Source organism: Diadema setosum, chromosome 1 (genome assembly GCF_964275005.1).
Source record: "Diadema setosum chromosome 1, eeDiaSeto1, whole genome shotgun sequence".
In the NCBI taxonomy this organism is placed as follows: Eukaryota; Metazoa; Echinodermata; class Echinoidea; order Diadematoida; family Diadematidae; genus Diadema; species Diadema setosum.
This window is the reverse complement of record NC_092685.1, coordinates 23,492,434-23,564,522: the sequence shown is the minus strand read 5'-3', so window position 1 is coordinate 23,564,522 and position 72,089 is coordinate 23,492,434. Positions and strand designations below refer to the sequence as shown.

The window sequence follows — 72,089 nt, the reverse complement described above, 5'->3', positions numbered from 1 at the left end:
ATGGGATACGGGCTTTCTGGTCCCTAAATCCATGTGACAAGAAGAGTCAGCACACGGCATTATACTTCAGGTCTGTCTCGAATATTGACCAAAAAATGCATCTAGAGTGGTATACTTATTGGGTGTTGTTATTTGTTTGTTTGTTTTTTCTTTCAACATGAGCGGACAAACAATCCATGCGAAATCCACTTTTCTGGACTGAAAGGGGTGCAATCAAATCTAGAGGGTTTTTTTTTTTTTGGGGGGGGGGGGGGGGGGAGAGCAACCATATCGGTTCTGTCGGGTCATGGCAGAAAGAGGAATAAGGAGAGGCAAAGCATGATTATAGAATGAGGGGAAGAGGGGGGGGGGGTAGGGTTGAAGAATAGGCTGGCAGATGCACGCAATAGCAATAAACAATTTCCAGGAAATTCAAAGAAGGTAGCCAAATTCTAAAGCTTTGTCCTAAAATGCTCCACTTGCATAAAGTTCTGTCTATGTATAACAACAGTGTTCCCATACTGGAAACAAAACAGACCAATCTGAAAATAAATCAACAACAACAAAACTACCCTTCATGGTCGAAACTGATGTTTCTGCCTGTATATTCTAAAAGCATTTTGTATTCAAACAAAATTGAACCAAACCTAAACGAACTCGCACACGTATAAAAACAAAACAAGGACAAAACAAAGAAACACGGACACACACACACACACACACACACACACACACACACACACACACACACACACGCACACACACACACACACACACACACGCACGCACAGAGTTCTAACTTATCCATGATTTCTTCTACTGTAGAGTCTAAAAAAAAATACAGTTAGAAACACCTCCCCTCACCTGTACATGTTTATTGCCAGATGAGCGTGTTGCAATCAGACAAAACTGGAACATGAGTGAGGAGATCGGATCGTTTAATTATAATGAAATGGAGCAGCCATGTAATTTATGCTTTATACTAATTGGAAGCTTCGACATAAATCACTCTCGTGGGACAGAAGTGATGAAAATTTTGTGCTCTCTCATACACTGAGTATAATCATTTAATCATTATGCCTGCGGTATGTTAATTTGAGCGGAAAAGGAATGAACGAGAATCAATTCGATTTAATTTTCCCCATATATCATACTTGGCTCAGTATATCTATACGCCAAAAAGGGCTCGTGTTTCGTCACCCTAATTGATTTTTTTTAATGACAGTGCATGCACTGTGATCAACTTCCAGGCAAGGATGCAGGACTTTTCGTCGGGTGCCAACTCCTGGAAATGCGAATTATAGCTTTTCTTTATTGCTAATAAATTGCTCATATATCTGTGCTACTGAAACAATAACGTTCATTCCTATCAAACAAATTTCCACAAAAACCTGACCTGTCCTCTTTCATATTTCACTCTTAACCTGGTTATTTAGACAAGTTTTTGTTTTTGTTTTTGTTTTCCTTCACTGTTTTTCATGCATTTCTCTTCATATTTTCCGTCTGCTTTTCTCTGCACCATGAGCGTCTATTCATGATGAATACCGGCGCATTACAAGCGATTACAGTTTGCAAGAAAGTAAGAGAAGGTATACTTATAAAGGATAAGCGATACGTGTTTGAAGGTCCCTACAGACACGGAGACGTGAAAAGAAATTTTCCTTTCATATTCAAATTAATTTATTAAGAATTTTCTGCACTGAATATATATTTCAAATGAAATACAGTCATTTCTTCTTCTTCTTCTTTTTTTTTTCCACACAATAAGGCATACAGTGTGTACATCCGAACATAATTGAATTAATATACGTGTACAACGGGCTGTTAACAGATTGAAGAAAAAAAATCAGAAAACACGTCGATTCTGAACTACACAGGATGAAACAAATGATCTGACTGAATTATGGTACATGTATTGGGATTGTGAATGCAGAAAATTATCGTCAATAAGCATATTATATAGCTTGAAGATATGACGACCTTAAAAGAGAGAAAAAAAAAACGGGCAAAGCATACATCATGTAAACTTATCGAAAGCAAAAGAAAAGAAGGAGAAAAAAAATCCAGATTGTCATTCTGGCATCACATTGCGATGACAACAAAAACTGTAGAGAGAGCAAGGTGAGTGTGATGAGTGCTATAGTCAATAGAAACAGAGAGAAAGAAAGAGAGAGAAAAAGTATGAAAATTGGCAAGACTAGGGGGGGGGGGGAACAGGAAATGAGAAGAGAGGAATTCCACGACTCCCAATTCTAAAGTTTTAATAAGTAGCGACTGCGCCACTTCATCGTCTGATTTTCTCCGTAGCTGAACTCACTTCTTCCCTCAAGACCAGTTTTCGGACTAAAACTAAATCAATATCGTATAATCGATGAACTGGTTCATTCTTCATTCCACATGCATGAGGTATAGTCGTCTTAAAAAATTTGCATACGCGGTGTTTTGGTATAGAAGATTTTTTTTTTTTTCATGTAAATTCTGCAGGCTTGTAGATGAGGGCCACTCTGGAAATCTATATCGCGTTATAAAGGGTGTGATACCCCCGACTTGACGAGCGATGATTGGATTTTGCTTTCTCCTCTGGAATTACAGTGAAAATCTTATTGATCTTACAGGTGTCATCTGCTTCCTTTGGTGTTTTTTTTTCCAGTATCATTTCCCAGGCTCCTGTTCTGTGTAATATGAGCACAGAATAACAGTCACCAGCCTTCTTTGAAAATTATTTGATCGTACGGGTTTTTTTCTTCGTTGTTTTTGTTGTGTTCTGTTGTTTTGAGTTTTGGTTAGAGTGTAGATACCAATCTTTGGAAGCTCAGTCTGTACAGAGCAGGCCGTTTCATTGGATCCCGATGAAAAAGTACGCCCTCCCTCCATCGCGACCGCATAACGGGATCGCACCATTTTTACCGCGCCACGAGAATGACCTGACGATCATCAGCACGTGCTCTGGAGCATCTTATTTCTGAATAATGACAGTTCTTAGAAATCGATTAATATGAGACCTCACTAAAACACTTCTTGATTAAGAGTCCCTAACGAGACGGTCTTCCTCCATCTTCTATAATACCTGAACTCCATGCTGTTCCTTCCTTCAGATGATTTTCTGGACAAGGTTTCTTTTGATTTATCACGAGGGTTATGTCTATAAAGAATGTCTCACTTAAGAAATATCTGTTCTTGGAATCCTCTATTTGATGAGCTAAATATACCGCTGTAATCCAGATTTAGCCATAACGTAAGACGTCAAGTAAACTGAAGGGTAAAGACAGGGTTATCACGTACTATATTCGGCATTTTGTCCTTTCAGTTCGTCACGTCTCACCGAATTGGTGGATAGCAAAAATAGAGGACAAATTAGGTCAATATTAACGGCCAAATATTAGTGGCCAGCTATGGACCTCTGCTCTGATAAACTTCACAAAGTGCACAAATTGAGTAAACGCGAAAGCATATTCTAGTGTAACGAACGACCGATGGCGGGCGGACTATAAGTTCCTTTTTCATTCCTTTCTTTTTAGGGGTTAAGGGGGTTGTTTTTTGCTTGCCAACTTTAGCATCACTGTGGAAGGTATACTGTGACAGTCAGTGACGTAGGGCTTCGCGGCTTTATTCATTTTAAACAGCAATTTGTTTTGGTGTGCTTGTCTTACTCTCTTTTAGTTCTATGTATGTGATTAATGCATTGCGGTAAGAGATGGGATTATAATACACGTAGCATCAATAGTATTGCAGGAAATTATAAATTGCATTGCGTGTACGTGAGCAGAGGTTGTTCCTGTGATGCACATTTTCGAATAGCTATCGATCCATCCGGGCAACGAATGCCTTAAAGGGGTGGTTTAGTTTTGCTTGAGATGGGAATTCAGCTTTAAATTTATATGAAATATGAAAGAGTACACAGTTCTAAGAGAAATTGAAAGTTTGTTTGATGAAAGTAGGTTTTGAAATGGCTGAGATATACAAAAACAAAGCAAAACAGGGTGCTCCTAGAATGAGAGGTAGGTCACACCTTTTATTATTAGTTGGTTTCTAATTATCTCGCAAAAAGCTAAAATCTGAAACCCCATCTCAATTAAAAACTATACTATCCCTTTAAGTCTGTACTAAAGCGAAACGCCATGCCATGTCCTAGTTGACTTGACCCGGGTGGATGTGGAAAGCACACAGGTCTAGTCATGGTTACATTTTTGAAACATCATTTTGGGCAAGATTTTCATTAAAAATCAGTAAACATCGTTTGTCACACTATCGTTGTGTTGATTTTGTGCAATGGGTTTATATATATATATATATATATATATATATATATATATATATATATATATATATATTATATATATTAAATATGATATATATATGTTATATGTATATATTATATATAAACTTATATATATATGTATACATATATATATATATATATATACATATATATGTGTGTGTGTGTGTGTGTATACATATATATGTATATGTATATATATATATGTATATATATATATATATATATATATATATATATATATATAAAGAGAGAGAGAGAGAGAGAGAGAGAGAGAGAAAGGCCCTGCATGCTGACGAAAACGGAAATGACGTAAAGGTATATGGGAATGCTAATCAGAAATTCACGTATCGAGCCCTAAAAGGCAGATAGGGTTGACCGTCATCGGATTCAACGAAATTTCATACACACGTTTTTGCGGTACATTGATATTTAAATCATTTTCAAAGAAAGTGTCATAGTGCCTCAGAATGTAAACATACATTGAAAGATATTGTCGTAAACTAAATGTTTGGAGAGATTTCTGAAGAATCTTGATTCACGAATCCTCGTTTAGACGAATTGTTTGACGATTTCCACAAGAAGGATTTCAGTGAATAGCAGTGTATAGTTTCATTATCAGCTCGGTTCATACTATGAACATTTTGATCCGTCTAAATACAAATGTCTACTTTCTATACATAAATTACTTATAAAGAAATATATAATAATTCAAACCAACTTCGAATCATGTGGATTAGTTTATCAAGCCTTTTCTAGGCTTATTATGAGCTCCCTCGTGGAGACAATATGAGCTCCCTCGTGGAGACTTTATGAGCTCCTTTGTGAAGACAATATGAGCTCCCTCGTGGAGACGATATGAGCTCCCTCGAGGAGACTTGGTATGCATTTAATATTCTTGTTTATATCTCTTTAAGATCTATAATGTTTATTTTATGTTATAAGTGCTGTCTGGAGCAAATTACTTGTATAGGGCCCCATTTCTCTCTCTCTTCTTTCGATCTTTAAAATAACAACGACAACCTTTTCTATAGGTACCGCTATATATGCGGTTGTTTCTCACCAATATTATACCCCTTTCAGTAACCCTCTTGGCTCGGACCAGGAGCGGACCAGGAGCGGACCAAGTCGAAAATTTTGAGTTTATGAATGGGTGGGGCCAAAGTGGCCCGTGACAGTTGCGGACTATTTTGGCGCTGCTGCAGCTAGCATCAGGCGCGGACCAGGCGCGGGCCTGGAGCTGATTGAAGAGTTTACGAACGATAGCAGCGCCAGGCGCGGGGCAAAATTCCTTTCACGGTCAAAGGTCACAGTTTCCGCTGCTCAGCTCACAAGCGCGCGGCACGCACATCAAATATCGCGCGAAAATGCACTTCCGCTCTGTCCATGACGTGTTCCGTTACCATGGCAGTTATCCCTTACGTTACCGAGTTTATGAATGGGTCAGAATTGTAAAAGTAGCGCGGCTCTGCTATAGTTACTGAACTCAATTTTTACTGCTTGGCGCGGGCTAATATTTAGCTCGGACCAGGAGCGGGCCAAAAACGCATGAGCGGTACTAGTCATTCAATGCGTGGGCCTTGATATTGTATATATCGGGAAGGACAAGGATGATAGATCACTAGGTGGCGTCTTAATCACCAAGGTGATGGGCGCAGTTCGGCTGAGGCATTATATTTTTTCTTTGCTTTTGATTCCAGTCTCAATTCGATGGAAAATCCACCGTATTTGATCAAATAAAAATCATTCGCATCAAAACAAACCTTGACAAAGAGAGAGAGAAAAAAAAAAAGAAGCAAACCTTGAGCTCGATACTACGTAGGCCTATATTGGAGTGTCTTGGTTTACAATCATCTATGATTTTTTGCCAAAGTCAGGATGAAAATAATGGATATAAAGATTATATTAATATTGTAGTGGAATTGGTACAGACAAACCTCTACCTCCAGAAATGACTATGTTTCCCTTGATTTCTAAAATGGGTCATCATAGATGAATGTTTCATAGAAAATCTTAGCTGAGCTGTTAACCTGACAAACCCGACGAGTTCGTGAAATACGAGGAAGAGAAGCAAATAACGCAACCAGTGCCCCTTTGACGTCCTTGAGTTATTGTAGCAGATTAGAGAGAGAAAGAAAGGAAAGAAAGAGACAGAGAGCGAGAGAATATACAATTGCAAATTTGCTGAGATTCAGTTTATTTAAGAGATAAGTAGACTGAGACATTCAAATATTGACAGCGCAAGAAGCCGACTTCCCGCGTATAACAGGAATTACGGATTGAGGAAAGAGAGCGCGGAAAGGGCGCATCAGTACACATGCACACATGGCCGTGTGTCGTCTGCTATGACTCGCCCACTGACGGGCAAACAACCGCGTGAGGTTGCCGAGTGATGAGTCAGTAGTAGTTTTCTTCTCGAACAGCCACCAGATCGCGTTGCCTTGGTAACCTTATCAATACACGGCTCTCTTGAGGATTCCCATGTGGCGGAATATAAGGGAAAAGGAAGATATCTCAAGGGCTGCAGACAGCGTGATTGCCTTGAAGTTGATACGTCGATGCTGCTTTGAAGAGGGTAAGGAATTACAAGTTTTGTCGAAAGAATTCAAGGGCCACTGGACTTTGCACTCGTCGGTTTCGTCATTTGTGACGCTCATTGCGGACTGTACCTATGCTAGACGGCTAATTACACTTTGCCACATATAAAGTGAAATAATACATACACACACACGAAAAGAAAGAAAAAAAAACACTTAAAATCTCTTATGCTTCTCCAAGGAGGTTACAAGTGTGGACGTTTGGGATTAATAAGTTCTCGAGTTCTACTTCATTAGTGATAATTCGCTCCGTGTTGGGTCTTCTTGAAGGTGTCTGTCAAGCGCACGGCGTACGGTCATCGCTGGAACGAGGAACGAGTCGCTCTTCTGTGGTCTGTAGGGAGGCAAAACTCAAGGGAATAAGTGGTAAGTTTGTCTGTCTCGTTCATAGATATGATTATTACATGTTGATGAAAAGTTCAGGTTACTAGCCTAATATTATGGGAGCTTGAATCATCACTCAGTGTTTAATTTGCCCGCTGAAGTCATGACAAGCGCAATTATATACTTGTAAATTAAAGCTCATTGTTATTGCGTGTGTGCACGTGTGTGATTGCGAATTAGACATCAAGAAGAATGATAATTGTAGGAGAGATGGGGCGACAAACGAGCGGCAAGGCAAGTCGATAACAAGTAAGGCCATAAGTCATTATGTTTTAAAGGGATCTTTCAGTGTTGGTTGAGACCTAATTTCAGGTTTCTAACATTTTTTTTTTTGTGAGATAATGAGAAACCTCTTATGAAATGAAAGAGCATGTAATTCTATGAGGAATTCAATGTTTATTTGATAAAAATGGTTTTTTAAATGGCTGAGATATCCAAAAAAAGAGCGATTCTAGTAAAGTGTGGGACCTACACTTTACTACGATTGCTTTGTTTTACTTTGTTTTTGGATGTTTCAGTCATTCCAAACCCGATTTTTATCAAATAAACTTTGGATTCCTCTCAAAATGGTATGTTCTGTACTATATCATAAAAGTGTTTTCTTAGTATCTCGCAAGAAGTTAAAAGCCCAATTCTCATCTCCACCAATACTGTACCATCCCTTTAAGCTACACATTCAGTGTTACACAATAAAACGATTACTGAAATTATACAGCATTAACTACACTCAGAACACTCTCACTATACCACGATATCAAGTTATAGAATTGATATTGTATACAAGCAATTTGTTCAGTTCTGTTCGTAAGTATTATTAACAAACTTCTAGTTTATCATTCTTTATATCATCATTACAAGTATAATTATCATTACTTATGACGGAAAGAGTAATACTGGCAGCTAATGCGATGCCCTTGGCTATACACGCGCACGTACACACACGCACACATACACACATATACAGGCACACAAGCACACAAACATACACGCAAATAATACTTGTGTTTCAGCCTAATATTTGGTATCCATTCGCCATCTTTGAAGTCAACTTTAATCTCAATCATCAGTGGCAGCACTGACATGTAGCTGTGTTCAATCAACTACGAGATTCATTAAAAAAAGAATAAAATTCAAGACAAACTGGATTATCTATGGGATGAGCTGTCTTCTTTCTTGTAAGGAAATTCTTCTTAAAACAAAGTGCCTATATGTTATGGAGCCATACAAAATGTAAGACAATATTATCAGTGTGTAAACACAAAGGAAAACAAACAAACAAACAAACACACTAGACAAGAAAAACCTGGCAGCTATGACAGCCTGAGATGTAGATTCTTCTAGCCTTCGTTAAAGTAAAAATCATCTCAAACATGCATATATTATATGATATGTATATACCTTCTGGTCTTTGCATCAATTTGAAATTTCAATCTAAGATTCCATGTTCAATTTTGTCATTCCTTTATCCGATTGTGTTTTGCTTTGTTTTGTTTGAGTTTGTGCCTTTATTTCACAGCCAGCGATGACCGTGAGGAATTGTTAATGCGTGGGGCGAGGTGCTGGGTATCATTATCAATCACAGTAATTGCTTACCCGATATAAGGGGGGGGGGGGGGGAGGAGATCCTGAAAACGGATATGTTTAGCTCCATATAGATAGTAAGAACAACTCGTTAACTTGCACGGTTCCTGTTTTTGTTGTTCGATCATAGTGACAAACTTTCCTTGAAATATTACTGATGAAAGACATATATCAGTTCAGCTGAATTTGAAGAAAAAGAGGTGTCGAAATCTCTCCTCGCCATAAATCTTTCCGCAACGAAATCTCCACCATCAGGCTGACGGCAACTCTCATATAAATTCTTTCAGCAAGCCTTAATCGCAGGTCGTATTTTAACGGTCCCCTTTACATAAATGTTAAGCTTTCATATCCGGTCGTTTGAGGATTCAAGCTTTATGTTCACACCGTTGTTTCGCCGCTTAAAAAATTAAGAGTTCGAATTCTGTTACATTTTATAACAAATAAGAAAGACAGAGAGAGAGAGAAAAAAGAAAAAGAGAGGAGAGATTGAGATGGAGAGAGAGAGGGAGGGGGGGGGGGGAGGGGGAGAGAATGACCAGCAGAAGCTCCCGTTGTGGGTCCAAATATTATTAACCTAAGCCTTGTGAAGTTCTGGTACCTGTTGGCAATACAATACAATCAATAGTACTTGCGATGGGCATTAACGCGCAAGGCATTCGAGATTGACTGAAGCCTATGGTATATCACTTCTGGTTGTCCCACAATTCCCTTCGCTTGTATGAGAATCAGAGGAAAAAAAATCGTCTATAGAAATCATGTAAGACTGAAACAGATTCATTCGGGGCGTTAATTGAGCGGGACAGATCGAAATAAAGAAAAACTTCTAGTACTTTAAAAGGTAATTCCAGACTAGTTAGAAGTTAGTCTGAAAAGAAAGAGTAAGTTTTCCATCGATTACGTACAAAAATCTGACGAAAATGATTATTCCTACAAACTAAGTGTAAATATCAAGTTATTCCTGGTTGAATTACTTAAAAATAATGACCAATCAGTTATGTTTGGACTTAAAACTGGGCATAATTGCGTTAAAAAAGGAATTTTCAAGATTTTCTGTACAAACTATATGGCAAGTTGTTAGGCCATGACATCATCAGCTCATTCATTTTCATGTTCATATTGATTGGTCAAGAACTGTTTTGTTCAAAAGATCGAAACTTCACAATTTCATAACTTCTCTAATCCTTATCCAATTTTGATAAATTTCACTATTGTACTTAACAGTAAGTGTGATTCTTTCTTTTCAGACTACTTTTAGCTGGTTCAGAATATGCTCTTTAAATTAAGAAATAGTTTGTTTATAATTTTGACCATTATGATGCTGAATGACGGAGAATGATACCGGTGACGAGGTCGGTAGTCCTTTTTTTTTGTGTAATACCTTTCCAAGGCCACCTGCGTGTTACTCAAAGCGCTTGAACAACATAGCTTTGTAACAGAACAGTTTAAGCACACCAAACACACACACACACACACACACACACACACACACACACATATATATATATATATATATATATATATATATATATATATACATGTGTAAGAGAAATGCACATGTTGCCCTCATGCTGATGAACGTCAAAAGAACTCGCTTCAGTGAGTAGGACAGTTTACGCGCGCGCGCACACACACACACACACACACACACACACACAGTCACGAATTCACGCGCACATGATAATGAAAATGGAGGTAAAGCATGAAAAAAGACAAAAGAATACTGTATACTCTCTCAGAAGCGATATACTTTCACTTCACTTATGTTTGATTGAGGCTTGTGGTAAAAAAAAAAAAAAGAAGAAGAAAAAAAAAAAACGCGGTTGGAATTGCGTTGGGATGGTGGAAATGCAGGAATCAAATCCCATCCATACATCGGGACGAACGAAGAAGAGCCAAATTTATTCAACGAACGGTACAAAACCACTTGTGTAGAGTTCTGTCTGATTTATGATTTTGGTGACGCAAGTAAAAATGTCGAGAGGAGTTGTCTGTGTTCTTATTTTTGCTTTTATTATTGTTTGTTCTCCAGGTGACTAAAAATATGGTGAATACAAATCTCTATACTATCAAACAGGATTTTGCGGGAAAGCCTTAAATGTGATCATTCAAATCCCGGAAGGGCATAGGTAGGTCATGAAAACGTGTTTGAAAATACATACGTGTACGAGGTAATCCACTGTCCTCCAAACATTATTATACCCAAAGGAATCCAATCAATAACAGCGGTCTTTCATCCCATGGTCATCCAGACTGCATAAATTGGGTTATCTCATTTTATTTATTACAAATAAATGTATCACATTGCTTTACCGTTTGTTTTAAAGAAACGGAGATACCAAATTCACGCATTTCATTTTGTACAATTTTGAATAGCTTCCTGAATATGGGAAGGACGTTTGTGTCTTTCCTCTTTGCTTCGCCAAACCATCAACGGATTTAATTGTACATGGAGCACATTGATTTCCCAGGGGGTGACGACGGAAAAGGGACGTGTCGAAAAAAGCTACAGAGGACGCGACGGCCCGGTAATAGGGCGAGTTGTCAGTACTCTCACCTATTGGATTAATTATACATGATAGATATGAAATATACCGAGGATGCTGAATGAAGCTCACAATGTAAATGCGTTCGGCGTGCTATCTAAATATGGGGCTGATATCAAATGAATGTGACTAGAGGTGGTTGCACTTATTTGCAAATAGAGATTCACTAATTTCTATCTGACAATGATAAATTTATATATATATATATATATATATATATATATATATATATATATATATATACATATATATATATTTTTTTTTATTTATTTTCTTTTTAATAGAGGCATTGTATCAAGTGTACCTATGAAGTTACATTATTGGTTTACGTGACTGAAGTTATTGTTCAATCTCCTAGCAGGTTTAGGAGTGAGATTAAAGGGTCTGGCTAGATTGTCCCTTGTATCATTTCTTTTTTGATTGCTGAAGCTGCGTTCAATCGGCTTTTATAGAGTTGACTAAATCGTATCAATTAGACACACTTTTTTTGCGACTGTAAATGCGATTTCTAATATTAGTTGATATCATCATCACGAATATCAGTCTACACTACAGAAACCGTATTTCGTTTCTAGACGCCCACAAGGTGCGTGATGGCCTTGACTTATTACCGAGAAGTTGAGGGAGGGAGGGGGGGGGGGAAGAGCTCAAAAGGAAGAGATAAATCCCTTTGAAAAAAAAACATCGGAAGGCCTTCGAACATTAATAAATTTATTGCAAATTGCGCTCAAGGACATGCAGCATTATACGGCTCCATCCACAATTGAAACAGTGACGTGGATGTTAAGAAGCCGGATTAAAACAATGGCTTTTGTTTTCGACAGAACATGTGAATGCGAGTGCATTATGAATTTCTGTGTATTTTTTATTTGTCCTTGTTTTCCTCCCGTGCAATTATGATTTTTTTTTTCTGGCTGTAATGACACCAACGAAACAAAATCAGAGTTGTTTTTATCATAAGTGGGAGAATTACAGTGAGTTATAGTGTGGGTGTAATATGATTATGAACAGCTTCATAATTCAACATTGAATTGAACTGCGCGATCTGCTGTTGAGTAAGAGTAGGGATCATTGATCAATATTCCTAGAGCCAGCATCTGAGTAAACCTTATTTTTGCCTCTATAGGAAAATCTTCTATAGCCTTTACATCAGAGCCGTTTTTGCTTTAATGAAATATTAAACAGGTAATGATAGCGAAATTTGTGATGAAGATGATGATGATGATGAGAAACAATGATAACACGGGTCGATCATAAAAGAGAGAACTTTACTCATCTCACATGGTCATCACATTCCCTTTTTGCATTTTCCACTCTTTATCTTGGATTTTAATCATTACTTTTCGTCCTCACCTCTATCCTTGTAAATCTGCCACAAGAAGGAGCGGAAAAATACCACACAATGTCGAATCAATGCTGCCGTAATCCGAGCTTAAGAGTGTTTCACTCTTTGGACACCTCTTGGTAGGAACGCCGCTAAGTGGCTGCGCTGCCGTTGCCATGGAAATTATCATTGGAAGACATCGACTTCTTTTCCCCCCAAAGCGGGGAAATGAAATCTTAGCGATTGTTTATCTCTCCTCTATAACACGTCAGAACGTATTCCCTAGTGACATTTCCACAGCTTCATCAGTAATCAATATCATTCGCGTATTTCATTTTTGAAGAGTAGGCCTACATATTAAAGTGCTTTTATATAATAGTTTACATAGATACGTATGAACCTTTACATACATACATACATACATACATACATACATACATACATAGATTTTAGATATATAGTACATGTATATTGCTTTAGGAAATAATTGTACGGTATATTGATATAAGAAATATCAATTTTTGGCTATTGTAGAGGATCGGATGCGCATATTATCACCTATAAGCATTGAGTAAAATTATATTTTAGCTAAATTTATTCATGTATGGCGATGAAGTGGACTGGAATAGACCAACCGTATGCAAACGTGTAAACTATGCAGGTGAATGTTATGATTTTCTTTAATTCAAATTATATCCTAGAGAATAGAATCTTAATCAATTGTACTTATGGACTTGTGGACAGTGTAAGGAAAATCGCAGAAGCGTGCAGACCCCCAAATCGCCACACACACACACACACACACACACACACGCACAAACACACTTCAAACATACCAACACGGATGTGAGCATGTGGGTCATGTCGACTGTACGATGAGTTTAACGAAAGCGGAGTTTTGCTTTGCTTTGTTTGTGGCGCTTTCCCTATTAAAATCATAATATGTTTGAAGCATTATAACCCTCTCATATACCACCCTGCATACATTATAGAGTATGGCTGCATCGGGATGATAGCAACACCAGAATGAAGCGTTTACTAGTGGATCAACTCCCTCGGGTTGAGCTAGAAGACATTAAATGACCTTCCAGTGCTACTGATTTGCTTATGATTATGTGTGCAATTACAACGTTAATCATGACGATAAGTGTGTCAATGACGCACCCCGTAATCATATTACGGTTCAAAGCGTCACATGTACATAAAGCTTTGCTTTGAGGCTGTGCGATGAATCAGAGGTGACGGTGGTAAAATGATGTTGAGGATATCTGAGTCTCTGGACGGCTTTGTCGGCTTCAGTGAGCTGTCGTTTACGTATGTTATAAAAAGAGGATAACAATTATGACACTTTTTATTTGCATGAATATAATGGAATAAAGGCATCTCATCTGATGATATGAATAAAAAGCAACATTCAGTGAAACCAGTTTTAGAGCAGAATGCTACTGACTTGATAACCATTTTCATTTGTGTACTGGGCGAGTAAGCACAGTTGGTTATCATAATGTGACGATGATCATTAAAAAAAAAAGACCAAAGTGCTTTGAGCGCTTTACTAATTAATTGAATATATGATAATCGAATGACGCACCTTTCTTGCTTGCCTTGGGAAATAAATAATTCACTGCGCCTAAAAACGCACGAAAATATGGCGTTTCATAAATCGTTTTGTTCATCAATGACCCCATAATTACAATGAAACGTATTGCACCTTATTGAAAGATAATGCCTCATGCCCTAAGTAATGTCATACACCATGGACAGAAACTCACGAGGCGTTGGAAGTAGGTTATATAGCACAAAATAACACATGAGAAGAAAAAAAGAAAAAAACAACGACATTCGTCTCCGAGAATGCCCTGACATCAGTCTTGTCAAGCATTGATAAAAACCTGCTAGGGCCGTTAGATTTCCCTGACAGTTTGTATAATACTAATATAAACTGTTATGGAATATTACACAATTTGTACGAACTGCCTGGGGACAATAGTCTTCAAGCCTGATTGCTCGTTGTTATTATCAAAACAATAATAATGATATGTCATCATATACTTCGATGGCTATCTGCTGCGAGATGACATTCTTATCACAACGAAGATCTGGGAAATAAGTACGAAATATATCTTGTTTGATCACTCTCGACATGCGAGCACATATTGCTTTTCAACTTGTTTAGGTCACTCGCACACCGTCAATATTGTCGCAAAATTCGCCGCCAGGAAGTGGCTACATTGTAATAAAATCACGAGACACTAAACCTATAAGGATAACTTTGAAATACATAAATTCGTTTGGATTTCTTAATAAGTATGGGTAGTTTAATGGGGGAAACTTGATATAGGTCTTTGTCAAAGCAAAACAGATGCGATATCCTTTGTGTACGTACAGTTTGTGTGCTCTCACAGTGTTCAATGCAAATGACAATTTAAAGTTTATGTGTTTATTTAAAATATAAAAGTCGTGTAGTAATCATGCTTACTGCGGTCATTCAAGAGCAGCTTGAACTATTTCGTGGTGTGACGTCAGAAGTGGTATCTGCTTGATTGTTACATGGAGGGATATACTCTGGTGTAATAAAAGTGGTCACTGAGGGTGAGTGTATGAAGTCACAGTCTTTAAAGATTGAGAGCTGCAGAATACTGCATGTATTGCTATTTTGTTATAGCAGAGAAAACAATTCCAGAATGACTTGATATGCAGAATTAATAGTAACGCTTTGCACAATCTGGATCAGCATGAGAATAAAAAAAAAATAATTATTTGACGTCACTTATAACCAAGGAAATGTCCTGATATTATGTGCACTTCACTGATGTCATCATCATTTGCAACTTGAAAAACACGGTGTCTTCTTTTGTGCACGGACTGAGTTAAAGTGACGATCAAACACAATCAGGGTTGAGGTGAATATTATTTGATTGTTTCACATTATACCTCATGGTTTTACAACACCTCCTTTATCATCCTATTTGCAACGCTTGTATGTGTCTATCTTTCTTGTCCATGAACAACAACACTTTCTCTTTCTGCATTGTATCTCGCTCCTTTGAAAATGAATGAATAGTTATAGTGTAATTAGTTTATAGTCTTTTTCCATTTATCATTCTCTCTTTGCGTAGTATAAAACTCCTTTTCAAGTACTTCTTTTCGTGCATGTATGTATGTATGTATGTATTTTATTTCATACATGTCTGTCTGTATTTGTCTATTTATCATGTTACTTTATCCACTGATCCATCTATCCTTATATTTATTACCATGTTTATTGTTATTGTCCATTTTATCTGCCGCATCTATTTTCCCTTCACCCCTTTTCGCTTTTTTCATCTTTCTCTAAATCTCGCTTATGTTAAATCCGTCTTCACACGATGGTTTCACCCCGGAAGTACTTCTGCGCGTCCCACGACGCTTCCTAATACGTCCTTCCGCAGCAGATTATTGACATTCCCAAAGTCCTCTTGCCCCGCCCCCACAGCTTCACACCCCTCTGAGAACGCGCGGCAACTCGGACCTTCAATGTTCAAACTTTGAGAGCTCCCCCGTGGGTTTCGACACGTGCTTTCATCGGCACTCGACCCCGTTTTCGTCGTCTGCGGACGTGGTTAAAGCAGGGTGAATTATACGCTTTCCCCCCACAAACCCGTATTAGTTTTATTCTATTCCTGGATCGTATTCTCTGTTAATTTTTCTTTGGATCATTTTATATTGTAGGTCCGGGAGTCAGAGCTGGAGACCCACAATATTGTGCTTTTTGAATCATTTAGCTCGTAAGCAGGAGTCTGGTTCTCATTGTGGCAAAAAGAAGTCAGTAAGCATCTGGGTTATATTATTAACCTTTTCCTTTTTGAACGGACGTGGCGGGTAGGTTGTTGTCTAAAAAAAAAAGAATAATGGTAATAATGAAATAGAATGTAATGTTATTGAGCGCATCCACGGAAATGTCGTCAGAGTTATTTATATAATAGTGATGACATTTTCCAGTCGTTCTCGTGCAACTTATTCCCTAAGAGACCGCTTACGTCACTGCTTGATGAGATTTCTTTTTTCAGTCCTCATAACTGATAGAATTTTTCACAACCTACGACAAAGAAAAACCTCTATCAAATCTTGTATATCTGAACCCCCTCTTGATACCATTCCTGTGATTCTTGTTAAATATAGATTACGAAAAAAGAAGGTATTTCATTTCATTTCTTTATTTGTCCAAATTTTGCATAAAAACATGATATGGAAATTTGGTTTTGTCACACATTCATCATGGACACATCTTGACAATAGATAAACAACAAATTACATTACATATATAAAGCACTGAATGAATACTAAAAAAAATACAAAGAACTAAACATTCCTTCAAAACACAAAAATAACTCTAAAAGTTGTTCCGTAAAATAGTGAAAATGGCGAGGATGTAAAATAATATGCTGTTTGTGTCCTAGTCATAGTCACGAGACAATCCAGCTATCGTATTGATATTAACATTGATCTTAGCCTTGAGAAGACCGCATATTTAAAAGGAAATCCGACTGTTAAAGACGTATTAAGGAATGGATCCTGCCCGATGGCATTTCCGGGACAAGTAAAAAAGGAAATGCAAATGCCAAGTCCCTTGCAAGAGTCAGGCATATGATAGCCACAGGTAGACGTTCACAGAGGTAAACGTCTAAAACGCGAGATACACACACACACACAGAAAAAACACATGGTATCATCATTCATGCGTTTTGGTTTCCCCGGAAATGGATGGAAGGATACGACAGATTCTATTCGTACCATGAAATACAGCCTCACTCTCTGTCGCCTCTGAACGCACAGCAAGTTAGAGATATAAACAATGGTATCTGAAAGGTAGGTAGATGGTGAGACATCGCCATCCCAATGGCCACTTCCTTGCATCCACAGTGAAAGAAAGATGATACATGTGAGCTGATGGGGAAGAAACGCCTCCCATCCCCGCCCCTCCTCCCGATGGTTGCATTTTCAATTATGGGTCGTTCTCAAGAAAAACATTACTCCAAGTCAGAATCGAGATCTTGCGAAACAAATTCGAAACTTGATCGGTGGTATTCTTGAGACGGGTATGAGAATTTTTCCGAGCAAGCTTCTTCAATGTTTTCGCTAAGACAACTATGCCGTTATCATTATCCAAGATACGTCGGATTTGTTGTATCAGTTTCAATTTAGTTTAATTACATGTTTCTATTAGAGGAAAAAAAGGACCAATATATCGTTGTAACATAAAACCGTAACATGTAAGAATATATATATATATATATATATATATATATATATATATATATTTATTTATTTATTTATTTATATCTCACAAATAAAAGAAACATACAGTAAAAGTCATAACGGTCATTTGCCAATATTGTAAATGTAAAGGGGAGAGACATGTGAAGGAATCTACGAAAAGCTAAAGCTTGAAATAGTTGTTTAGTACGTATGAGTGTATAGAGGGACAGACAAGGTAGAACATCTGTTGCGACACGGATTGTCGCCCCTACACGGATTGTCGCCTCCTGCTCGGGGCGACAATCCGTGACGGGCGTTGGTGGCACGGATTGTCGCCCCCTACACGGATTGTCGCCTGGCGACAATCCGTGACGCTTGTGCAGTTCCCAGTTTTTGACCTCGAAGGCGACAATCCGTGTTGGCAAAAAAAATTGTTGCGACACGGATTGTCGCCCCGTCACGGATTGTCGCCCCGGGCTCGGGGTGCTTCCTCCGGTGTTAAGCTTTGGTGGGATGGGTATGACTGGACTGTGTATACGTGTGCCTGTATGCTTACGTGTGTATGTGGAATATACTGGCGCTACTGTGGCAATACAAACGCCTTCCCAGTGTACGAGCACGTGTTTAAAGAATTCACACCAGCGTTGATCTAAAAATAGTATGGGTGTGTCAACCAATATCAGCGGTGAGGCGGGCTAGGCGAGAGAGAGACCGAGAGAAAATACATACGAGGAAGGTACCCTCCCCAAATATTATTTGTCTTTGTTCATTTTTCACTGCAGTCATTTTCTTCCATCAGTCTTATAAACTAGAACGTCCATACCACTATTCTTTGTCCCAGAATAGGTTTGGCATGCTTTATGCATGAGCGAATAATTTCCACACGCCGTAAAAATTTGTCAATCGTTACTTGATTTTAGCACAAACGAACTGCCATTGCACACCGGTAATACATACGTAATACAAACAAACACCAACAAACACTCAAACAAACCTCATAATGCAAATAAACCAACTCAACACCTTTTTCCTTGATATTTATTGATTTCATTCAAATCATTCATAAATCGACCCATTCTGGGTGCAACATGAACAAAAAAAATTACAAATGGCAATTCGAAACACAAACAAATCCATTTGTCAATTTATACCACAAATAATCTCACTTCAACATAGATAACTCGATTATAGACCAACCCTACTTATAATCTTCACGAGAAAGTTTTGACATATATAGGGCCCTACCAAACCTATATTCCTTGAATAATTATATTGGTTTGGATCATGTAACACCTTCTTACTTACAAGGGCATATATACATTAAACAAAAAAAAAACAAAAAAAAAAAAACACACACACACACAAATACATTACACAAATCTAGAATGAAATCAGTCATAAAAATCCCGACCACCCCCTCCCCGCCCCAAACGAAACAAATCTAGGGCCTACATCTATCCTAACATATTAAATCCTACCAACATCTGTCATACCATTTATAACTATCTTTCTTCAAATCCAATCCCCAACCCACCAACCCCTGATTAAACAAACCCTAAATCATCCCACACCTACATTCACCGACCCAAATACATACATACATACAAACACACACACACACACGCTCACGAAGGTTCGTTATTCCGAAGTTTTGTTTTTTGCGAGGCTTCATTTATCCGAAACACACAATTCCCTATACCTAGTGGTTCGTTGATCCAAAAATGAAATTCGGAATAACGAACCTTCGGAATAATGACCCTTCGGACGAATAAGCCTTCGGACGAATGAGCCTTCAGAATAACAAACTTTTGCAATAACGAAATGTAACCCCCTTCCCACATACCGACGCACACCCGAACCGATACCACATCCTTCCTGATGAAACAATTTCCCAATAATGATAAATAAGACATAATGGACCGTATGCAGAAAAGCAGCATCCGCCCGCACGCAAGCTCCACTCCGAATTCATATACAAATCTGCCAAACAAACTCATCAAATTCAAAGCTGCAGATAAAATCAATATCAACGTTTATGCCACAACAGCCTACTAGATATCCCTCCCCACGCGCAGCCAAAAAACACATACGCAAAAAAAAAAAAAAATGACATAATAAACACATTCTTCCATCACACACACACACACACACACACACACACACACACACGCACAAACGGACACTAAATTATCATGTGCACGCGCACATACACACTTCCTTGAAACCTCACCATGACTTTTTACATGGCATGTTTGCATGAATGTAGCCATGTAAGTTATGTGTTAGTATTTCAATGATTATGTCCAGAACGATATTACCCAGCAAAATGTGCTTCGAGGGCGGGCGACAATCCGTGCCGCCAGCCCCGTACACGGATTGTCGCCAGGCGACAATCCGTGTAGGGGGCGACAATCCGTGCCGCCAACGCCCGTCACGGATTGTCGCCCCGAGCAGGAGGCGACAATCCGTGTAGGGGCGACAATCCGTGTCGCAACAACATCTTTTCCAAGGGTGAGATCAGCCAGCAAGATTGGAATTCAGGACCTGCTGTTTGAAAGCACGGAGCCTTAATCTATTGACCACAGTGTTCCCAGTTGATGCAGCATCTTGCCCGATGCTTCAGAAGAAGTCGAACCTTTGACCTTCAGTGGAAAAGTTCAATGCCCTATCAACTATACCACGTGTTTTTGTTTTATTTTAATCCATTAAATCAGTATTCCACAATTTGTGTTGCCCAACTCGCATAATCTCTGCATTTGCAGGAGGCAAATTCGACTGGAAAAAGGAAAGAAAAGAACAAGAGTGCTGGCATGGCAACAGTTCATTTCCCCCACCTCCCACCCTGTGCTCCTTAATATATTCACCTCTGTATATTTAGCGTCCTACACGCTGCAGATTATGTGAGATGCGGTTTACTGCGCCTACGAATATGCCTGATTGATGTATACTCGTGGCGAATTTTTCCACGCGGTCCAGTCCAACGGAGAGAGTCATTAGGAGGCTTTAGAGTGAGGTATACGAATCTCGATCGTAACGGACAAGCTCGATTCCACGTCTTGATGAAATTAACCACTTTTGATATCCTAGTGCCCAGGAATTAGGTCTAGAGTTTGGGTTGAGTGAAATGTCGGACCGGAAAAAAAAAAAACTCACCGAGAAACATTCCCACCATGAACATAATGTGCCGCAAGTCCGAGAAGCAATGCCTTACATTTCCATTGGATTTCCTGAGTTCTCTACACTTTCCTTTTTCTTTCATTTTGCTTTTATACTTCCGTTATGTTGTTTATTTTATTTTGTTGGTGGTGTTGTTTTCTCTTCTCTCCTGCTTCCTCGTATTTACTCTTTTTTTTTGGCCGTCTCTACTTCTTGTCTATGATTCGTAGCTACCTTATGCCACCTGATTTAAAGGGACTGTACACAGTACTGGTTGAGGTGGGGATTCATGTTTTGAGCATTCCTAAGTGAGATAATGAGGAACGTCTTATGAAATATGAAAGAGCATGTACTTTTAAGTAGGATTCAACGTTTATTTGATGAAGATTGGTTTTCAAATGGCTGAGATATCAACAAAAAAGTGATAATAATAAAAGGCGACAGGGCACGCCTTTTATCAGGATCTCTTTGTTTCACCTTGTTTTTGGATATCTCAGCCATTTCAAAACCGATTTTCATCAAATAAACTTTTAATGCCCCTTAGAATTGCATGCTCTTTGACATCTCATAGAGTGGTTTCAGAATATCTCACAAAACGTTAAAAGCTAAATCCTCACCTCAACCAGAACTGTACACACCCTTTAATGATTACTCGCTTGATGAAATTCCATTTTGGACGGACCTCTGCTTTTGTCGTTTTTGTTGTTAACCTAAAAATTAATGTGCATAATTATGTTTGACATCAAAACTAATGAGTACTCGAATACAAATGATTGAATCGTTGTATTGCTACGATATATTCGTCAGTTCCCGTGGTAATGTCGAGCCTATGGTATATATGATTGTATTTCCTGGGGAGAATGGCCTTTTCAGCGACAGTCAGACTGGTACGTGTTGTCGCAGCGTCAGTGTCATGTGGTGTCATTTCAGTTGCCATCATCATCATCATCATCATCATCATCATCATACGGAAGTAGTAGGTGGTCCTGTCGAGACTTCCTTCATGCAGTATGATCCTACCTGAACTTATAGTGTACGTGCGTGGTGGGTGAATGGACAAATACATTCCTTAGGGAAGAGATTGCTGTAGGGAGGACCAATGCTTGTTCAGTCTAGTCTTAAATGTATTGAGTGAAGGAGCCGAAATTATTGCCATATACGACATTTCAGTTTTTAAATAAAAAATTGTAAGTTTGAGCATCTATTGTCCAATATGTGCAGACATCTCTGAGATAACGATACCAAGAATTCTTCCGTTGAATCATTGGCGGCAAGTCAGATGTTAACAGGAGTGGATTATCCTTCATGGCATATACCCATCGCTCACCACGCGGTAACCGTTCCAGATTCCATTGGCACTGGCGGAGCGTCGACATGATTCCATCCACGCCATTACATGTAGGATCAAAGAGTTTCGAGATGATAACGGACGAGAACACGTGTTATTCTCCGATGGAATTGCACATGTGCCGATACACACCATCCATTGCCAGCCATGTGGCATCATGCTTCCCAGTGCGAAGGTCTTTACGGAGGTCTCCAGGAACCGGGTCTAGGGCAACTACCCCCCTGGGCAATTACCCCGGACCCTTCCCCTGGCCCTAATCCTAATCCTAATCCTGAACCTAATCCTAACCCAAACCCAAACCCAAACCCAAACTCCTAACACTAAACCTAGCCCTAACCCTAATCTTAACTCTAACCTTACCACTAGCCTTACCACTAACCAGTATTTAGCCGGGGGGTAATTGCCCTCTGGGGGTAATTGCCCGGATACGCCAGGAACCATTCCACGAAAGTTGTCAGCCCTGACAAGTTGTCATTCTGTGACGATTACCGTAGTAACAGTCAGTGACCAGAGTTTCTCAGCCAATCAAAACCAAGGATTTTACTGAAATTGTCAGACTTACAACTTCCATGGAACGGTACACAGGGGGCATTTCATGAAGCCTTTTGTCAGACTTTTTTTCTGATAAACTGTCATAAGCTACTAAAGTCCTTGCATCTAAGTGGTAGAGAGTAAATTCGTCCGACAAATTTGCCGGACAAATCGCTTCATAAAATGTCCCCAGGTGTCTTTCCGATGTCTCTCTCTGTTCAAGAGTAGACGCCACCTTTACATTACCGATCTCAGGCCTGATTTAACAAGCTCTGCACTAAATTTTGAAGAAAAAAAGATGAATCACTAGGATTCTACTGGCCTCCAGAATAAAGATATTGATCTATCGTAAGATCGCAAGCCTTCGATGGCACCCAAGAAAATAATCCAAAGCTTAATGTCGTCTTTACTTCAAAGAGAAAATCACTCCGCCGTTTCTTTTGTTGTTTTTTTCTCCTTTTTTTAGAAGGCTATGTGGTCTTTTCTGTATATATAAAAAAAAAGATTGATTTTTTTGCTCACTTTAAGCGTTAAGAGAGGGGTTTTACAATATTTCACACTCCGTGTCTACTCGGAAATCACATGGAATCCCAAGCGTTGGAGGTGGGGACACCCACTAAAAGGGACTCTGCTTTGAGCATGGGAGTCGATGTACATGACAAAAAAGGTATACAACTCATAGCATTACGGTATGGTGGTACAACGGTGCCCGTCATTTTAAATGATTTTTTTCTTTAATTTCTTACATTGATACTGTTTTTCTGGGACTGAAGGGACTCTGCACTGTCAACACTCGAGGCTTGACTCTTGACTCTTCACCTGCGAGTAACGAGCTCGTGCGTGAAGTCCACCGATGATATCAAGCCCTATGCAAACTGTGCTTCAACCTCGACATGATGTCGATGAACTGTAGTGACACAGAAGAAAAATAGAAATAAAAACAACCACCCCACGAATCATTCTACACTACATCCTCGAATTGAGATGGATGAGAGAGCCAACAAGCCCATGAGTGGGTTTTATTAGATACGTGCGTTAACGTTAACTTATTTTTCCCGTTCCGTTCTCATTAGCATCAATGAGAACGTCATTCCTGGGACATGAATCCCCATGCACAACGAATGACTGTCAGTGTCCTTTGTTTATCATAGATTAATGATAACTGCGAAGAGTGCTGAATCAAATCGGGTGATGTTCGTTATTTCGAAGGTTCGTTATTCCGGATGTTCGTTATGACACGAAGCACAAATTTTGTATACCTACATGTTCGTTCATGCGAATATGAACAAAAAAGAAAGGTTTGTTATTCGAAGGTTTGTTCATCCGAAAATGGAAAGAAAAGGTGCGTATACTATTACGAACCTTTGGAATTACGCATATCATTCAATTTTCGAATTAACGACTCTTCTGAACAATGGATGTTTTTTTTTTTTCTTTTTCGCATTAACGAACCTTCGGAATAACGAACTGTCACCATCAAATCAATGGTAGGCATACACTTGCGTGGCCCTCGATAGAACTTGACCCTGTTTCAGTCCATGTCCTTCTATGTAGTGTAAAGTACTGATTTTCACAAGAGATCGAGAAGAAATTCTTTTAAGGTATGCAGAAGCAGTACGCGACAAAATTTGCAATGATAACCTGGTGGCTAGAGAAAGAGAATATACTCCTCAAATAAAATCGTTAAAGATAGATCCACTTTATTCCCCACATACAGAGAACTTGAATTTGTTTCTTTCATCACCTTCTTTTGTACCAATAGCACCAATAATTGTATGGAAAAAAAGAAAAAAACAAACTTTTTGTGATTCATTCTATTATAGAATCTACATAATTTCGAGAAAATAATGTCAGAATAAACAATATTTCATTAAGCTCGAACAAGATTTGATGATCAATGCAGCGTTCATAATCATAATATACATGTACATATTCGTCTCTGTATTCACAAGTAGTTCAGCATTATTTTGTAATGCCTCGCTCACTTATCAAATTTGTCAGTATCTCTAGCAAGCCAGCAATGATAGCAATGACGACGACGACGACGATGATGATAATTATAGTATTAGTAATGATGATAATGATGATGATAATAATAATATTAACAGTAATGACAATGATAATAGTAATGAAGAGTTGTGTTTATTACAATTAAGGCTTGATGTTTCTCTGTCAAGAACGAAAAAAAAATAGCTTGGAATATCTGATTGAAGTTCTGATGGCCTTAAGTGAAATGGTCTCCATTTCACATGTCACCTTGTTAACCAGTGATATTTATTTGTCTGATACACAAAAACCGTAAGACTTTGAAATGAAATATGACAAGAAACGTCTGCATTCAACTTAAGAACATGCAGCCGAACATATGGGGGGGGGGGGAGGATAATACAGTAGCTGAAAAATGTGTTTTTCACCTCGCTTGACTCAAACCACGGAATTTCTCGGTATACGATATTCATAACCGCTTGTATACGGGGCAAACTGGCAGGAGTGTGACGGCTGCCCGCAATAACTCATCTAGTATTCATGAGAAGTTGAAAATTGATGAATGGAAATGGTTATTGGTAATTTATGGCGGAGATCGTATGAGCCATCCAGCATTATTCAATGTCCAATATTTGACACGTTGTGGCTGGTTTCTTCTATTTTTATTTGTATTCTCGTGTGTATTCGACCTCAATATTTTGTGGGTTTCTTTTTCACAAAAACATGATATGCACAAATACATAAACCACACAACCACACACATACAAACACAGACACGAGCACACATGCACACACACACATCCTCACACACACAAGCACACACTTAAACCTCACACACACATGAATGCTTTCTCTCCCACACACAGTCACACACACCCACACACACCCACACTCAAACACTCACACACATGAATGCCTTTTCCCACACACTCACACGCGCATACTCGCACACTCACACACATGAATGCATTTTCCCCCAGGAGTAATCTTCTCATCTCCATTTCTCCCTCGGCCTATTGCGTCAGGCGAGTCAAATACAGAACTCATTTACGTCAATTTACCAGCCATACTTCTGGTACTCATTAACAAAAAAGTCCCAAATTGGGTACTAGTAATAAGCTGGCCAAGTCGTTATAAGGTACATAATAGTAATATTATTTCATTATTCATCTTGTCAAAATATGCATTTGTGTACTTCACACCACACATTCCTGCCTCTTAGAAATTCACCTGTTGATTTAGTACGTATCTAATGCTCAGCAGGTATGTGTACACATTGCAGCTATTCACTGTATTTGATTTCTTCGACTGGATGAAAGTTATACAATCATTATAAACCTCTCCTGAAATAAGCGGAAGCATGGTGGATGCTCCCACTCTCTTTCTAAATGAGTTTTAATTAAGCCAGGACGAAACAAAAAGAGCAAGTGCTAGTGACAGTAACTATTTGTGGCGTCATAAGGGAGCGTTGATATGGACCTCGGTTTCGTTTTTACCATTCATGAATTTGTCACGCATCATATTCTCAGAAAAGAAGCAGACACACACACACACACACACACAAAACAAGCACCCAAATTGACCACGAGTTGCCCACCCCAACACGTTCCGTCCTATACTCCTCTAAATCCCTAACAACAACCCCCCCCCCCCTCCCCCGCCCGACATGCAGGGAGACGTCATGCGGTTGAATGCGCGTCAGGATCCTGATGAATTTACGGAACTGGGGCCGGTCGCATGTCATTTGGTTGGCGTGATGCTGCATGTACTCGGCCAAAAGGGAAAAAAGAAAGAAAAAAAAAAAGGGGGGGGGGACCTAGGATCAACTCATTCGGCGCTAGTTTATTTCCATATTCGTGCCGTTTCCTTCAAGTTTTGATCGCACTGGTCCTAAGACAGGTGCGCAGACAGCGAAAAATACTGTTGCTCCCACAAGGCTCTGGTAGACGTTGCGTCGTTTCGAGATACATTCCACACCATTACATTGACTTTAATACATTCCACACCATTACATTGACTTTAATACATTCCACACCATTACATTGACTTTAATACATTCCACACCATTACATTGACTTTAATACATTCCACACCATTACATTGACTTTAATACATTCCACACCATTACATTGACTTTAATACATTCCACACCATTACATTGACTTTAATACATTCCACACCATTACATTGACTTTAATACAATCCACACAATTACATTGACTTTAATGAATTGCGTAGAGAACAGCATGGAAAATATTTCATCGAAAATGGATCTAAAATCAAGAAAGTTATGGCACCTTAAAACGCCCCATGCACGTTTTCCACACAAAACAGAGATGTATGAAGAGTGACCATTAAATGGGAGCGAATTAGCTGAGTGGTGATACCATGGAATTACAATTCCCATTCTTTGCCCTTTTATACAATCTTTAGAAAATGCCATTTTCTGACGTGATATTAAGCAGACGAAAGTTTGAATCATTTACATAAAACTTTTGCTGCGTTGCAGTAATCGAACCTACTAATGAAGATTTTTCTTAAGGGGGACGTGGTGTATTTAACCACCAGTAAACAATTTATTTTTGATTTCATGTTATATTTTTGCCCATAACCAATTTGCAAGACTTATGAATGGGATGATCTCTAACTTCCATGCATATTTTCAATATGTCTATCTTGTATAAAAATACATTTTACATTTGAAACATTTTACATTCCACAAGTTTTAATATGATCTCTGCATAGGGTTTATAAAACCGTCGAATTCATACTATCTATCAAAGTCTGGCGAAAGTTGATGCGCACTTCAACTTTAAAGATGCCACTGCTGAGCGGTTATATTTCATTCGTTCAATGTCGAAAAGAGCAGTTATTGATATGTCTAAATTAAAATTAGAACAATGTGATGCATTCTATTCCCCCTCTGCAGCTGAACAATGACATAACTACAAAAAGCAATGACGCAGAGATAGTAGTGCTTTTTTTTTCTCATGAATTCACATGAGCATACCATGGCGTTTTCCGTCCTCTGTATCACGGATAAAATAGCATCACGAGCTGCTAAAAAGCGTTTATAGAAGGTTCGAATTTCGGCACCCTGAGACGTATAGCCTTGGCATCATGTATTGCTAAAGGAGAGAAAAAATAGGGACTAAAACCTCAGGCGACTAACAACGGTTTTCTTTCAGATTTGGACGTGATGATTCCCAGTTTGGACGCGATGTTAGACGCAATGATTATTGTAGACAAAGAGCATCTTTGTTCTGATCAAGAAAGATCATCCCACGACAAATAAGTTTAAACGTGAAAGTGAGGTTATTTTGGGATAGTTTGCGAGTTGCCTCAACTATTATTGACTGTGATGTTGCCGTCATCGAGGCTGCCTTTCCCATGTTCTTCTTTTTCTCTTTTCTGAACCTTTTTTTTTATTTCCTCTTTGTCTCTTCCCGTCCCTTATTTTGTCATCTAATCTTCTCCATCCTGTTTTTCATTCTCCTTCACCTTTTTTTTTCGTTTCTTGTCCTCCTCCTCCTACTTTATATTATCTCTTCTCTCTCTCTCTCTTTATATCTACAATGTATAATGTCTTCTTCTTCCACCTTTTTATTCTTTGGGCTAGTTGCAAGTCTTAACTGTGTGTGCAGCAAAAAACTACATCCTGATCGTAAGCTGCCTGGATCTAATAAAGAGAGAGAAGAGAGAAGGCATAATGATTTGTCAAACGAAGTTCATCAAAGTAATCACGTGGAGCGTATACGACGCACTGGATCCATGTCCCGGGTAATTGTTACTATACTTGTGGACATAATTGCCATAACGGACACCGATTTCCGAGTACTCCCGCTGTATTTATCTCGGGAGAGCTGGACTATGTCGCCTCCCGTTAATGGCGTTATAATGATCATTTCTCCAAGAGTGTCATACAGGTTTTAGTACTCTGGACGTAAAAGCGTGAAAGCAAGCTGGTGGACCTATACGCGAGACCTACACCTTTTTAACGAGATAAAAATAGCGGAAGATCAAAACCCGGCAAGAGTTTTCCTAAAACGGGGAGATGAATGATTTGGCTGAATAGCTCAAATGAAGGGGAAAAGTCAAGTGAGGGTGCATATTTCTCAGAAACGAAGTGGAAACGTCACAGTGGAAAAAGATAACAATACTCGTTTATTACGTAATAATTATGTTTATTTCACCGCAGGTATACATAGAGTATACTGTCTACCCACACGGAGACACACAGACACAAACATACAAACACCACAAGTACAGTGTATGCCTTTCTGCATATCTACCTGCATGCTTATCCAAAATATTATATATATATATGTATATATATATATATATATATATATATATATATATATAATTATGTATGATATTATACGCATAATTATTTTCTTTTTAAAGAGATTCGATCACATCGCTTCATTAGTTTCCGTTGTAAGAATAACGTCATGGCAGGTTGCAGCTTGCGGTACACACCCTATATACTCCAAAACTGCCTCTCACAATCAAGAGTAGATGTGATATCATCGGTAGATGTGTGTCGATGCCAAATTTCACAGAGTTTGAGAGGAACATGCAGTATTGAATCAATTCCTGCTGTACTATTACAGTGGCGGAGTGTCTGCTTTGGCCTGTCGCTGTCCATGATGAGATAAAAATGGTAAACAATATCAAATAAGCCGCTCCTGCTGGAATAAAAAAACAACAACAACAACACAAAAAAACAAATAAAAAGACTTAAAGCTCTGTTTTAGGAAGATACCACGCATCCCGCTGACATAATACAACTGCCGCTAAACAATAATTGATTCGCATTTATATCACAGCCTGATTTTCTGGGTGAAATGGACTTTCAATAATCCTGATATATTGCCTTAATATGGTTGCATGTTCATTGCGGTGCCACTTTGAGACTCTGAGACCAAAACCCAATGAACGGAATTTCATCAGCGCAGTTGGAGCGAAACTGTAGTCGAATCACCCAATTAATTATATGACGCTCCACGCTGCCAAATTGACTCAAATGTATACAGGTGTGCCCGGCTTGGGCATGCAATATTAGATGCTTTTATTACATTAGAACCTGTCTATCATTATGTCACTTTCTATTTACAAAGTGCATGTTGTATGGGAATAGGAGTTAATGCACAAAACCGACTTCAGGGAAATTGGTAATTGCTTCTGTATTGCAGTGTTTCCATATCAATAATAATGTATGCAAATTATTAACCAAACCCCTCTTTTACTTCCGTGAGGTAAAGTATCAACTTAAAAAACAATGAAAAAACAAACAAACAAACAAACAAACAAACAAGCAAACAAACAAACAAACAAACTCCCTCACAATTGGCCTCGTCGAGGGAATTAATATTGCTGCGTCACTATGCCAGGAAGTATCGTCTGGATGACAGCCGAAAATGAAAACCGTTATTTATGATGCAATGTGTGCGTCTACGAAATCCCTTGAAAAACGTTAATTGCCCGCTAATGCTACCATTATACTTGGACGAATGACGTTGGGATGATTCTGGAGTGCCTTTCCGAATCAATCTTCTGTGAAATCAGTCTTGAAAGATTGATTTCATTGCTTTTTTTTATTGGGGTGGGAGCTGGTTTCGTTAAGCAAGGATCAAGAACATTAAGCCAGTGATATGACAAACATCGTTTATGCTATATCCAACTCAAGCGTGTTTAACCTTGTGTGTGGGTGCCTTCGTTCGGAGCGGATGTTTGTTTCTTGCTCAAAAAAAAAATCAGTTTTGGTTTAGAAAAAATGTGTCTGTGTTATCGAGGCAACCATTCGCGACAGGCACTGGTTATGAGGGCATTCTCAAACATTGACATTTTGCTTTTATCTTTAAAAAAAAATATCTGCTCGACGATGGAGCAAAACTGTGTTCTCACGAGATATGAAATACATTTACGAAGAGATCCGTAGTGTAGCTGGAAAAGTAGTTTGCGGAGTGCGGACTCCCTTTTCTGTAATTAGCAAAACTCATCTTCAAAATAGGCAAGCATAGAGAGCAAGGAATGAAAGTTGACATAGTGAATATATTGGGGATATTGTTGATTATACGTAAACTTTAGTTCCCTTTTTAATCGAAAGCCATTACTGCGAGGACAGTATCAATTTTTCCTCCATTTAACGAATATACTGTATCGAGGAGGCAGTTAAGCTAAGCATATAGGGCGGCTGATGCTTCCATAAGTTGAAACGATAGTGAAAATAGTGCAAGAAACAAGGGGTGACACGCGGGCATCACGCGAGAAATCGTCCGATGACCGATGATAAGGAGTCATGCGGAACGTGCTGAACACCCTGAATGCAGGGAGGAGTTAGTCCCGTAGTGCCCCACGCCCACCCTCTAGGACCAGCCTTTTGGGAGGTGATCGACAATGGCCTACTTGTTGAAACAGGCGCAGGTATATTGAAGTTACATTTCGTATTTGAAGTGGCCCGGGAGCGTAAGAGATTCGTGGTATCGATGCAAAAGAGTAACATGTATACCTTTCTCCACACAGTGCATGGAATTACGACAACAGACAGAAGGCCTTGTAAACTACACTTCCTTGGTTTGTTATCAGAAATAAACGAAACTGATGGCCGAATTGCAAGCAGTGTTACATTTCTGTATGTCCACCTGCCTTTTGAATGCAAATCTCCTAATTTGGTACACATGAAATGAACAGTGATACATGACGATTAAGTGTAGAGTTCGCTTTTAATCACCCCCAAAATGCCCATTTTGGTGGTTTTCCAATAGTTAAAAAAAAAAATGCAAATTACATCACAGTCATGTGATCTCAGAACATACTTGTAGAAGCTAACGTGATTTACCCCTAAATGTATATTGTTCCGTCGATAATCAAAAAGTGTATCTACTGGGTTATTTCTCCTCCTAGCGTAAGCATGACAAATGTACGTTCGAAAAAGCCATAGACGTGATTAACAAACTTTGAAGAACTTTCTAAAAATCTGCTATACTTATGACATCATTAACAACCAGGGGGATAAGCTTCCATCCATTTAAAGGCATTTCGCCATAACGATTGAACTCTTTCTCTGTGCATGTATTTGCACGACAGTAACGTATCACATTGATCAGTACTATATAGTGTCGTGTTAATGGGCTGACCATGGTAGCCCTAAATGCCTACCGATTCTCGGTCTGTCTTTTAGGGTTCCGTTACGCCGTGAACTAGTTCAGTAACTCTCCGACTCGCGTCGGCGGAGATGGGAATACAGGGGGGCTCGAATTCGGTCGGCCTAGCTCTAATCCTGCACCTCACGTCATGCTTTTCGGAGAGGATTAGCCTACATTTTTATGCACTCAGGGTCTCACCACCCTATACTATATTGATTTCAATGTCCATGCTTGATCCACCCCCGTCTGTGGTTCTACTGAACGGTATCTGAAGTGCGAGATATTTTGCAACATGTTGCGATACAGCTCTGTCACTGTCAATCCGTATATAGAGCTAACTAAACGAATCGCAAATTCTCTAGTGTGTATATACGAGGGCGTCGGGGGACATATCGTAATGTACTCACAAGCCATGCGCAATCCATCAGCTCAAAGTTTTTGCGCAACGCGTTGCAAGTTGGGCTGACTTTGCAACAAGTTGTTTATAATTATGCAGAATGATTGACTATGGTGGAAAACGAAAACGGGGTGAAGGAATAAGTAAACGAACTAGTTCGCATTCTCCTCTATTCTCCCAAGAGACCGAGTCAGACCCATGCGCGCACATTAAGATAATGACTGACCGAAATGGGGAGGGGGTGTGGAAGGGAGGGGTGTGGAATGAAGCTGTATACTGGCAATTTCATTACATCTCCTAAAGGCTTTTTCCTCCATCTTCATCATTCGAGATTTCAGTAATTCACTTGGGGAAAACACGTATCCGTTTTGAATTGCAGAATGGTCTCATGCATCAACTGGTTTAATTTTCCCTTCCCCAAATCTGAATTGAAATGCTCTGAACAACAAAAATAATGGCAACAACAACAGAAAAGTTCCAAAACTCGCAAGCAACGTCATTTTGTTACAGCGAAGAGGAAGTTCTGAAGAATGATGTAGGCCTTTATTTCGCTTTTAATGGCCATCAAAGCACACGCTTTGTATGTTGCATGTGGGTTAGTAAAAGGTGATTTTCATTCCTTGGACCAAACCGCTACACGTTTTGTTGTTGAGTTGTATCAATCACCAAATACAGCTGGATTTCACAGGCGAGTGAATTCCATCATAAAGTCTACGTCATCAGGCCATGGAGGACGAAAGCTATCTAAATAGATTAATTCGTATTAACAGGCAATTCAAAATTGGATCTGTATATATATTATGTTATTAGGATATTTGTTCTTTTGCTTGCTCTGTTATGAAGTTGAGAACTATATTGCAATAATCATTATGCATTTGCGTCACTATATTCCAACGCTGCAAAACATCATAAAGAGGCGCATTCGGTAATTGATATACACAATGTACTCACATCACTCAGTTTTATAACTTTTGACAGTCCGGTTGCAAGCCTCGTGCGTGAGTCGTGTTTGTTGGCAACTAATGTGACGTAGCTATATATAGGGTCAATGCACTCCTGAGAATACTTAACAAAATAGGATTCAAATATGAATTAAGTATATGTAAACGAAGGGAGGTAGATGGATGGATAGATAGATAGATAGACAGATAGATAGATAGATATAGATAGATAGATAGATAGATAGATAGATAGATAGATAGATGAATAGGTAGATAGACATTTAGATAGGTATACAGTATTGTTAGACAAAATATCGGCGTTCATCTTATATGTACTTTCACACTATAATAGAAGAACAGGGTAAGATTTCTATATTTCATGAAGGTTATATGGAACCACCACTTTGTTTCATTCCCGCCGCATATTTGCATCGAACATGATCGCTTTGTAGTTGTTAATGCCTTCACAAGAAAAGCATTTCTCCATTCTGAATAATACATAAATGTTCTATTCATTTTATTGTTCGTCTTTGAAAACTGAACTAAAAAACAAATATATCACACGCTCACGCGCACCCAAATCGTTTCTCTGGAAGTGTTTGGTAAGTGTAATACTACATATCATGTTACAGCGAAATCAACATAGAGTGACGAATATCAAATAATTGGCCAAATAAAACCCCATGCCATACAAACAGGGATATTGAAACGATTTTTTTCCCTGGTGTTTTTAAAGATGTCTTTTATGGAGTAAACGTTAGACTTTGACGACCTGCGCTTCCGTTATGACAAAAGAGCCGATCCATCGGCGCCAGTGTCCATATATTTCCCCCTGTCTAAATATTCACTCAGCTCGCCACTCACATCCAATTTGGTCAGCCATTTTCTGTCCGCGGAGTTTCCGCGAAACCGTGCGTACCAAAAAGCGCGCAACAAAATTGCCAATTTAGGGATGGCTGAGGACCTAATGACGCGATTGGCGTAGTCCTTGTTCAGCCATGTCATCGATTTTCTCTCTCTGTCGGCGCGCATTACGCTCCCAGACAGTCGGCAAGAAAATCGTGGATTCGCGCTATGGCACGACTTTTCACTTGGCCGTTTTAATAAATCCATATTTGGGACATTCCTCGAATTGACTGATATATTCAAATACCCTTCACCAAATGCATTAAAATATGTAAGGGAATATGTTTCGAAGAAATATAGAAAAGGAAGTTGAATGAGAATAATTTTTATCTTTGCTTTATCGTTTTGTTTCTTTTTCGTTTCTTTTTTCTTTTTTTTTTTTTTTTTTGCTGTTGTTGGGTTTATTTTTTGGGGTGGGGTGGGACTTGTGAGGTACTTGTAAGTATTCGCGTTCAGGAAGAGACCGTTCAGGAAGAGCATTTCCGCAGAAAAAGGAGAGAGAGAGAGAGAGAGAGAGAGAGAGATTAAGTGTTTGTGTAAGTGTGTCTCGTTATATCCTATAGTCATGTAGGTCCAAAACTCTATAAACGTACGTACCACTAATTTCATAGATGCATATCTAGTTTATGTCACTTAAGTATAAAGGGGCTACACGAAGGCTGGTGCAAAGATATTATCAGGCAGTGGTATAGATATTTCTGTCTCATGATGATGAAGCAGAGATTTTCGGTCGTGTTATCGACAGGAATGGTGGAGATAATCATGTGAATCTATCTGTGGCTTCCGCGGGGATTCTGGTGGCCTTACTCATTCATGATCTTCTTTAATGAGTCATTTTGACACGCAGGTGATCGTTATAGATGGACTTGTAGCCGCCGTAAGGATCATTGCATCAGACCAATTGCTTGCCGTCGGAAGTGTTAACATAACACTGAGCCGCATTGTTCTTTCCGTGTACGGAAAATCCATCTTTACGAAAAATCCACAAGTTACCGAAGTGCACTAGCCAGTGCAAATTGTGCGGTCTTGTTTCATAATAATGCCGAGTCTTTGAAGACCGGCAAACTTACAAACCTCCGCGCCCAGCCTCCCGTCGGCCTTATCGATCACGCCAGTGTACCCTCACGCACAAAGTGGCGCCTGCCACGGCTAACCAGTGCCTTGAGTGGTCTGTGCTATCTCAGCAACGATCTCCACACTCCTCTCTTAACTGCGTCTTTTCAAAAGGTAGGTCTAAGGACGAAGGACAGCGATTCAAATAGTGTTGTGGTTAGCAGTTGAGTTGTAAGACGCATAACGTCACTATTTTTTCCCTCCCTTACACTTTATGTCCGTGTTCTGTCTTCAGGCTTACGGCAAGAGACGATTAGATGCAGTTTATCGCGAGTTGTGTTAACTTCATTGCTCTTATCTCTCTGTCTTCGCAGGTGTTTTCTATAGACAGTCACTAGTCATGCGGGTTACGCCTTACATGATAGCGTGCCTACTTGTGGTGCTTCTGGGTCTATGGTTGCCGAGGTTAACGCACGCCCAGCAGCACTACTGGGAAAGTCCCGGATGTCATCTTGTAGGTAAGTTAGAGAACGTTGTGGTTGATCCTTTGCCTTTCTTTTCATCTCTTTTCTCATCCATCTCCTCTTTGCTACCACTATTAAAGCAACTTCTTCACCTTTGCCTTATTTAACTTCCTTTTTTGTTTTATTTCATTTCTTCCATGCAGCTTTAAATTTCACAATAGTTCTAGCTCTGTTATGGATCAGTATTTACCAGCTGCTGTTGAACTTCGCGTGCATCTTTATCTTTTCGCTGAACTTTTTTTTTTGCCGCAAAACTAGGTTTATCTCAGCCTCTCCGAGCATTTCTATGAAGAAAGTATCTTTTTTGAAGGTTTTGCGACTAATGTGACACATTTAAATGAGGTCAAGTCGTGGCACCGTCTCGTTGAAGCTAGTTGAGAGGATCAACGTTTGAGTGTCTCGAAAGTCATTAGATCGAGTTGAATCTATCACTCTAGCTGTAAAACGATAAGACACAGGATATTACAGTTATCAAGAAAGTAGTAGAATCGTGTCAAACAGCCCATTAATGACAAGGCGAGTTATCCATGTTCCCCGTGATGTATTACTTCGGATTACTTTCGAGTGTTTTTAAAATGGAATCCCTGTTTTCAAGACATAAAAACCGTAGCCAGCATAAGTATCTATCGCCTCTTACAAGGTAAAGGTTTATACGCCCTTGGTGGTGTGCGGATGGTGTAACGTGTGAATACTTGATCATTCTGTGGTAAAGACTGTTATACAGTAATTGTTCCAGTTCCTCATGGTCGTAAAAGCGTCCGCTGTACATTGATTCTACTTGAGGTTATATGAGATTTTAATCACACCGTCATGACTGTATTTCAACAGTTACAAGTTATACAAAAAGTGATGAGCATACTCATTTCAGTGCGTGTGGGATATGTAGACCCTACGGAAGAACACAAACTTTCGAGCCTCATTCTCAAGTGTGTATGTCTCCAGAAATAATAAACAATAGACGTCTGAATTGATAGAGGGATAAGTTTAAAGTTATTGAAGTTTTAAGTTGTATGTTGATTGAAGTTTTGTAGAGGAACGGAGTAAGCTACTCCTTGATGTAAAAAAGAAAAAAAACTGTCATGATGTGGCACGCTGAATATTGAGTTTGAAACATTCGTCATTCGCTGCGTCACTTCACATTCAGTCGTCACCAGACCATTGCCGGTGTGTGCTCCTTGAAAATTACTCAGATCGCCGTTAATCGGGTCCCGAATTCTAGAAATTGGTCGATGACGTCTCAGAACGTGTATAGTAAAACAAACTCGATTAAATTTGCCGAAGGGATAGAAGCAATCTGTGTTTGAATTTATCCTTAACGAATCTTTTCCAGTTAGGCTCATCCCGCATCCTCCTTTTTCATTTTAGTCCCTCAAACTCTCAGGTAACTGCCCGACTTCCAGGTTTATAATCATTATCTTTAAAGCTTGTTTTTTTCTATTAATGCTTTCAAACTTAAGAAAAAATAAAAGAACCAACAGCAAGCAAGCAAGAAAGCAAGCAAAAAAACAAAACAAAACAAAACAAATAACTTTTTTTTTTTAGGATGGAAAAGGTTAAATGCCAATAGAAACTATACTTTTCGAGAGCAAACAGATTTCGACAGTGTGGTAAATATTTGATTAAAAAAGTATTCTGTCCTCGTTTCGAGCTCATAAAGATTCATGGCATATAGTGGCGTCATTAGATAGAATACAATTCTTTTAATTTGTCTTCGGTCGAAGTGATGCCACCAGCACGTTATACTTTAAATAGGAGCCAATTCTGAAATTGCCATTTATTGCATATGGAGAGACTTAACTCTGGAATGTTGCTCTTTCATAGAAATTGTGCCCCCCCCCCCCCGAAAAACCCTAAACATACACACACACAAATCGACAACAACACGTACAACAAGCAAATGACAATGCCCTTTTACATGAGTTAAATTGTGAACGGTGTCCGAGAAAAACGACAATGGGTATTTAAGGCAAGTAAATTGACACATTATTGACAGCACAAGACATTTGCGTCAGTGTCCTTTGTACAGGAAAAGAGCAAAGGAGGTGAAACAAATGGCTCCAATCTATTCCAAGCACATCAAATTGATAATTCGTGTCGTAAAGTTTACCCTTAAAGAATTCCTAATCTTTCTTTGATGTTTGAACATGCAAACATCACCTCCGCGTACCGTGCAAATAATCAACCTCCACTATCGGGCATTATTTACTTTAAGCTTCCAGAGCTTCCTACGGCTGTTTCTGTTTCTGTCCTAGCTCACCGCATTTTCCCTGCTCCCTTTTCTAAAGTCCCTGTGCGTCTATTGTCCCAACATTTTCATTGCAATAATATGCGCGAACATTTCCTCATCATTTTCTGCTTCAAAATCATAGCTTACAAAGCAGGGGGTCAATGCAACAGAAATAATGGATGTAATCACCATGGGAATGAGTAAATTCCGTGATGATTGTATATTGCAAACAGATATCTTGTTTCAACAGGTTGATTCAATTCAATAAATGAGAACGGAGCGCGTTGCCGGTGCATTCAGAGTTTCTGGATATCCGGTCATTAAAACGGGCATGCCTGGTGAAAATTGGGGTTTGATTTGTGTGTGTCCCATCAATTTTGGCCGTAAGTGAATTTTGACGTTCTGGCCTGACGGTGAGAAATATAAATGTCACCGACCATTCAAGCTTGTGCATTTTAGGCGTTTTGACCTAAGTAGACTGGCCTAACTTCTTTCTTATCGTCCAAACCATCGCAAGACGGGATTTATACCGCCACCGTCGCCAGTAGATGAGGCCGATCATATCACATCTGGTGGTTTGTTGAGAATGCAGACAAGAGTTATTGCTCGTTCCATTGCACAGATCGAAGTTGAAGTGGCATGGTTCACGTAACCTCTGAAGTACAAGGGAATAGAGGAAAGTTTATGAAAACTTTAGGCAATGATTAATTTTATTTTTTCATCTCTGCAAATATGAGAACAAAATAGGATGGGTATTATACCTTTATCAAATCACATAGCTTCATTCGTATGACCATAAACGCCGTAGATCACTCATCAGTGGCGGCTATTTTCATTTTCTATTTCAATTCAATTCAATTCAATTCAATTCAATTCAATTCAATTCAATTCAATTCAATTCAATTCAATTCAATTCAATTCAATTCAATTCACTTCAATTCAATTCAATTCAATTCAATTCAATTTATTTCAATTTTGATTTCAAACCAAACCGAGAATTATCGATGTTCTAAGGGGGACAATTGAGGGGTCCACTAAAAAGCATGCAGTGATTGTATACTGGGGACAACTCATGCAATAGATATGCTTTATCTAATATCCTGTCAACCTTAGTTTAAGTTTATCAGTTTAATGATCAGCCGAGATGAGCTACTTGGAATAGAACTCTTTTTAGACAAAGAGAAGATTAGATAGACAGATAGATAGAAAGGAAAATAGCGAGCTATACTGACAAACATTTTATTATAAAGGCAGAGGGCTGACAAAGATAGAGGGAGAAAATGAGAGAGGTTGTTGCAGACGATGACAATTTAAACGGGCAGCTTTCAAGTAAGATGCTGTCGACTGTCAAAGGAAAACAAAAACAAAAAACGAAAAACCCCAACAAACAAGTGAATGTCAAAGTAGTGAAAGAAGACTGAAAGCGTACACACCAACTGAACGAGTATAAAGAGGAAGAGAAAAGGAATGAAAGACAGCGGGGGGGGGGGGGTGAAAAAGAGGAGTGGAGGGACAGGGATGCGGAGGTTCGTCGGTAAGGGGGAATCGTTTTACGCTGGCAGATATATTCATCCATAAAACATAGGTCAGCAGGAGAATTGAAAGAAAATCCAGTAAGACGGTTTGTCCCCGTCAGACGGTGCTCAACCAGAAAACGCGTCCGCTGCATTGAATAATTGGACCACTTTTCTGGAAAGGTCGCTCATCTATTTAAACTCATTCTCGGGCATTTTATCTTCCATGCAGATGAGGAATGATATGCGATTTTTGACGGAATAGTCGCTTGGTAATCTCAGATCCTCGGCCCCGGAAGGTCAGGGACGATTATAAAAATCCATGTAAAAACGGACGGTTCGTGTTCTTGCATGTTTACCATAATACCATATACGTGCGTGCGCTTATCTTTCTCAACAACTCAAACGTAAAAAACCCCAAAACAAATCAAAAACAAACAAACAAACAAACAAACAAAATAAGATATATAGTTGTCGTTGTATTTCTGTTTGTTTTGTTCATATATAAGTCACTACTCTTTTTTTTTAAGGCGTAGATTGAAGTTAACATTCATTTCACGTAAGTGCATTAAAATTAGCCACTGGACCGACAGCTTTTAGTCCTCTCCGAACCTCCAGGTATAACAAAATGGGAAGGATTCTTGAAACTGCTGGTTGCATTGATTGTGCAACTGAAGCCCCTTGGTGCAGAAAACAGGAGTCTGGGACTGAGAGTATAATCTTACTTGTAAATCGTAAGTTCGTAAACCTTTCTTCACCCCCGAAACGCAATTTCCGATTAATGAGTAATGGATGATATCACAATGAATTTCATTATGTTTTGTTTGTTTAAAACTGATAAACCTGCCAAAGACTATGTTCTTTTAAGGTTTATTGAAGTTCTTTTTTTTTTTATTCTAGCACTGATGACCTTAAACATAATTTGAGAGACAAGGGCGATGGAAAGCCTTTTAAACTCGACCCCCACCTTTCACAACATTTTAGTGTGCATGAGATTTTCAAAGCAGTTCCATCTGGTTCCGAGCATCTGAGTTGCCTCCTATGTGCGTGAAATTGTATATCCTACCATCCAGTAATGGAGCGGTGACGTAGCGATTATGGAGAGAGATCAGAGAGAGAGACTGGAGATTGTGATCAGCGGGTTAATGCGTCCGATGTATCCACTTCGTCTGGAGGAAAAGCAGTCACTGGTGGTACTCTGAAGCAGGAGGAGGGGAGGAGGAGGAGGAGGAAGAGGAGGAGGAGGAGGAGAAAGAAGTACAGATTGAAGAAAAAAGACGAGGAAGAAAACAGACAACTAAGAGAAGTCACGGGCGTCAGTGAGTTGGTGGGGATCGAAAAAGCGTACGCGTAGATTGAATCTGAAAACGAAGCTTACTGACAAAAGTTGTTATCTCTCTTCGAACAAGCTTTACCAATTGATATAGGCCAACATCGCTCCGTAGATAATAGCTGACACAGAAAATTACACAAGGTTTCGTCGATGGAGAAAACTGCAAAACACACGAACGAAATCAGCACACAAATATGTTGAAGTTTGGACTAGCTGTCGTCTCCTTTTACAAAGAGATACGAAACTGCCCGTTCAGTTCATACGATTTCTTTATGACGTTTGTGTGTGGGTGTGTGTGTGTGTTTGATTATTCTTTCAAAAGCTACTTTACGTTCACTTTGGGAGGTGACCACCTGCACTTGTTTTTAAGGTTTCCCGATCGATGGCTCTGACAAAGTTTGAAAAGGAAAGATTCCATGCATGATTCAATTCAAATTCTATTGAGGTTCATTGCATCTTTTTTTTTCAACGGAAATTAAGGAAGAGCTCCCTTAAACTTAATTACAGCAATTACATAAATTTACATAAAACAAAACAAAAATCCTCAGCCTTAGAACAAGTACCAGAATACAAGTATTCGATATGTATGTGTGTGTGGTGTGTGTTAAGTTGCTGATGTAGAACACTTAATCAAATCTGTTTCTTTTGGTAACTTTGTCTCTTTTTTTATCCATGGTTCTCATGTTCATTTCGTATTGTGATTTAACTGACACTGGGAAACTGATATAGCGTTGGCTCCCCCTTGCAAACACCGACCAGTGATTATCCTTTGTGTCTGCATTTTTTCATGAGGTGCGAAAAAAAGTGCTACTGAAGTTGAAAGTTCGCGCGGTTCCTCATGTGGTTTATGTGCTGTTTTCATTAAACGCCGTTTCTTCTACTTGTAAATTGGATGCGTTTTGACGTCACTGACCTCATCTGTTCACAGGAACAAAGGGGAAAAAGTATCAGAGGAAATAAACAGAACTCCAGTTTATTGAATAGTACTGTTGACTTTGCCGTCTATATTGGTTTATTTGCAGGTGTAGAAAGTGTACATTCTGGTGCAACGCGATGTTTCCGCGTTTTTGTTGCTTCCATGATCAGTTGATAATATAATAATATCTTCAGGCTCTCTCTTCCCCTCCAATTCTAATAAATGAGAAAAGGGGGACGGATGGAAGAAGCAGCAACTAAACAAACACACACACATCAACAACAACGAAAAAAAAAAGAAGAAACGAAACAGGAGACGAACAGCCAACCACAAGTGCCTCGAATGAGCATGGCATCATCTGTTTTCGATGGTGAGTCGTCTGTTGTCATCCCCTGTTACCATTTTGCCAGAATGTCTCCGACTTGTTTGCGCATGACGTGATCCTCTGTCGACTGCGGTTGTCGCCAGTTTTATAGTCTTGGTTCCAGAACCTTCCTTCTGCTCGAAACTCAGATTTATTTCAGAATATCATTCGTTTCTCGGAACATCGAGCTTAAAATCCGGAAAGGTGATCGAAATGATAAGAAAAATTAACAGTAATAATTATACAACTGCTAGCATAAGAACAGTAGCAACAACATTAAGTTAACTTTCTGAATTTTTCTACTTGTTGGCATAATATTCGCTGGTATTGTGATTGGCAACAACAGTAAAGAGTCTTATGAAGATCGGGAGCACACTTCTGAGTAAAATGTCATCCCGGTTCTTGAGCTTTCGTCTCGCCGCTCTCCTCAAATTCCTTTTGAAGTAAGGTGGGAGAGTGGCGTTAGTTTTCTTGTCCGTTAGACCGAGTTCAGATTTTACAATACCCTTCCTTTTTTCATGCAGTTAACTTTATCGGTGTGAACGTAGCACGTGATGAACGCGCTGACAGGAATAGGGAGTTTAAAGCTATTGATGCGAGCGGATATTGCCGAAACTAAAGGGAGATCGCCCGTGGTGACCGCCCGCTCGCCCGCCGGATTGCCACCACGGAGAACTTATTATGGAGCTGAGGAGTTCATTTAACCACGCCGCCGAAGATATGAAGAATTAAATATTAGCTCGTCGTGAGGGAGGCAGCACGTCAAAGATCGAAAGACAGAAAAGAAAAGAAGATGTGGTGCGCATTGACCTGTTGTCGGCCGAGCTGGAGCACTTTCATTCAAAGAAATATCGATTTAGCATCCCTGATGATATTTGGACGATTACTTTCATTCCTCCGGTGAGCCATGTAAAGAGACAGGCAGCCAGATTTTTCTCATCTTCGACATATTTATCTCCTCGCTCCCCCTCTTTCTCTCTCGGAGGGAAGCGGGAGAGGGAGAGAGTTCTTAACTCCCACCGATGCAATCCCTTGTTCCGCCATCAATCCCTTTGCTGACTGGCGCACAAGGTCGCAGCCCCCTAATATTAGTGTATGACGAGCTTATTATAGTCATCGTCGAAAAAGAAAATTGCATTTTCCTTGAACCTGTAGACACGGTTTCATCGATGTTCTATCTTACCACGGAATGATTTTTTTTTTTTTTTTTTTGGGGGGGGGGTAAACTTTACTATGTAAGAAGTCGATCCATCCCCTCCCATTGAAATGTGAAATTTTATTCACATTCGTTTCGTTTTATTTCATTGCCAACACATGAGTACAACATTTGAAAACACAATTACATACTAACGATGCAACAATGCAATAAAAAAGAAACTATGAACAATGATAAAATTTTGTAATTTCTAGACAAGTGCAGAAAAAAAAAATGGTGGGAAATGGCACTGAATGGAGGGGACTGCTACAAAGCATAGTTTTTAGTCTGCAGTCCCCTCATAAAAAAAACACACCCTGTAGTTAAAAACAAATAATGAGGCAAAAAAGTAAAATAAAATTGATCTTAACTTCATCAGAAGATCACTAAAGGTTATGTCTTAATTTCTTTGACTTATAAACATTTTGACCTCTACAATTCTCTTAGAGAATGAGAAAGACAATGCGAGATTGACGAAGAGATCTGAATAAATGTCAAAGTTGATCATAATTTCGTTGCATGACATTTTGCATAAACAGTGTTACAAAACTCCCCATTTCCAATGTTTTGTTTTCATCAAAGGTCATCAACTCAGAACAGAAGCAAATCACGAAGAGAAATCAAAAAGTAGAAGAAAAAAAAATCATAAAATGTATGGAATCGACGTGTCCTTCAGATGTATTATATCAGATCCTTTCAGATTTTTTTGTTTGTGTTCTTTGTCTCCTTGATTATTGTGATAAGGCAAGTGTTAAATTCTGCGTATGAGACTGATGCAATTATTTTATTAATATCAACGAGGTCAAGAAATTGTGCTTCGACAGAGCTGATTAAATTCCAATGCCACCACCTGTGCACATCAACGTGCATTTCTTTTCTTTTCTTTTCTTTTCTTTTCGGCGGCGGGGGGGGGGGGGGGGCTGAGCAAATCTCACATCAGGAAATTTGTCTGCGACAATTGCCCATGGCTTGTTTGGGTATAATTTGCAAAGAGTCGTGTATGTTATGATAGGAATGTGGCAAGATAACTGCAATAAGTGACAATAGCCAGCATAATCCAACTTACGTCACCGTAAACGCACAAACAAATCTTATCAAAAGATGAGCGTCGTATAAACAAAGGATATTAAATTGGCATTGATTTTGTGTATTTTAACAAAGTGTATGACTGGTCCTTGATAAAAGAGGTGTATCTCTCATTATGTATAAAGGGTGTGGTATACTTGCGCATTTTACCTTTGATTTTGTCATGTAATGAGAGATTGGGGGGTTGTCTTTCCATTAAATATAATGGTAAGTATTGTAAGATTATCTAGTCGTGGCACTGAAAATGATTATACTCTTGCAAATCTTCAGAAACAAACGTAGTTCAAACAAACTTGGTGTTTGTTTGTTTGTTTGTTTTGATTCCTACGCAGGAGACGTCACTATCACGTGATCATGATCGCTCTTTGAAGGTTTTCCGTAGAATCTTATATGAGAAGAATTACAGATACTTGTAGTTTGATTTATTTTCTCCAGAGGCTTTTCTGAATTGATTAACTTGATACGTTACTACAAGTGTCGTTTAAAAAGAAACAAAAATCCAACTCCTTTGTGTATAAATGTCATGCCCCGGAATGAGTGTGAGATGAACTGGAGGTAAGAATTGGTCTCGACATTATTACTTCTAATGGTCTGACATCGACCCCCTTTTCATCTCTCTCAGGATATACGAAGAGGGTGCGGATTCCGACGTGCAGGGAGACGAAAGTCCAGATGAACGCTTGTAGAGGCTTTTGCCAATCGTACTCGTACCCGTCGGACTGGGCGACAATACAGAGCAGCGGCGGAAGGCAGATATTCACCACGCACGGCTCATGCTGCTCCATCGCCAGCACGCATGATGTAAGTCACACACACACACACACACACACACACACACACACACACCCTCACAAACACACACACACACGCACACATCAGGCAAATTTCATTTTTGCTAGATTACTCTAGCCCCCACCCCCAAACCACCAAATCCTCGATGTCACTCCATCTTCCTAGATGCTCCAGGGTTTTTACATTATTATATCCAATTTGTGAGTCCCTGATCGTATATTGTACTTACCGCTACCCTTATTAGACAATCATCAAGACATGTTTTCCCTGTCTAAAAGAACACTCATCCAGGGGACTATACCAGAGCTATCTTGAAAGCGAGAAGTAACTAAAGAAACTAAAGAATTAGCATGTACAATAAACATAACCGCGTAGCCTTTTTCCTTTAACATTTTATTCGCCAATGATATTGTAAGCACTAACATCAAAAATTTCAGGACGAAACACGAAAATTCAAGGAAAATGTAAAACATGAACTACAAAACCAGCGTTATTAAAGCACGTACAGGCGATTGCGTGACACCCAGAAATTATACAAAAAGTGGAAGGGATATTCGACAGCAGAAGGACTGGAAAGAGAGATAGATAGACGACCAATTTGAACGAAACTGGGTTGAGAAAGGGGTGGGGGAGGGGGAGAAAAGGCGAAGAAAACCAATTCGATGAAATGAGACAAAGTTCTCGTGAGGAACGGATGAAGAGTAAATCAAGAACAGGATCATTATCACGCACAATAAAAACGCCTCGTTAAAGGCATCGGCTTTCCTGCCTTGCTGATTTAACACGCAATCTATATAGAGCGTGTGAAAAGACGGCTCTTCCGCAATGAAGACCATACTTATCCGACATGAACCATCAGTTTCGAGAATCTTATAAGAGAAGCTGTGAGATTGGTAGCAGTAGGTTCATTGTTGTCATTGTTGTGTTTTATATATTTTTTGTCAAGAAAGATGCAAACGTTTCTGTGAAACTAATTAGCGGAGAGAAGCGGCATCTGTTCCTTGTTCAAGGTGAACGAGGATGGTTTGGAGCACAAAATATGTTTTCTTTGTCTCCCTCTAAACTGAAGAGGCAACCATACACTTCATATTCATATCTGTGTGTTTTTAACAGATACAGCAAGAGGATTTCTAGTATTTCTAGTATACAGCAGCAATAAAAAAACAACATAATATACCTACCTATACCTACCACTTAAATATATCGGTGTCCAGGGAAAATTTTATAATTATTATCATCCTTGCCAGATTATATAATACAACTATACAACTATACGACTATACAACTCATTATTGTCGTTTAAATTTGTTGTTGTTGTTGTTTTGTTTGGAAGTTCTTGATTTGCCTTAAAAACCCTTTGAAGATTTCAGTAAGAAAACGCGGAAGAAGTAGAAGAATGCGAGAATTATGGAGATAAAGAGAAGCAGTGCATATAATTACTCTTTTTTTTCAAGGTAGGCAATGTTTTGCCTGGTAAAGGAATGACTCCAGCACTTAGCAGAAAATGATCGAGGAAACAACGGCACGACGTGAAAATAAAGTCATCGCCGATATCCAAGTGATCCAGCGCCATCACATGCCGCGTTGCCATAGTTACCAGTTTACTCCAGCAAAAATTCTCATCAGCCTTCACTGCTCCTCATTCTCCACTCTTCTTCTTTTTTTCCCGACTGCCATATGAGGGGTGATTAACACATGGCAGTTCTTCAACACACTGCAGAAAGTTGTAGCGCCATATATCTTACATTCAAACGCGAATCGAATCGATGTTTTCAATGAGCAATGCAATATTTATTCCTTTTTTCTCTTTGATTAACATCCAGTCTCATGGCATATAGATGTTTGTCTATTTGCATTTATGTTTTCTCTCATTTTTTCATCTTTCCTGCAGATTAAAATTCGGTTACAGTGTGAAGATGGCTTCGAATACACGGACACATTCAAATCGGCGGCGTCGTGCGAGTGCTCGCTCTGTGTTATAGGAGACTGACGTCACAAGTAGCTTGCTCAATGTTACCCTTTCATCCGCGACCCCTTCTATTCCGCGAACCTATCTTTCTCCATTCTGTTTAGTTTTTCGTTTAATTCTTAGATCATTAGTATGTGTTGTCAAGAAAAAAAAAATCAACCTTCAATTCATATTTATTCGTAATGTGTGCATGACTGTAATGACGTAATAAGCCTTGGGTTTGTAAATGCCAAAATTATGTTGTCTTATTAAGTAGGCAGCTGAAATTGTAAGCTTCGCCAGAAATATTTATTGAACACAAAAAACAATGACATTCCTCAGTACAGGACCCTCTCAAAGCGAGAAGCGTGTTATTCTATTTAAACTGCTTATGTGAGAAGAAAAGAAATATCCTTCTAAGTTTTTGCCTTTGTTTCATGAATTTTTCTCCCCTTTTCCTTTCAATTTCTATACCTGCCCCTCTATCAATGTCTAATCGCCCCCATTCCGACCCTAATTTACTTATCCATCCATTCTTCTATCCATCCATCTATTTATCTATCTATTCATCTTCTATCGTTTTGTCTGTCCATCCGTCTACCCTTTTACCTATCTGTCTATCCTTATAATTTATTACTCTCCTCTTTGTCTTCTACTCGTTAAAACTTGTAAACAGTACATCGCATTCTCACATTTTTGGTGTGTCCTGTGCTTTATCTACAATGCAACACGTTTATGTAAGAAAACACCAGATTCGACATCATTGTACATGGGGATATCACGAGTTGAAAACCGCCTCTTTCAAAAAAAGTACTAAATTTTGTGGATTTGTATATTAAAGTTTATGTTTAAATAAACCGTCAGAAAACTAATTGGATAGCGAAGACTAGAAAGACCGAGATTTGCTACATATGTTTAAGATATATATATATTTTTCCCTCTTGTAGTGTCGTAAGATTGCTGTTGTTGGGTTATTGTTGTTGTTTGATTGTTTGTTTTTCCTAGAAAAAATTGCACAATTTGAGTAGAAATCCCACGGAAGTAGTTAAGGTAATTGCTGTATGTGCTTGCCTTTGGCGGCAATTAATCCCTGTGTGTTATATAAAGGAAAAATAAAATTACTTTTTGAGATATAAAGTGTACCTTATCGGTCGCTGTGCATCGTCTTCAAATGAAACCTCATATCGAGTCAGTATGTGATATGATTCTGTCACCGTGACGAGAGAAAACCATTTCCCCCCTGTTTTCCAATGTTGCACAGAGTTGAAAGTTCGTTTAGATATGAGCTAAGTTTCGTAGGGCCACGCCTTCCATTCAGCGAGCAAAGAAAAGATGAATCTGAATGTAAAAATCACATATCGAATATTAGCATAGTAGCCGAAGTCATTACTTTTTGAGGGAGTTCTCTGCTAGGCGATCAGAGAACTAGAGGGAACTTTAAAGGGGAATTTCCGACCGATTAGAAGTTAGTCTGATAAGAAATAGTAAAATGTTCCAAACACAACAGTGAAGATATGATCAAAATCGCTTTCCATACAATTTGGGAAAGTTATGAAAATTCAATTGTGAAGTTTCACTGATTTTTACAAATCAGTTCTTGAAGAGTCAATATTAATATGCACATGGCATTTTGATTATGCCATCACCTCTCATTCCAATATTTTTGTTTAAACGCAATATTTCCCAGTCTTGAATGCTAATATTTGTATACATACATTTTTCTTTTATGTAAATTGTGGGCATTTCAGCAATTTTAATGCTGAAAGTCACTTAAAAAAATAATCAGGAATTGGAATATTACATCTGACTGACCATTACTTTAAATTTATTTATCCAGGAATAGCATTATGTTTTATTCTTTGAGAAAAGAAAAATTGAATTTTCGTCATTCTATATTTTTATATAATCGGTGTACAATTGTGAGGTGATGATACTGTATAATCAGCTAATTCGTTCTCAGGTTATTCATATCTGTTCGAAATCTGTTTTTCAACAAAAAAAAAGAGCAAATTTTTAAACTTCATAAATTTCTTATCTTTAATCCGATTTTGATCAAATTTTCACAGATGTGCTTGTAAAATAAAATGTACCTCTTGCTTTCAGAATAACTTTCAATTGGCATGGGATTTTTGTTTAACCTTTTCTTTGTCAGGGACTTTGGACAGTCTGTACAACGCTATGGAATTTTCTGTGCCAATAGTCACTAAAAACACACAAAGGGTTAATGCAATATCCGAGCTCCACTGCAAAGATAAAGGTGTAAGGAGTTGGTGGTGATTTGCCTTACAGTGGTATGCACGTGCAGAAATGTGAGAAAGCATAGTATCGAAGAGTCAGCCTGAACCAATAAAGCAACACTATCCAATGCTATGGCAACGATGGCTTTTACAAGGTGTCGTCGCCTAAGTGGTATACCTCTTACGTCATTTCCCAATGGGAAGGAGGTTCTTCAAAATGTCACCCTCCAAAAAGGGTGAAACGATGGGGGGGGGGGGGGGGTGGAGCAAAAATTTCAGATCAGTCGCCTAAGGTATATTACTTATAGCGCATTGTTCATACTTCTCGAGTAATGGGAAATTCGTTTAATTTCGAGAAATGACCGATACACAAAATTCAATACAAGTTCATTTCCAATAATCCAGTCCGTTGCGCTTAATTTTGTTTTTCTTTAGTATTGACATCGTTGAAATTTAAGCTGACCTAGTAGATGTGTTGTGATGAAGAAGAAATAGGTACTCAACGATGACGTCAGGTATGTCAAAAGTAAAAATTGTCCGTTTAAGCAGTTTGTATATTATACTCACAAAACACTGCCTGAAAGAGTCTAGTAAGCCAAATTCTCGACTTATTTTACGAAAAACAGGGGATATTCATGTTCTGTCAATGTGAGTTATTTGTCATGATTTTAATTATGTTTGGTAAAGACGTTGTTGTTCGAGTTATATTAAGACAAGAAAAAGAAAGTATGCAGGAAGCATAAATAAAGATCTCTGACTGTAAGATTTCTTTTCCTACGTTTATTTTGTCGTAAGTTGACAGAGGAGGAAAGTTTCGAGATGCTTAGACGTGTGACGGTAACGGTTAGTGTAATTGCAATGTCACAAATGATGATGGTTAACGAACACACACATGCTCGAACACACATACTCACGCACACAAACACATACACACACACATACATATATATATATAGGCCCTATGTATATACAGTATGCATATATATACATATATATATATATATATATATATCTTACAGTGTATAGATATATGAAGATGACGAAGTAGAGTAGTAATAAAATCCAACAGTGCTATTTATTCAGACCAAATTTTCGACGAATATATTTATACGTTTTCTTCAGGGTCGACATATATATATATATATATATATATATATATATATATATACATATATATATATATATATATATATACACATATATATATAATTATGTATATATGTAAACATACAATAGGCCTCTGGAAACACATGTGAGACGTTTGGGTGATAAATAATTGGAGAATGGAGATGGGGGGGGGGGTCCACTAAAAAGCGAAACCTGTAGATTGTGGATCCCACCAGTTCCAATGTACTTACAAGAAGGGAAAAATACGTGGTCACAAAACCCAGTACATACTGCTCAATCAATTGACCAGATCAAACATTTATATTCATAAATACATATTAAGGGGGTTGATAAAACTGAATGAAGTGCATAAATCCAGCAGAAACGAGACTAATAAACAAACAGGATACGAGACAGGTACGTGAGCTCAGACACACCGGACACACCGAAGTACAAACTCAAACTTCAAATCTGATTCCCTGACTTATGGAGCATCCAAAAAATATGATATGGTGTTCCCTTCTTTTTCACCCCGCGGCGGCGTCTTTTTCTGCCGCCTTAATTCGGCCAGTTGGTCATGTCTACGTCACACTGCAACCACAAAGTCAAATTTCATATAAATTTATTTATTGGCCATGTCGAAAGTGTCCGATCTCTGCGTGACATCGACTGCCGTACGTTTTTATTTCGTGTCAGTTTTCAATTTGGAAAAAAACATCACCTTGATCAACTCGAATGAGATGACGATCCACAAACTCACAAGGACACAAGGATAAAGGGAAAGGTAAAGAGAAAGAGGGGGGAGGAGAGGGGCAGGGATAGAACGGAAACAGGCAGAGATAGAGACACAAGACACAAACGAAAAATAAATAAACAAACAGGGTATGAAAGCAAGAATAAGTTTACGAAGAGGAGAGGGAGAGAGAGAGAGAGAGAAAGAGAGAGAGAAAGATTGCTGTGAGGACAGCTAGAAATGGAAACGAGATCAGTGCGAACAGAGATGAAATTTGCGGTCATTATTTTGTATGTGGGCGTAAGTATGTGTGCGCAGATGTTTGTGCATAACGTGGCGCCGGAAGCTCAGTTAGCCTTTTTTTTCTTTTTATATATCACCTATACACAGATTCTTGCTATCCGACTGTTCGAATGCTCATCACGTGACATTCTCTTAAAAAAATACTATGGCACGCTGTCAGTGTTGAGATTGAAATTTTGCACTTTGACGTCACGGCTTTACATAAATACTACCAAGATACTCCCTTAATCAACTCGTAGTTTTGTACAATATCGCATTCAGTCAGTTACCAGCTCGTGCTTAATCACATAGTTGCTGTCAACAAATTCAGCCAATCGCTTTCTCGTACGACTTTACCATAATACACTTTAAACATTCGGGTTTCACAGAACTGGTTGGCATAATTTTCTGTACTACATTCAGGCATTTTCGTTGACATCCGAGGCGTTGTGTAAAACGGTGGAGTATATTGGTCTTTACTTGTACAATGCAACACGTTTTGGCAGCATCCATGAAATATCTTGTACCATTGCACAAGTGACCATTCACTATTTTGTATATTATTATTTTCGTCGTATAGGACAAGTTAATATACATTCATTTGAATAAAGGTACAAAATTAAAACCATTCATCTGGACTTACTGTTTTAATTCCGAGAACGGTTTCACTTCCGATCCTGGACGCTTCACCTGCTCGTATTGTTTTAGTGGCTATTTTGTACCTTTATTGAACGTTACCTGGATGAATCAGAACTTACACCGTTTGATTTATACATTCATTTAAAGTAGGTCAAACTGACTTCTCGTTGCGTATGGTGTAGATTCTGCTGTTTCTTCGTCAAACTGAGATGTCAGTTTTCCCCTTCTTCTCCCAGGAGGGTTCTTCTGACCTGAAGGGAAAAGATCGTCGTTTGTGATATTGACAGAGTGGATAAGATCTGGGATTACCGATTACCCGTTGTATCTATATAATCAGAGGATTAACTCTGACACGAGACCGCTAGAGCCTGTCCAATGTGAAGGGGGAAAGACATTGCAGGGAAGGAGGCAGCGAGAAAGGGGGAGGGAGAGCATGGGAAGTGGCATAAGGAAAAACGGAAGGAGACGGGAGAGAGATAGAAAAGAGACATCAAAAAGAAAGGGGAGCCGGAGAGAAAAGGGGGGGGGGGGGTAAAGAGGGAGGACATGTATTGAAGTTTAAAACTTCAGGAATGGAGGGGGAGTGAAAAAAAAAAACCTCGTTGACATGTGACAGGAAATTAATGTAGGGAAAGGAGGCGTTGGAATAGACTGTGCAAGGCCTTATCATGAAATGTTGACAAGAGTAGTTATAATCACACGACAAATAATTGTTATTTACTTTTTTTCATCAGTATACATTGTCCTAAACAATTATTGCGTTCGTACAGTACTTGTATGAGTAACGATGTAAAATATGGGTGTGTTTATTTGATTATTAGCCTGCATTAAAGTGTTGTCAAAACTATTTTGTTGAACTATGAATGGAAGGATAGTTACCAAGAAAAAACATGCACAAAGACTCACAAGAGCAAAGATGCTGCAACCTTCCAAATTTTCAGAAGTCGGCGAGAGTACAGGAGACGAATGCAATGCTAAACAATACGTCATTCGAGCACAAGGGGTCCTGCTGATGACGTCACTCCTCCGTCACCGGAATGGGCGTTTTTCAGCCACTATGCCGCATCAATATTACGTATTCTTTTAGCGGCATAGAGATTCGGCACGCCCTATCACCGCGTACTTCGTTCGAGTTTGCCAAAGGCGATTCACTATTTTGGTACATCGACGTATATTCAATCAGTTCATCCTCTCTTCCTCTTCTTCTCTTTCCGACTATCTTGAAGTGTGTGTATATGAATCACTCTTCTGTACGAGAGAATTTAAGTCAGTTTTGCTGGAAATCTACATGGTGTCAGTTATGAATCCGAATCGCCAAACTTGGTAAAATACCACGTTCTTTGTTTATCGATGAAATAATAAAAAAAAAAGAGTAAACCGGAGTTGATTTACTGTTTATACTTCATTAATTCATTCACTCAGAAATAGGCTAACTGGTATAAACTCTAGAGCTGTTTAATCCCTACCTACATCAAAATGATTTACTTTTTGGAGAAACAGTTGTTGATTCAAGAGAACTACTTTGACATTCTATTAGTGAATGTCCAGTACGTGTTGCAATCATAAGCATATGCACAGGCAAAGTTGAAAAAAGAAGAAGAAGAAGAAGAATAGAACTATCATCATGGATATGATTATTTCCTAGGAGTAGGAACTATATTATCAGTTGTGTTTCGAAAATGGAATTACAATTTCGGTCATCCTAATTGTATCTTGTTACTGAGGTCGATTGTCTGTTTTCAACTGTCCCTGCATAAATATGTCCTTGTTGTTGTTGGTTTTTTTTTCGAATAGTTTTTTTTTTGGTTTGATTTCAGGCGTTTCATTTCATTTATTTCAATTCCAACAAAACATTTTGCAGCGTAACATGTGCATAAAGAGGTAGTTGCACGGAATAATTGAGGCTTATTTTTTCAATAGTAAGGGAAAATATTGTGTAGGGAAATACAGGCTTTACTTTATGAAAGAAAAGCTGTTGGAAATGCAGTCCCCTCATGAATAATAACTAATTACAGTGCGTACTGAACTAACGAAACTGAGGCAGATTGACTTAAAAAAAAAGAAAAAAAAAAAGAAACACAAAGGGAGGGGATGGACTGTGAGAAAGTACTTGTAATAGCATCTATTAATTGCTCACTCAAGCAAAATGATCTATAAAGTAGTGTCGGCAGAGTTGCCCAAGTGATCCAAAAGCAAGTGAGGTGATAGTTTAAGAATACCAGACGTTCATGTCTAGCACGTTGTTCAACTGACGTTCTCACAAGCATGTACATTTTTGGCCAGACTAAAAGAAGGCATAATGAATCTCGATCTCTAGATCAATCCGAAGAAAGAGCTTTTACCTTAATCAGGAAAAAAAAAAAGAACCCTGAAACAATTCCCTCCCATAAATTTACCAACAAATCAACCAGATTTTAAGCAAAGGTTGAGGGAGAATGGTTTGTGATAGTCTGAAATATCACGAGTGATTATGGATGATAGAGCAAACTGAAAGCAAAGACAAAAAGCAAGAACTTTGGCATTTTATTACATTACTTCTTTACATATGGCATCAGCCTACAGGGTACTAGAAACGGGTTCACTGTGGCAACGTGTAATAACGATGTGTACCAAAGGGCAGAACGAGGGTAAATTGTATCTTACGTCATCAGTAGGCAAATATATGACCAGACTAGCCCCTACTCGATTGAAAGGGGAAAAATAACCCACCACAATGAAACCGACTTAAATTAAGACATACCACACGTCTTAATGGAGCCATATCTAATGGTAATCACACGGTCAGCCATATATTACAACGCAGCTCCTTCGGTTGGGGTCGATTGTCCACAAAAGTTACGATGATTTTGCACATTTTTCTCTTTCGAACAGGTAAAAATAGCCGTCTTGTTTAATTTAAAGCTACATTTTGATATCCTGTTTGTTTGTTTGTTTGTTTTTGTCTTTATTCCAAAGACAAATAACATCTCCAAAGTACGTCTCAGGAACTGCAATTGAGTCACAGTTGCTCTAACACTTGCATTTTCTTGACATTTAAGTATACTTTGATATTGTTTGCGATTAACGATTAAGTCAGCTGTAAACTGTATTGGGTGCAATTTTTTTTTATTGACAATGTGTCACTAGAGGAAGACACAATGTGTTCAACACTAAATTAACCCATTCAACGTTTTGTAAATAGACAAACATGTATCATAATGCCACAAAGATTATCATTTCAATTGCAAAATTGAACAAAGTCCTTGAAATTCTCCCTATTATCTTTAATAATGTCAAAGAAGGTAATTCAAGGAAGATCTCTCTTTGCTTTCTGTTGAAAGACGTCTGATCTGTTATAATGGATAAAAACAATTTTGATACTCACAGTGTCAATAACAGATAAGATGGGAACAAATATTTGAGGATCTGCGAAGATCGAGGGCTGTAATATATCCAGAGGTATTTACTTTACAATAACGGATTTTCTCCGTGGTTTTTTATTTGCTTTGTTGTTTTAATTCTGTTATGTGTCAGGAATGGATGTATGTATAACCGCGGATACGCAGTGGATCGTCATTCGACTCCTGGTGGTTTTTCGACGAGGAGCGGCTACTTTAGGGCTGGCATGCTCCGGATTTAACGCTCACCATTATACCGCAAAGTAAAGATTAGGAGCATCCTTGAACAACGGTAGTGGCAGCGAAGATGTTTGGACGATAAGAAGAGAACTCCATTCGCCCTTTGCTTTAAGCGCACTGCTGATGACGAGTCTATTGGTTTTGATCTTATCTCGATATTTCTTTTCTTCTTTCTTGCATACCTTTTCTCTGTACAGCAGTCTCTGTTACCTTGGTACTTTCGGATTAACGTCTGAGACGGTGGAAAGCTTCTCGCATCAGCAGTGGTTCGATTAAATTAGCCATCAGGCAACCCTAGAGTGGCTAGATACCTAAATATCAATTAGTCGGCTCTCTGTCCAGGTTTCCTTGAAGTTTGTAGTCTCTTGACTACGCATGCGCATTAAGACATGATGGATAGAGACCGCTGCCAATGTCATCGAAATTAAACATCGTTCTTGGTATTGGTGTGAGTTCAAAGAGGAAGTGACAAACCGAGATGCAATAACACTTTAAGATGAGAAAATTTATCGTCAAAGGAGATGATATCAAACTGCCAAACAGAGGAAAGAAAGAAAGAAACATGAATACATTATATGTTTATAAAGTACCGAGTTTCTCCTATTATAGTTTGTTTTCACTTTTCTTTGAAATGTGCATGAATTGGAAATTCTTGAAAAGTGCGGTGTTCGTTACTGTGTTGATTTTCTTCATGTTTGGTGGTGAGTTGCTATGCAGTGTAGTCTCCGATGATTCCACTTCCCTGCTGGGATATATTTCATAAAGGAATGTAAAACAAAGGGAAATCGCTACCGCTCCAAATCCTAAAACCATCCTAATCACTATCTTGTATCTCCCTCCAACAGTAAAAACATTAGTTCAGTTCTCGACTCTGCTTTTTTTTTTCTCTTTGATGTCGCTCTTGGATGACGGCCGGTATCTTCCTTTCCTCGGTTTACGAAAGTAATGCGCACGCATCCGAGCTCGCAACTTCAGACACTTCTAAAACGCCTACGCACACTTACTTCCCCGAAGTAGAAGGAGATTTCGGGATTACTAACAGACCTCTCACAACTTGTCGGAGTGACTGGCTATATATCGCCTTCAAGTATACGGAAAACAAGGTCGGCCGTTGAAACCCACTCCAGCCCCTGACATGTCTACAATAAAATGACCGACATAATCTTGTGTGTGTGTGTGAGGGGGGGGGGGTGGGGGTTGGAAGGAGGATGGGCATCGGAAGATAGCAATGCAGTTATAGGGAAAGAGAGCGAGGTGAAGCGTTCAAACTTTAACTTTTTTGACAAACATTCTGCAGCGTAGTGAAGCGACTTGACGGATCAGGGAAGTAATTGCAATTAGCGAGAAATTAGGCCTTAGAGAGGAGAGCAAATCCGCCGAAGCAGCAAACAAGGCCACTTCGGGTATTGCATCCAAAATTGTGAGTTAACATCCTTACAAGGTATCCCTCATGTAGAATTGAAAAAAAGAAAGACAGAGGTAAAAAGGTGAACGTGCACATGGTACTGTCCATCGAATGCAGTTTATGCAATGAGGCTCATCTAATAAACAATGATTGTAAGGAAACTCCCGTGTGTCCTTAACATCCTACACATACATACATACACACACACACACACACACACACACACACACACACACACACACACACAGACACACCCCACACACACCCTCTTTCCACCTCACACACACACACACACACAAACACGCATATACACTCTAAAAAAGCACAATATTAAATCCACATTTAACATGTTTTTTAGTTCGCCAAACTTTGTTGTATAATATGTAAAATTTAACACTCAAAATGTTGGATTAAATATTTCTGAAATGGTGGCTCAACATTTTGAGTGTTAAATCTAACATTTAACAAAAGGTTGGAGGAGTGACGACACTTAAAATGTTGATTCATCTTTCATATTCTAGAGTGTTTATATATTATGAGATATATATTGTATGGTATATACAATATCAATGTATCAGGTGCTGTGTAGATAACTATAGGGCCTATAACATGATAAATGTAAATCATTTTTATTAATTTTGTGTAATCATGTCTCTTTCTCTATCTTTATAAATAAATTAATAAATTAATATATATTATATATATATATACTATCAACGTAATGTTTTATATCACAATGATATAAAACATCTCACGTCATGTACTAGTTTAGGTCTAATGTTTATATAGAAATTTCGAGAGTTCGTTTTTAAAGCAAACAAGGCCTATGTCAGCATGTGGGAACCAAGTGTACCGCAAGACGTTGAGATCAATGATTGCTCTTTGCTCTTGTTCCTTCTTCTTTCTTTTCTTTTCTTTTTTTTTTTTCGTCGGTCGTCGTTTTAAGTGTCCGTGATAATTAGCATGTATAGGGTATCAGCGGTGATCGATGAGGGGAAGCGGCGATCTCGATCCTTTCACTGACGCACATATTACAACCATCTCTTGAGACGGAGCATAGATGAATTTGTTCTAATATCCCTTTAGTCGATATCATGTCTCCGATGTTTTGGACCGGGGCTCCAGGGATTATGTGGGAGCACCTGATGAATATGCCACCATGCACTTTTCACCGGGAATTATGGGGGGGGGGGGAGGTGGGGGAGAGGTATAAGGAAAAATTACGTGGAGGTGGTAGCAGTTTATGGATGACATCTGCAAAAAACAACCGTTTTGAGTGGGTATATCGTGTTCAGGATTATGTAGGTTTTTTTTTTTTTTTTTTTTGGTGGTGGTGGTGGTGACATTCACCGTCATGTGATGGATGGGAGACATGACTGGGGTGTGGTGTTTATCACCTCTGCACCTTGTTGAGCCATGATTTCCGCTCCTTTTTATGCCCTATGGGACGTATAAGAAATCGTCATGAGAATGTAAAATTGACATTTCATAATTCTCAGGAAAGCATGTTTTGAAACGCGCATTTTAAAAGGTGACCTCATGCAAGTGCTCATCAGTTACAAAAAGGTTAATATGTTTACGTGTAAAATTATACATGAATCAGTCAATGGTCAAAATAGAATCAAAATTAAAATGGCACAGCTGAAAGATATTCTTTCAAACAAAGCCAATTGTAGAAACATGGACACATAGCTCTCAATAAATAGATTTATTTCAAGAAGGACAAACACAACAGTCAGCACACTCGATTACTTGCCAATTCATTTTATGAACCGACAGTTTCACTCCTAAGTCTCAAAAAAGAAATTTTGTATCCGAATATCACAGAATCATTAATACTGCATATTCTTGTACTTTCAATTAGTTTCTCCTGACAAAACATTTATTTTAAACATTTCTGTTAAATACAAGTTGATATCCTCAATCAATGAATTGAACAATTTACATCACCCATGTCCTAGTTGAGCAAGCGACAGAAATAGCAACTCAGCCAGGGCTGGGACTCAGTCAGATTGATTAATCTAGCAATTCGTCAGCCAGTCGCAGTCTGATTTAATTTCAATAAAATGAATCGGGCATGCAACCCGCGTTGAGTACTATTTAATACCGGAACTATGTCCAAAGCTGACATTCACCATCACGATCACTTTATTTCATTTTTTTTTTTGTCTCCGAGAAATTGGGGATTACAATCATTTCAGTGTAAATTACTAGCTGGTCGTACAGTGGTCAAGGCTCTTTGTAAATGACATTAAATTCAATAGCTAGCATGCCCATCTAAATGACGTTTTGTTTCGGTTGTCGATTTGAACTCGTACATTACGTCTCCATCGATGTGTGGTAATTCGTTCATCCTTCACGGCTCGGCCGTGTTTGAGCGTTCAGTTCGGCGGAGGAACCAACGGATTGTCAGGACCTTCACCTATGGGATGTGGTTCAGGTAATTGTTCAACTTTGTCATCACTGGCATCTCCACGGAAATAAGACGTAAGCAAAATCTTTGGAAGTTTTGTGCGGCTGTCTGTTCTAGTATACTTGAAACAAAAAGATATATAGGAATAACATTCATTGAGCACCCAAAACATGTCGTTTGAAAGCACGTCCTCATTGTGATTGTATCCCACTTTACAGTCTATATCAACTGGCGTCTTCCTTCTACATTGTCCATACTATCACAATGGCAAGGTCATGAAATATTTCAATACGTAACATTTGAAGATTTACGTGTGAAACTTTACAAAAGTGATACGCATTATAATAGTCAACCCAAAATGCACATTTGTAACATTAGTACGAAGAAGATTTGCATTGTTGTCATGTCATTAGATGATATGCGTTACATAACAGGCAGCAATTACAAACGAAGTGACGCCATTTCAGAACTTAAAAATATTAGTAAAATAAAAATCTTTCTGAATGCATGTTATCAATACTAAGAATATACACGAACTTGTTAACAGCACGATCTAGACATAAAAGAGCGTCCTATATTTCTGTGTGTGTGTGTGTGTGTGTGTGTGTGTGTGACACATTTTCAATACCTTGTTCTGAGAAGACCCACTTATTCCAGCTTTTTTTTTCTTCAAATCTCATTTGACTCTAGTTACTATTTGCAGTGGGTGCGACGAACTCCCAGTCTACGTGCAGTTTCTTCTACCTTTCCGCTAAAAATAACTAATTCTCCAATGACCAGCGGGTCAATGCACCAATTACGAACTGGCATCAAATCATACTAGATGGCTGAGTACACACGAAATTCAAATAACACCAAGTCCGTAAATAGTGGCGAGACAGACCAGATTAAATGTTGTTCATGAAGTCCTCTTGCTGAGGTTGTTTGTCCGCACAATATTATATGTATGTAAAAGAAGACATACGGCTGTTGGGGCGACAAAAAGTATGCATCTGAAAAATGTCAAATGTTCAGGAGAGCGGAAGAAACAAACAAACAGTGCAGCCAAAGCATTATACAGAATTGGATTGCTTTTTCCTTATGGACATGCTGTGGTGGCTTCATTCTTTTTTGGGGAGGACAGCAAGGATTTGGACAGGACATCACTTAACTGATTATCTGACTATCAATCTCCCTCCCCAAATAAGGTGATTTTCACCAAAATTTGATATACAAGTTCTTGTCACCCCATTGCAGCGACGATGTGTCTTGAGGATCGTAAGTATAATGCTATCAATATTCATCAAACAGAAAAGTGCAAGGCACCGCAATATGTTCTAACAAAAGGCAATAGAGTAAATGAAAGAGGTAAGAGAGAGAGAGAGGGGGGGGGAGGGCAGGGAGGAGATAGGGTAAGGAGAGGGGAGTATGGGCGAAAGATCAATGAAGTGTCTTGAGTTGTCTCATCATCTTCTACTCACCTTTACAACGTATACTGAGAATAAATAACATTGAATGATCTAAATTCTTCCCTCACGGCATTTCTGTTCTGATCCCTCGCCTCCGAGAAGCTGTTATCCCCATGGAATTGAACATAACGCAACACATCTTTTTCTTGTAAGCAAAGGGTTATACCCCATCGGCGAAATTATTCTTCTAATTTTCCCCCACAGCTTCATGTTTGCATTACAAGGCACAACGTTTGTTGACAAGTGCAATTAGACATGACTGGTAAAGTGCTGTCATGCATCAAGTTCTCCTGAAGACAAGTGACAAGTTGCGCAAAAATTCGATATTCACATCAAATGCAAATTTTTGGACATCAATGCGTCGATTTAATTTACACCATATTTTCATGAGTGTACGTTTATACTGTACTAGAAGAAATCATAAAACATTACGAACAGCCATACCTACAACAAACACACAAAGACATTGTATAGTATTTGTGCTCTTATCAATGTTTGACCACCCGTTATCTCACTGGATTTTATTTGAAATAGACAAGAGCATTAATATTCTTCAGTAATGTAAAGGCTGTCGCGTTTCTGTTAGATCAACCGGTAATAAAGGTGTGACTTATACTCTTTGTTCTGGAGGTGAAGATTCAGTTCTGAACAGGATTTATTGACGAATGTAACTTACAATTGAGCACCATAACCCTTGTTATCTTTGTCTTTCTGTTATCATTTATAACGACAAATGTTGGTGAATTGGATGACATTTCAAAGTCGATGTAAACAGTGCGTGGCAGGCTTTAAAGGAATGAATGAATTATAAAAACAACAACAACAAAGCAGGAAAGAGGAAGGAGAGAAAAAAGGCGACCTCTAACGTCACTTTTGACATCCTTCTCAGAATTTTTTTTTTTCATAAACCATTGCACACAATCGCTGTGGAATGAAAAAAAAAAACAAAAACAAAAATAAAACACACACACACACCAACAAACACTTGTTGAACATGAATATATTTAAGAATTCAACGACTGAAAGTATCAACCTCCATGCAGACGATCAAAGTTGATGATCGTGCCAGTTGTGCCTATGCTTAGGGAATATGGAATGTTTTCCATACAAAAGACAAAAAAAAAAATGAATGAAATCCAATTCGATGCAGTGATGTCTCAAGGAAGGTAGTAGTCAGGTCTGAAGGCGTAATGAGTCCGAGCGGTCCTGATCCTGCGACACTCACACGTCGTCGCCTCTACGTAGCTGTACGTACTGTCCACTCCGGGTAGGCAGTTGGGCAGCGTGATGGTCACGTTTTTGTAGCTGGCCGGAGCACACATCGGGTGGTTGACGTCCAGGAGTTGTGAGAGAAGAGATGGGATCTGCCGGAAAGAAGTGAGAACGGAGATCAAGGCATGAAACTCTATGATTATAAACATGATTCTGGTAAAGGTTGACGCATAATACAGGCCATCAATAGCGACAAAACAACAACAACAACAACAACAACAACAACAACAGTCCAAACTTTTTCTCTCTCTTGTTCGCTCTCTCTCTCTCTCTCAGAGAGACATAAGATTACCCTGTATACTTTCCTGTACATCATAATGATCATTATTCAGAACATTGTTATTTCTCAAATTATATTCTTGTTTTTGACACTGCAAAGGTGTATCTTCTTGCCATATTCTCGGAGAGACCTTAATACTTTCCTTTACATCATATTCAGAACATTATCATTCTCAAATCATATTTTTGTATTTGACACCGCAAAGGTGTATCTCCTTATACCACATAGTGAGGTATCTGTTCTGACGTTTGTTTTTATGCTTCATTCTTGACCCACATTCGTAAATGTAAGATGAAATCTATTACCGTTGATGAGTGTAAGGAAAACGTGATAACAATGGATGAAGGCTAAAATCTAAATTTCCGATAATTTCAGCTTATCGCTATAATCAAAGAACACAAAGAAAAGAAGTGAAAGTTTAGCAGCTTCAAATTAACTTGTATAAGCGTATTATCTACAACAATAATTTGTGTAACACACGAATACAGACACAAATGTTACCCATCTAATGGAATGTTATCCTGAGGTGACAAGACCTCTTTCAATCCCTTTTCTTGCGTCGCCAATTCTATATAATTATAGCCTAAGTCCAAGCTACTCAGAAGATCTAAACCAAAATCGAAGAAAAACTGAAGTGATCAATCACAAAATGACAGTTCTTCATCTTTACCATTTAACGCTATCCACCTAGTTTACATTTTGCTGTGATGGCGATTTTGCTTACGTCAAGATTCCCTTTGTGTAAGCAGCTTCGTTATTGTTAACACCATCCTTTTTATCATCACTATTGTTGCTTTTATCAAATATGACCCTGCATTGCAAAAAAAAAACAACAACAACAACAAAATCGACAGTCATGGATTTTCAGTTAAAAGCAAATTCAAAAGAGCAGACTTTCAGCTTTTAAGTGATGTATAACTAAATTTAAACGGACTCTCCTAACCTATCCAAATATTTGAAAGAAAGCACACACTCTGGAAAAGTGTGTACATGTACTGAGAAAAGAGGCTCTGAAGTATAAGGTCTATTCAAGCGCTTCCTCTTACCATGCCGTTCTCTGTGCAATGAATAGAACATAAGCAGGATGTAAAACTCCATAGCAACAAAACGGGAAGGAATTATTACGTTAAGCTGAAAGTGAGTATGCTTTACTAACACATTCTATACTATCCATGTCTAATATTAACTTTAAGAGCAGTAGCATTATCTTGTCGACAGTAATTTGAGTTCAAAGTGAAGAGTATGTAAAGGTTTTTAAAGAAATGTTTTAAGGGGCTTCTAAGACTGACCTAATCACACTATTTTACCCCCCCCCCAAAAAAAAAAAAAAATTGTTCTCGAAAACTGCTAAAAACACAATTATCCCTTCGTTTTATGATCCCAAACTATCGAATATTGAAAAAGAAGAATTGCTCTTTCAGAAAAAATGAAAGACTCCACACTAACGAGGTTGACCAATTTCACCTATTTTAAGTCCTCACGTAATGTAAGGGCGTTGAACTTTTTGTTGGTGTTATGATGCACGGTCACATACTCTAATTACTACCAAAAGCATTATCATCATTATCATTAATAGTATAGTATAAGTATTTCATCATCGTTATCGTTATCGTCATATCTATACTATGCTATCAAAAGCATTATCATCATTATTTTCAACATCTTAAATAGGGGAAGCCTGATTTCGGAGTGACACCAAATTAAACTATGAAGAATGACCAAAATCTAAGAACAAACTGTATGTCTTTTCCCCTCGAATGCCTAACAGTACAGCGGAAGGCCCGAATGTGATAAAGTTGGAGGACTATGAGTAAGTTGGAGGCTGAACAACAGTACTGAGTACTGCCATTTATGAGACTCGCTGAATAATTTGACGAGTTCGGTCATTTTTCGCGCTTTGGCAATCATTCGATGCTTTCTATCATGAATACAAGTATCCATTATCGTATTGTAAAACATCCGGTTGCCACGCAGACCTAACAGGCTTTCGTGGAGGATTTTTTTTACCCTTATAGCTAAGATATACTAATGCTCATTATTCTCCCTTTTAGGTTTATTTTCTTAACGACTTTATTCCAGTAAATTCAATAAACGGATGGCGTCTATAGATAGATATTCCACTAAGGTTGTGAATGTCACACTGCTATGTTCGTAATGGACAACAACACTATCATGAAGTATCTGCTGTATACTTCCAAAAGAACACTCAGGATCAGAATGTGGAAACAACGCAATCAAGCATTAATCAGTAATATGTGTCTTTAACAAAGAAGAAGAAGACTTATGGTAATGTCCCTCATACATTATTCCTTGTCCGAGCACATTGTGCATTGAAGCAGCTCATAAAGAACGTCACCAGCAGCAAGCTTAATGGCTGGTACATCAAAATAGTAGTTGTGATTTTTTATTGTTGACTTTCCTTTAATAACCTTTTAACTTTCAAAAATTTACATTTTCGCTAACAGATTTTTTATTTTTTTATTTTTTTTTTTAGGTGGGTGGAGGGGGAGGGGGATATTTTTATCCAACTTTAAGTGAATTATGCACCTGAAGTTAGTAATTATTCAAAGTGGCGTTTGACAATTTTACAATTGAAACATTATGAAACACAAAACACTCAAATATAAGGGAATTCTTTCTCTCCTTACGAAAAGGAAAGGCACACACTAACAATGAATAGTCTATTCTTTAGAGGAAAATAAAAGACACAACATCGAACATAAAACACCGTTTCTGGGAATTCACGGGCGCATGCATTTTCGTTCTGCGCCTCGATGTAAAACGACCAAGAAGATTGAATATCTTTAAAAACGACTCTTTCAGGTGCGTAAATGTGCGCCCCAATACCACTGTCTTGTGCGCATGTGCCGTGTGGGCTGATTGTAGAGCACTATACGTATGATGTCTGGAGAGTTCACCGTGGATCTTGTCTAAAGCCTTATCACACAACTCATGAATCTGTGCAGATTAAAAAAAATGTATCATACTTTCTGATAATTTTTGTCACATGATGTAACAGATGTTTGTCTACATTTGAAATCGATACATTCATTCGAGTGCAGGTGCTTGTTATTATTTTTGGTATATATCGGGCATCAGGTGGAAATGATAAGAGGTGCTAGAGGCCTATAGAGCTCTCCATCGCAATTTTTTCGGAATTGTGGAATTTTTTTTTCTTTTTGTATGACGTCAGAAACGAAGACAGACATCGCAGAGCTTCTTGCGATGTTCTGTCTCATTTTGCGGACGGGAATATTGATTGTGCAGAGCGCTGGCGGGCTTTTGACATTTGATCGGCAAAGCTATGTGGAGGCTGTTAAAAGCCCCTACAACAGTTTGGCCTCTGAGCCGTCGATACCATCGATCCCGATCCAGCAGAGAATAATAGATTGAATGGCAGCCCTCTCCGTATCTCAACTAGATTACCCAGATAGTTTATCGAGAATAATCAGTTCATGGTCTTCGAACAAATCACGCGAACAAAAAACAAAGAGCGAAAATCACTCACGTTATCCTAACTGCACTGGTAATGATACTGATAAGTTTAATAATGAAAATATCGATGCTGATAACGCTTTTAATGATCATGGTAATAATCAATTCGTATTAATAACGTCAATAAGTCATGTATAAACAGCTTATATACAATTTTGTTGTAGCCAATTAGTACATATTAGCGTACATTCATGGAAAACCTTTGTACAGTTATACACTAAGTTACACAAGCTATACTGGATGTCACACACACACACACACACACACACACACTTCGACATACACACACACGCACACACGCACACACAGTTGTAATTCCATTACATAGTTTTGAAGTATATTCTCAACTGAAGGGCCCGCATATTTTGTGATATGGGTCCATGTTTCTTAATAAATGTAACGATTATCGGGGCGGGGGGGGGGTGGGGTGGTGAGGAGATCTCCACCTATCATTTTAGGATGAGTCGGAATCAATGGTAAGGCGTTACATGGCTGCATCTTTGGAAACTTTCTCGAACCTGACCTCCCGGCCTTTCGACCTTTCAAGTTTCAAGTTTATTTCATATTTCCATTTCTCAGTGATGGGATTACAAAATGATTGACAATAAAACAAAAGTACAAAACATATACAACCGTATCTTATGTTTGAAGAAAAAAAAAAAGACAAACAAACATTACACACAAATATAAATGGTCATTTTCATCTGAGGATATCACAAATAAATGTCAGAAATATGATGGGGCCTACATAAAAGCAAAGATGCTTGTAAAAACTGTAGGTTCTTTCGAACTCTGTACTCACCTGGAAACTGTCGCACCTTCCCCAGCAACCTCTGACAGTGACGACCTTTGGTTCACATCCCTCCTTCTCGGCCATGTGCTTCATTCCCGTGTGAACGTAACAATCGATGGCTGTGGCCGGGTCGAAGGTTGCACTGACGAAATGCGTTACCGTGGCAACCAAAATGGCGGCAGACACAAGGATTGGAAGTGAAGACATTTTTGTGTGTTTGTGCTGAACAACAAGGTAGATATCCTTGTGGGCCTACCTGAGAGATAAATTTTAAAAAGTAATAACAAACAAATATATCTTCTTTTATATATTTTCATGCTTCGAAAAGTACAAAAATAGAAGATGGATTATGAAGTTATATCGATAAAATCCACATCAAATTCATATCATTTGATTAGATACAATGCTTTCACGGAAGGATACTGTCGCTTGAATTACTTTACAAAAACATAAATGACGTGTGATAAAATTCAATTAACAAAATTTATTGTCCCTGACTTAATCCCGGCAATTCTATAAAACTCAATAATTCCGGCATTGCTTTGTTGTGTCAGTATTTTTCTCCGATAAGGCTAAAATAATAAAAAAAAATAATAACTGATGTTATACATATCTAAGTGACAAATCAGGAAAGGAACCTGGTAGTTAATACTGTAAACATGTCCCCCCAAAACATAGGTTTTCAGAAACATAATTGCGTGCATGACGACCCAAATCCCTTTTCTGATGGAGATAGGAGCATCTCTACAGGAGGAGCAACGTCTTGCTGAATAATTCAACAGAGAATTGCCGATGCTTGGGGAAAAATAGCGTAGGAATCATTCCCGCACGTCATTTTATGCCTGAAACCATGATTTACGAAATAAATGAAAATGCAAACTTGCAGGGTATACTTCAAACATTTGTATTTAATTGTATAGTGATATGGTTCAGCGCTCGTAATTATGCTTGCTTGATGGTACACTCTGCGGCAACAAGAGCAGGCAATCATGCCATGTTGCCAATAAAACTAAATTCATTTTGTCACCTGTAACTTCACGACTGCTTCTGGCGCCATTTCGACATCACTACAGCTGATTAAACACAGCCAAAATGCACTGCAATATTGCGGATGGTATTTCTATTTCTTGAATGAGTTCTGCCAGCGTTATCTTATCTTAGTCGACATCGTAAGAGGAGTTGGACCGAATCATGATATACATTTTTTTTCTTTTCAAGACATTCATGAAGTATGTGTCACCATGTTGCAATAAAACCATTCTTACCTTGTCTATGTTACACAACCGCACGAGAACTCACAGTTCAAGCTCGACGGGTTGTTCTGCCTTTCAAAAGAGGAGGGTGGACGACTGATGAGAAAGAAGTGCACGGGTACACGAAATCCGAGATCAAGATGGCAAATCACACAGAATTGAGATAAGATCTGACTGACGTAGAAATCTCCAGTCCACGGCAATTAGAAACTGTGCCAAAAAAAGGAGAAGGTTAAGGGGAGACGGCAAAAGGTGAGATTAGGGCTACCGAGTTTTGTAAAGATCCAACCTTGCACGGTGTCACCAACTTTTGGATACTCCTACGGACATCCAAAGTGGAGCTCACACTTAACGCGTGGGAAGGGGGATGGGAAAGACGGGAACAGAGGGGGTATGTTGCGATATTCAAACTGTGACACTGTTACGGTTGCCTTGGTGATACGAGTTAAGCGCTGGAGCATACAATGTAGAATTACCATCGAGCGTAATGTAGACTCCTTCCTAATCCCCTTGCTATAAATTGCGGTGAGAATTCCGGTCCGTTACACAACTACTCAGAAGGCCTTCTTGACTGATACGTGACCATGCCGATTCTTTCGCTCCAGATGTCGTAAGATGTAATGATAGAAAGAAAAGCATGGAAGTAGGAGTTTAATCCCCTTCCCCTCTCCTAGTGAAGACAAAGAGAAGACGAAATATTGCAAAAGAGGGCAGTCACATAAAATTTGCAAAGATAGCTAGGGAATCAACATAAGACTTAAAAACTCAAGCACACTTTAAAAACACCCACGACCACACACACATAACACACACACACACACACACACACACACACACACACACGAACGAAAGAGTTACTTTATTAACATAACCCGATTTTCTGGCGACCAGCAACCAGCTATAAAACTGTGTGAGTTGATTGTTTGCACATTCTTTGTGGATTTTTCAACCGCCTCGAATGGTGAGACAAAGCTCAAACAAATGACACAGGCGTAAAAAAAAACCTGGTCCCTCCAGACCCAATTCGCACCCAAGAGAACATCTCACAACGGGTTGGTTTTGTTTGTGAAAGGAACCGACCGCAACGACTTAAGTTATTGGGATTGAGTTGTCCTCCCCTCCCTCGATCATTTGTTTTGGGGTAGTCATCATTCAGAGAATTTTGCCGCCGACTCTACTCCAGTCAATATTCGTGATTGTTAAGGGAGTTCCTGTACAATTACATATTTACATATCTTTATATATGAATTGTACCATATATATATATATATATATATATATATATATATATATAATACCATATTGTATTATATCATATTATATTATATTATATTATATCATATTATATTATTTTATATTATATTATATTATATTTTAATATATTTTATTATATTATCATTTGTATTTCCTATTCATTCAAAGCAGTTATTTACGTACAATATCAAACCAAGTTCGTACAAGAGTGCAGAAAATGAAAATACTTAAAGGTCAAAGAATTTGTCTTTTCATAACTATAAACGCAATCAAAGGGAAACTTACAAGAAATGAATATGATTTATAAGTGAAAATTGAGTTAGCAATTCTTTGCTCAATCTTTTACAGAATTATATTACATAAATATAGGTACAAGTTTTAAGATTGTACTACTGAAATTTGGACGATTTATATCAATGCAGTCTTCCCATTCAGATAAGGTAGTAACAAGATATTCATGACCGGCTCTGCATGTATGAGCCACATAGTATTATACAACTTTGTTTTCCTGTTGGTGAAATTTGATGGAAAAAAAATCAACCATTATTGCCAAATTGCCTATGAAATAATACAATCAGATAAGCTGCCTGATACTAATTTGATGATTATATACGAAATACAAAGTGTGCATAGAACATTGTCACAAAGAATATCATTAGTAGCTGGTGTACATACGTTAGTCACATCGCACATATTCAAAGAAACAACAACAATAACAGACAGAGACCCGAAAACAATGCATGCACACACATACATACACACTAAATAAGTATGATAATCGACTGTCCCCACCCTCGTTTCGTTATTAGCTTAAAAAAGAATGAAGTGTGACGTCATGAATCACTCCATTTCAGTTATCAGAGTCATGTGACGCGTTCAAATATTGGTTTCAGTATTACGCTGGTCACCTGCTAGTGTTTGATTAACACTGACGGAGGACGAGGCAACAAAGAGACACACTGCTGCTAAAGTTGACGACTTTGGCAAACTCAAGTGGGTCACCGGAAGAGTAAACGTTCCGGTATTCCAGCTCCCGGACCGACCAATCACCGGACTCGGTTGGCGCTGACAATGAGGTTTTGTCCCTGTGCGTAGTACCACCACACAAAAAACTGGTGACCACTATACAACTGTGCTTGTTTGCACGTTTACGCAGTCAGAAAATATTCCCCCATAAGGTTTTGTCATTTTCTTTTTAAACAGTCCGGCAATGATTGAGTTCAATTTTATTCTTTAGTTAATTGCTTTCGGGGAACTTGTATTAACTCGCATTAATCTCTACACTTGAGAAGTGAAGTTTGATGTATTGCAAGAGAGCACTAGCGCATTCGCACTGTTAATTCTCGATCTGCCGGTTACCTGTTAGCATTACGGTCAGTATTTACGCGATTGTTCCGAACTTGCTAATAAGATTAAGTTGATTAAATTAGATTAAGTTAGTTAAATGCTGCAATGACTGCTATGAAATTAATAAACATTTCTATCTGTATACTATGGTGAGGGTGAATATTACACCTAGTTTGATAAAAAGGATAAGTGCCTTGATTGGTTTAAAGACTGTTCTAATACGTCGGGTCGAAATTTTGATATAAGATTATAGAAAGATACTATGGGATTCAGTAGACTGAAAATTCACACCAACACGAACGCACACACACACACACACACATACACACACACACACACGAACTCTTCTGCAAACCGTAGCAGCATAAGATATGATTATGCCTAGCTACAAGATGTATGCATACATAAATCGTATGGATGGATTAATCAATTATAAACGAAAATCAAAATTACAAAAATTGATAATTCAATACGCGTGCTGAACATAAACACAATGAGGGAAGTACCCCCCCCCCCAAAAAAAAAAAATCACATTTTAAGAGGTATTTAAGATTTGTCAGAGGCCCTGAGAGCAACACGAGTGATAACATGATCGTTGGTTCCCCCCCCCCCCTTCATGAAGAGCTGTAATCAACGATTGGCATCAACGAGACCACCTTTTCATGTAGCATGGGGACTCAAAATTCCGAAGCGATACACATTATTCATTTTGCAATGCAGGTTTTCATTACAGATACCTGAACACAAAGTAATGATCGCCCGCAGTCACTATCACATAATTCACTATGTCGCAAACTCATCGACATAAGAAAAAAAAAATATGAGAACACACACATAAAATACACACCTGAAAAGCAGAACACGGAACCCTCCTGGACCTTGTGACTTTCGACGACCACCAGACTGACTGAACGCATCAACTCAGATTCGTGTCCACATTTATTACTGACGTAGACTTTGTTCGAAGCAACCTCTGTCATCACCTGATTGACAGAAGGAAATCAGTAAAAAAAAAAAAAAGAATAGAGGTGGTTACAATGTCCATATGTATTTATATTCAGTCCCAACACGCTGTGATGATTTTGTGATATGGGAAAATCGACTCCATGGGGGGAACGCAGATGTATAGAGAGACAATGCTCTCTCTCTCCCACACACACATGCACACCATAACACATTACACATACACACACACACGCACACACACACACACACACACACACA

At 38.6% G+C, this 72,089-nt stretch overlaps 2 protein-coding genes across 2 annotated transcripts; one reads left to right on the top strand and one right to left on the bottom strand.

The window, feature by feature from the left end:
• Positions 1 to 35,791: 35,791 nt before the first annotated feature.
• LOC140228600 (thyrostimulin alpha-2 subunit-like) lies at positions 35,792 to 47,332 on the top strand. Its single transcript, XM_072308837.1, has 3 exons — positions 35,792 to 35,909; positions 45,173 to 45,351; positions 47,234 to 47,332. The coding sequence occupies exons 1-3, from the start codon at positions 35,792 to 35,794 to the stop codon at positions 47,330 to 47,332; spliced, it is 396 nt and encodes a 131-aa protein (XP_072164938.1).
• A 14,996-nt stretch (positions 47,333 to 62,328) lies between these two features.
• On the bottom strand, positions 62,329 to 67,218 carry LOC140228590 (glycoprotein hormone beta-5-like). The gene is made up of 2 exons (XM_072308823.1): positions 67,021 to 67,218; positions 62,329 to 62,535 (listed from the first exon to the last, which is right to left on the bottom strand). The coding sequence occupies exons 1-2, from the start codon at positions 67,216 to 67,218 to the stop codon at positions 62,329 to 62,331; spliced, it is 405 nt and encodes a 134-aa protein (XP_072164924.1).
• Between the last annotated feature and the right edge of the window lie 4,871 nt (positions 67,219 to 72,089).

Coding starts and splice junctions, on each gene's coding strand:
- LOC140228600 (XM_072308837.1), top strand. CDS start 35,792: ATGCGGGTTACGCCTTACATGATAGCGTGCCTACTTGTGGTGCTTCTG. Junction 35,910..45,172: donor TCCCGGATGTCATCTTGTAG/GTAAGTTAGAGA, acceptor CATCTCTCTCAG/GATATACGAAGAGGGTGCGG. Junction 45,352..47,233: donor CCATCGCCAGCACGCATGAT/GTAAGTCACACA, acceptor TCTTTCCTGCAG/ATTAAAATTCGGTTACAGTG.
- LOC140228590 (XM_072308823.1), bottom strand. CDS start 67,218: ATGTCTTCACTTCCAATCCTTGTGTCTGCCGCCATTTTGGTTGCCACG. Junction 62,536..67,020: donor GAAGGTGCGACAGTTTCCAG/GTGAGTACAGAG, acceptor TCTTTCCGGCAG/ATCCCATCTCTTCTCTCACA.